Source organism: Ammospiza caudacuta, chromosome 28, assembly GCF_027887145.1.
Source record: "Ammospiza caudacuta isolate bAmmCau1 chromosome 28, bAmmCau1.pri, whole genome shotgun sequence".
Classification (NCBI taxonomy): Eukaryota; Metazoa; Chordata; class Aves; order Passeriformes; family Passerellidae; genus Ammospiza; species Ammospiza caudacuta.
In genome coordinates, this window is record NC_080620.1 from 1,111,472 (window position 1) to 1,183,560 (window position 72,089).

Here is a 72,089-nt window from a genome sequence, read left to right on the forward strand (position 1 = left end):
TTTGAACATTTTCATTTAGCTCTGCATCTTTAAATTCTGTTATTCAGAATTTGAAGCATATGGCTTTAGAGAAGTTTTTTTGACCATGCCTTGGTGGGATGGAGCCTCCTCAGTTCAGAGCCCCTTGGAAGAAGCTGCCACAGCCTTCATTCCCTAGCTCAGCACTTTGCAGGCTAGGTGTCCTGTCTGTGGAAACACATGGTGCAGCACAGGGATCAGTTTAACAGGGGTGTGCCAGCCCATGCCATACACTGCACATTTGTCTGTGATGGGAGATCTCCCACACATGAGACACTACCAGGAGGGACAATCTGATGTACTTCCTACCAGAACTCTTCTGTTCAAGATTACATCTCTCCTGGGTTTAGTGTTGCCATTACCTTGCACCTTGCAGCTCCACTGCCCAACCTTCTGTAACCAACACGCCACATTCTCCCTTCAGCTGAACATGGAGCTGCTTCCTTCCCCACTTCACAGCTTACAAACAGCTCATCTCCTTCCTGACCTTTGAAAAGTACCTTTGGTTTCTCACCAGTCCTCCACAACTGCATTTACTGTGATTTTAAACCTTGGATTGGATTTTTGCCTGTGCAGTTTTTTGGATTTTGGCAGGTACATGGACTGATGATCACACCAACAGTTCTGACTAAGAAGGGACTCCAAGGACTGTCCTTCACATCCACAGTCCACACTCTAGTCTAGCTGGCTTTTCAGTATTAATTCCTACTGTTTTCTTGAGCCCCCAGCTGACCCCATGCACAATCCAGTGCACCTTTTGATAAAAATGCCGTATTACACAGCCTGATCCCAACCCTTTAACTGCCCCTTTAGCATGGCTGGAATGGGGACTACAGGAGAACCAGATCCAAGAACTGATCCAGCTTTAAAGGAACCACTGGCAAGACTTATCTTTCTTTTAACTAAAGAAATGCCTACCAACAATTTTGTCAGCACAAGTAAGATGACAGTGGAGGGTTGGCGTAAGATTCTGGACACTGGAGCAACACCAACACCTAAGACATATCCAGAGCTCACCTTTGGAGCCTTATTTACATCTTCAAAGACATTTGAAGACTATGATTATTATCATTATGGGGGTTTTTTTAGGACTTCAATATCTAAAATCTTCTAATACAAAAACATTTATGAAGCTGTACCATGTAACATTATTCTAATAACCTTAAGCTTTCACACAGGATGAAAACTCACCCATTGCAAGGAACTCCTCCTCCATCTCCAATAAGGAACAGCAGATGGACAGTGCCCAGCTTACACCTCAGTCAGCAGCACTGCCCCACAGGCCCCACTGCCTCCCAGTTATAGCACCAAATGCCAAAGTATTTCTGAGTAAAATCACTTCATCCTTGCCCACGTTAAGACATCACGCCTCTTTCCCTCCTTTCACTTGTGCAGCAAATTAAGCAAACTTTCTGTTAGGACTAGATGCTGTACACCATCCTCACTGAGCAAAGGGCTGACACAGTTCCTATAAATCAATTCCCTCCCCGTGCTGTCCCCAACACTCCCAACAGGGATCCTTCCTGTCATGTTTCACAAATTACACCAGGCTGCCTTAATCTCACCAATTCAACAAGTCTGTCCTTTTCTTGTTTTATTCCTTCTTGGATACAAGCAGCTCTCATTATTCCCCACCCAAACCCAGAATGGATAATGACAAAGAAGCTGGACATCCAATGCCACGGAGTGGACGTTAGAGATGTTCTTCTGTAACATCAAGATTTGTCATATGAACGTGGAGAGACTAAAACAAGGGCAAATATTGCATTGCAAACATTCATTCTTCAAGGCCCCCAGCAGTCTAACAGGACATGAGGCTCTCACAGCTGAGCACAGATGGGAACAGAAGCACAAAGCTTCTCAACCAGTTTCCATCGTACAGCTCTTGTTCTGCCTTTGAGCATCACTGTGTTGAAGTAAGATCAGATGCACATCAGGGCAGCCAGAATGTTTCCAGAAACTATGACAGTGTTAGAGGCACCACTGCCCTGGAATAAAACACCTGGTGCAAGTCTTTATGAGCTACCTGAGTGACTAAACAAGGCACAGACATCACAGTGAGTCAAACCTCAAACCTGAACTTTGTGTTGTTCAGAAAAGCAGCCCTGAACACTGGACCAAAGCTTTGCCATGTTTTGTCTAAAGAAGCATGAGCAGCCCTGCTGTCCCTCAGGAATGCAGTGCAGGGGGCAGGGGGGCCTGGCCATGCAGCCCAGGCTGTCGTGCTGTGTGCCATGGCAGGAGCAGCTCAGCCACTGCCATCCCTCTAGAGTACAGTCCTTCTTGCAGCTGAACTGTCTTCCTTCCTCCAGTCCTGCAGTAAGAAAAGATTAAAACATTAAAACCCATGGAAAAAAGTAAAAACAGAAAGGGGGAAAATGCAGAGTAAAGGTGGCTTAAAACAAAATCACTGATTTCTGAAGTCACTGACTCCCCCAGTGCCAGCACTGTATCTCACAGGGAGAAGGGAGTGGGAGATTCTCCCTGAGCAGCAGTGATATGGTACAGTACAGGACCACTGCTGAAAAACAGAGACACAACATACAGATAGGGCAGTTTTCCAGAGTTGGAAAAATATGAAAGCTAAATTCTTTCTAAGATGGGCATTAATTTTCTTAAAACTCCACAGCTTGCTCCTCACATCACTGTAGAGTTGCGACCAATGCCTCAGAAAGCTTTACATAATCTTGTTTTTTCAAGGACATACATCTCTGCACTGTGCAGGATGTGGGACAGTGCAGATGTGCCATTCCACATGTGCTATATATAGCAGAGAGAGTGACACACAACTGACAGCAATGTGTACCTACTCTAAATGTGCAATTCCAGTCTACACGTTTTATTACACACAGTTATTAGATGTGTGTGTACACATACATACAAACATATATGCACTCTGTGTCTCTTGAAAGATGAAAAGCAGAAGGAACAAGCTGGGACAGAAAGGTAAAACAGGATACATGGTCACAAAAGTGTTTAATCACAAATTCTGCAAGTCTGGTTAGACCAAGCCCAAGCCCCTCTGTGCCAAGACTGAGAAGCACAAGCTACTTACCACAGCTGTTCACGGGCTGCAAGACAGCCTTGGAGTCCTGCCAGTGCCTCCTCCTCCTCCCATGGCAGCAGAGCTGGAGCCCAGGGCAGGAAGCAGCTCAGCACTGCTCACACTGCCCCAGCTCTGCTCCCAAGCCAAACCACTCCTGCTCAGCTCTCCTCTAGGAGCCTTCTCTTGGGGCAGAATCTGTTCCAACACATTCAAACAGTAGGTTTAACAGCTTTGTTAAAGTAGGTCTAACAGCTCCTCTGATCCCTACACTGAGAACACAGGAAGCCTCAAATTTATTTTTATTAAACTGAGTTCTTCGTAAGCTCTAGTTTGAGCATGCTCCTTTGTAAGCATGGAGCTCCAGCCCTGTAGGGAGAAATCAATTCATTCCGGAAAGGTGAACCTTCAGAACATTATAAAGCACACTTAAAATTCAAATAAAGAAAATCTGTATTTTAACTGTGCCAAATGTGGTTTAAATTAATTTTGATGCAATGAAACATTATTTGCTAATGAGATGTCACCACAAGTTATGTTCTGACAAACTAGGTTCAGAGTCCCATTTTGCTCATCACTGTTTCTATACATAAACACTTAAAAAAAAAAAAAAAAAAAGACAAAAAAAGGAACTGTGTCACAATGCAAAGAGCAAAACATTGAGATTTATTCACCTGGATTCAGCTGCTCAGAAAACACAGATGTGTTAAACCACTCCCAAATGCTCCACTTCCTGCTGTCAGTACAGGAAGAGGCAGAGGACAGTTTAAGGAAAAGAAAGGCAGTTTCAAAAATCAGGATTCTAAAGAAGAGGAGGTATTTAGGGCCCCCCTGACACTGAGCTGGGGAAGCACAAGGGGAATGAAGGGAGGGGGGAAGGCAGCCAAGCTTTCCTGAAATAGCTGCTCACTGCCATTGCTGGGACAGAATCCGGAGCAAGTGTACTGTCAGCGTGACCCAGGATGCTTCTTACAGCCATATTCTTCCTTTTTTTTTTAAGGATATGAAACAGAGAGAAAAGGGTTCAGACATTCTTCCTGGACATATCAGTTTAACACCTTTTTTTTCCCTCCCTCCCTCTTTTGCTGTTCTGGAAATGAAAGGGGTGAAATTTGGAAGCAGGATACACAAGAGCAGAGCAAGGAGGGGGAACAGTCAAAAGCCAGGGAGTCTGCCAGGAATTCTGCAAGAACCAGAGTCCCTGTCTGCGTGTTAATGGGTCTACACAAACTTTTTTTGTTTGCTTTTAAAAAAAGAGCCATTTCTGAGGGGCTAGAACTTCACATGGCCATGTCTGTTATTAAGCTTTTTGGAATTTAATATATTTTTTTCCTCAGGATTTTTCATAGAAGAAGAGCATGGAAAATACCACAGTGGTCAAAATGAACATGAGCGAAGTGAACCACATGGGATGAACTCTGGTGGGAGCAAAAATGGAGAAGGTGTTCCAGCTCCATGCAAAGGAAAACCCAGGAAAGGTCTAAGTCCTGATGAAGCATTCCTGAATACACCAGATGCTGCACATTCAACAATCCACTGATGTAATGGTAGGAACAGAAATTCTCAATTCTGCTTTTTACCAATTTAGTTCAACAAATAATTCCATATGGTGAACAGTGCTGAACGGAGAAATTCCCATCACAGAAAAAATAACTGCAAATCTAAAAACTCCTGAGTTGGAAGAGATCCTGAGCTGAGGCAGCACTGCCACACATTCCATGACATCATACATAAAACACCATCTATCTTTTACTTTACATCATTTTTCTCTGTAAGTCTTTAAGAGAAAAATCAGAGGTAATGTGTCAAAGGTACAACAATTAGCCCAGCTCTCAGAGGGATTATTTCTGTGACTAAAGGACAGGAGGCACCTGCTGAAATGCAGCAGGACAGATTTCAGCTTACCAAAACTAAAAGTTTGTTTTGGTGAAGAAAAGACTGAGGAACCCAGTCTGTGCAGAGCCAGCAGGGTTATATGTGATCCTTCAACCAAAAGGATTTCTGGAAAACATCCCTTACAGAACCTGGCCCAGGGTTTGTCCTGCCCCAGCCTCACCCAAGGAGCCTGACCTGCACTGATGGTCCCTTCCCATGGAATCACAGCTGTCAGGCTGGAAATCCCTCTAAGGCAATGAAGCCCAAGCACCAAGCTGGCAGCAGCACCGTGCTCACCACGGCCAGGACCCCTGTGCCACAGCCACGAGCTCTGGAACACTTCAGGGATGGTGACAACCCACAGAAAATCTTCATCCAATCTAAACCTCCAATGGGCCAACATGAGGTGTCTCCCCAGGAGCTCCCTGAAGAAGTTTCACACACATTTCTGAGTAACAGTATAGCTGAGCTTTGGGTTTTGTTTAATCAGGAAGGAAAATTTAAGACAAAGACAACATTTTTTCCCCTGAAAAATAAAAAGGAAACTAAAAGCCCCTTCTTTTAATTCCATCTTTCTAACAAGGCCACAAGTTACAAAATCTTTAGTGGAGGAACCTTGATTGGCCTATTCCTGAACACAATTCAGATTCTTCTGAAAACATGTCAAATTCCAAACTGCACAATAATAATCCAATTCCTGCAGGGAAAAAAAGACAAAATATGAACAATTAAGTAAAAGCCTAATTCTATTTTGATGTACATCACCCTTCAACAGGGCTCAAGTAAAAGCATCCCAAGTATGTTCCAAACAAGTGCTCAACAAAACCAGCCATGAACATGTGGCAAAAGTACAAAAACTCCTTTGCACTATTAACATAGATAATGTCATTTAAATCTTAACACCAGTGTAAAATATCTATGAGTTGTTCCATTTAATTTTGAAAATCCATATAGAAAACAATGTTCATAACTCCATCCACAGGATTCTACAAAACTGCTGCTTCATCAACAAATCTTTGAACTGTTTCAATATGAAAACTCATTTTTTTCAAACTGCTCAAAAATCATTGCAGAGAATTTCCAAGCACTTGAATTGAAGCACAACCAAAGTATGAACTTGGTACATTTTTGCAGTTATTTCTCAAATAAGTTAATTTACATAAATCATCTCAAAATAACACAATGGGATTCAACTTCATTTTAGACATTTGGAAAGCAGTGTCATACTTTATTTAAAGTAAACCCAAGTAAAAACAAAGTTTAAATGAAAATGGTACCTGAAAAATAAATTATTTGATATAAAACAAATCAATAACTTAAAAACACACTAAATATACAAAATGTGTAACCATATACTGTACAGTATGGAAAGCAATTGATAAAACCTTCTGTCCCACAAACAGATTAATTTATAAACAAAAGATTACATAAGTTAAAGGAAAGGAAATCAACAAAAAGACTAGAAGTACAGTATTATTCAAATTACTCATCAAATAAAGGTTTATCCCAACTTATGTTTCAAATGTCTCAAGTCATTTTCTTCTCAATGACCAAGTGAAAAAGTTCAGCCATACCACTAAAAACTTGCTCAAAAATGTTTAGAAATAAGGAACAACAGTAAGAGAATATTGAGATTCTAAAATGTGAACACAGAAGCGATTTTCCAAGGTTTCAGGTGGCAGTTCTACCATTACTGTTTTCCCATCATTAGCAACAAAAGAGAATTTCAGTGCTGAAAACTCCACTCAACAGAAAAATATTTCTAAACCTTTGTTGCTGTTGGATCGAGTGTGATCTAGAAGGAATCTCCAGAGTTGAATGTCAAACCCACCCATGGGGTGGCGAGTTCTGCTTTAGAGATCATAAAGACTTGGACTGGTTTTAACTCACGTAGGATGAGAAAGCAACACTTTGAGTTTGGTTTTGTTTCACTACATGAGACTACTGCAAACAGCAAGCACTGAAATGGCGCCGTACCTGCTCAACCTACGAGCGGCCGCTCAGGAACGACCGGCGATCTCCAATCCACCGCTTGCCATGGAGGCACCGCCTCTTCCGAGCGACAGGGAGGAACTGAGACCCTTTTTATGAACTCCACATTTTTCATTTTTTGTATTAGTAAGGAGAAACCCAGTAATAATAAATACAATAATCAGAGAAAATAGCCACTGGCCTCTTGAGCTCTGGATTTATGCATCCTACTGTGCTGAGCAGCCAACCTTGAGAAGTGCAGAGCTACGTTAGAGGAACTTGCCGAAGGCACAAAAAGACTCTCCTGCTTCCAAATAGAGATTAAAACACCTCAGGTGACAAATTCAGCTCTTGGAAAATAAAAACAAAATGAGAAAAAGCCAAAACACAAGTGCAGCTCCACTCAGAGAGCTCAAGGGGTTGGTGTTTCTTTATGCTAAAGGTGAATTTGGTCCCTTCCCTCTAAAGCTATTTGTAGATGCCTAAATGTAGAAATGTAACAATAAGGTGCTTCATTGACAGAGTTAAAAAGGACACATTTCTTCAATATGGAACTAAAAAATACGGTGACCTTCTGACAGAAGCAGCCTCCAGACAAACTGCTCCATGTTTATGTGATTGAACCAGGCTACCAGCAGCTCACAAGAGCTGTGTTAAAAATCTCCCACAAACTCTAACCTTCTGCAGGCAGAGCTATCAGAGAAGCTACTTTAAATAAACAGTTTATCACATGACCTGTATATTGTGTTAATAAAGTAAACATGGGGACATTCTCCAATTTTGTTTTTTTAAAGCACATATGTAATGATAAAACTATCCAAAAGGAACTTGAGTTATTGCCGTTTAAAATGCACTGAAAAAAAATCTCTCCTGAAATATTTGAAGAATTTCTACTTTATTGACCTTACCCAGAACATTAAATCAACATAGAATTGTAACAAATGTTTGAAGGACCTTAAGGACTATTCATTTTCCAAACTCAGCCTTAAAATAATGGATCACTTTTACCGTTAGTTCATCATTTTGGTTTTGACTGCTGGATATTCTTTCTATAAATGATACCAAGTTTTTAAAAAACTTTTTAAAAAAGATTTTTAACTGCTTTTTATAAATAACATTACTGCAATGTTCAATCCCCCTATAAAAATAGGTGTCCTTTCCATGCAAACACCCTTCGGTCATCTGGACAAGGGCAAGTGACCAAACACTGACCAACCAGTGTTCACTGTGGTGACAATTTATCCTGCTCCAGTGACTTGTCTCTGGATTTTCCATGGTTTTCATACTCACATGATACAGATGTACAAAAAACATATCCAAGCAAATGGAAGGAAGAGCTTTGTGGCCACACACACCACTGTGGTGATGTGACTTCTCCTCTCACCTAAGAGCTGGATCCTGAAGCCTTCCCCAGTCCCAGAGCTAGAACAGATGCAGGGACTGGCAGAGGAAGGCTCAGGAGGCAACAGTAACTGCACTGGCCAGTCTCTGACAGGAGAGTGGAGCAGCTCAAGTAAACCAAATTTTATGATAATGCAGCTTGAAGAATAGAATAAAATAAAATAAATCCAACACTTCAGTGCACACACACCATCTAACAGGGAATCACTGAGAACTGAACACACTGAGCTGCTCTGATTCTGCTCACATCGGGATTTCTGGTGTTGCCATCCCCTCACCTGAAGGATCTGCATGTGCCTTTGCCAGCTCACACCAAGCACATACAGAGATTCCTCTTCCACATTTCTGTGGGATTTCCCTATCTGCTGATGGTTAACAGGAGGTTTACAGGTGCTGAGGCTCATGGCCAGCGTTCTGCACTGGGGTGAATTCCATTCATGTGGACATCTTAAAAGCAAATGCAGTGACTCCCCTCAGCATCTACACATGAGACCCTGAGACAGCAGCATGCACAACTGTGTTTTCAGCACAAATTACACCTGCTCCTTCAGAACCTACACCAGGGGCTGTCCCAAGAGACTCTTAACCTACTCTAAAGGACCCCAAAACACCCCCATCTCAGCTGCTCCTGTAGCACATCTCACAGTACAGACCAAAAAATTCAGGTCTCTAGAATCTGATTATCACATCCTAGTCCAGCAATGAAGACTTTCCAGAACTCTCTACCTCAATGAGAATTGCTCACAACGATCAATGTGAGACCCCTGCTTTGAGACAGCCTTTGGTTCTACTAAGATCCTGTAAGTGCTTACTGACAGAGGCATCACCTGATAGAAACAACTGGCTTCCACCAAATGGATGGATGAAAAAGCTGAGCACTCTGAGAATTAAGAGGCCAAAAACTCTCTTGAAACAGGTCTGTTCAAGTGAGAGCTTCAAAGCAGGGTGAGGAGGAAACCAGTTGCTCCTACCTTTGGGGCAGAAAAACTCTTGGTAGATGTCTTATTAGACTTTAGTTTCCAACCTCAGAAGCTTCCTTTTGGTCTTTACTAGTAGGATGCACAAGCATTTTGGTTTAGGACCAAAAGCATCCAGTATACATACACAATTTTTTCTGGACTTCAGCTATTTATGCCAAGATTTTATTGACTGTTAAAAGAGCACAAATTATACACTACTTCTGGTATCAGCTCTAGATAATAGCAGGAGTTTTTCCTCTTTTCCTGACTCAAGCAGCAGTGTTTTGCTCATAGCAATTGCCTGAAAATTATCAGAGCAACTATCAAAGAAAGCTGGAATCAGACCTTTCCTAAAAGAGATTGTTGTAGTAGCAGTACAAAACCATATCCTGCACTTACCTAGCAAAGAATGAGAGATGGAAAAATAGGGAAGCGGTGGAAAAAGAAAGGAACAGTGATGCCAGAGAGCATTCAAGAGAAGGAGGTTTTTCAAAAGTGGCAGCACAGCAATGTGCTGCTGCCATGGCCAATGTGCTTGGAACCAGTACTGACAGAGTCACATTTAGGGGTCACTCATTGCAAGTCTGAACCCCCACTAAATATTGTGATAAACAGCAGCTCCCATTTTAGTTTAGCAGCAAATGGAATAAAGCAAGAGAGAATGACAGGAACTGGGAATGACTACAGCCCACTCCTGTGGAACAGGACAGTGCAGGTTCAACAATGATGGGACATGGAAGAGAACTTCTCTCTGCTACAGAGCTTTAACTTGGGAGGATGCCCAGAGCGCTTCCCAAGCTCTTGTTGTATGCAGAAAGGAAATAATCATAGATGTGATAAATGGATGGTGATGAACTGGTGGAAGGAAACCTCTGACAGCCAAGAGCAGCTCTGGGGGGTGGCAATGGCCTGGCTGCTGTGTCACAGTCACTGTTCCACCGAGCATCTCAAGAGATGGGGAGGGAACAGACTGGCAGGAGAGGCAAGGTCGGATGCTTTAACAGGAAAAATCCCACCTGCATTCACTGCACACAAGCTCAAACTCAGTGGAAGGCTGCTCGCTGGGCCAAGGCCTATCTGTAGGGTTTAGATATGTCCTGGGCAGGTCCAGGAACATCAGCAGCTGCCACAGGTCCTCCTTGGAGCTGGGCACCAGCTCAGCCACATGTGGAGGCTGAGGGAGCCCTCAGGCTGTGCAGATCCCATGGCAGGGAGAGGACAAGGAGAGGACAAACGGCGGCAAGCAGAAGGCAACGTCAGCTGGGGATGGAGCGAGACGAGCAGGCAGCATGGACTGGCCTCTCAAGTTTGGAAATGAACTCTGGGGCTGGTAGAGATTCAGGCAAAACAAGGAGACACTGCATTAAACTGCCACAGACCTCATTTCCACACCTGCCCTGCCTACATTAACACCAGAGCCAAGTCTCCAGCTGTGCACAGCAGCTCACACACCTCTACAGGCATGGTCAGCCTTCCCAGTTTCCTACCCAAGCACACCTGAGGGTTACATCAGTCTGTGACACTCATTTCTATGTGACAGATTTATTGTGGTGCTTGTTTCAAAACTCTTTTCTTCTACTCAGCTGTCAAAGCAGTAAATTAAAATTCTCTTAAAGCGGAGCTACAGTTCCTTAAACAGCACTCTGAAAGCTGGACACTTTGTGCAATACTTAGCAAAAAAAATAACAGAAAATAAAAAACAAAACAAAATTTGAGCAAAACAAAATCAAATTTAATGTTCTTAAATGCAAAAGTAAAAACAAACAAAAAACACAAAAAAGCAAAAGAAAATTAACAGAAACAGAACAACTCAAAGTTTCAAGGCAGTCTGCAGAAAACCTGGGGGATTAATCTTTAAATCTACAAATCAAAGGGGTTTTTTGGTTAATATCTAACTTGCAAGTTGTAAGTACTTTTCTGCTGAGTGTTCAGTAAGTAAAGCTAGTTGTCAAAACAAAATCCTATTAAAATAGAAAAACTAGCACTCATTAGAAGGGATGCGAGAAATACAATGCTCAAATGTTTATAACTGGTTTTTCTTTACAAAATAGAACTGCCAAAGGAATTCCAACTACAATGATCTTGGAAAATGAGTAAGTATCTTGCTGCATTATAATGTACCAGTAAGTAGTGCACCATGCATTAAATATTTGGACAGAAGAGATTCAGTCTGATAAAGTAGCAACATATATTCACACTCGCTTTTTTGGAGTTTCATTTTGACTCTGAAATCTTCCTGGAGTTTCTGTGAAACTCTTTGGTCCATTCCTCTCAAAGTGGGTTTTAAAAGTCACGTTTCTGAAACCTGTGAATTGGACAGCTTGGCCACTGCTCAGTGTGCAACTTACCTCCTCAATGGTGTTAAAGTTAGGCTGGCATGCTACTACTTACAAGACCTTGACTTTAAAAAGCCTGATCCTCAACTAGACACAGAGTAATGAATATTAATTTATCAAACAATTTACTGTCAACTAAAACATTAGTATTTCTCAACTTTTCTTCCATACTACTGAAACTGAGGGAGAACAAAAGGACAGGGGGATGGGTGGGAAGAACAACATAAAACCAAAGAAAATCAATGAATTCAGCCTGATATTTTTCAGAAAATTCCAGTTTTTGCAGACAACATTCAATGAAACAAATGTTAGTCTCATAAGTGAAAGCATGCTTCAATTTTACCACCATCCAGAGGGTCTAGTTAATGCAATCTACTTAAGATTTCAGGGGATTTTTAACATGTTTTAAATGAAATAACTTAAAGGAACTTGAAATTGGTCTAACATTGTGGGATTTCAAACATTTGAACATGTCAGTTGCATCCCAGAATATAAAACCTTTTCACTTCTCATTTAGACTAAGACAAACACTTGTGAAAATTGGCGCAAAATGAGTTTTACACTAACAAAAATGTTTCAACTTCTGTCACTCCATTATCTATTCCATACAAAAAGCACGAGCAAGTTATTTGTGGGACTTGTTGGTTTTGAAGGAAACCTGTAAGATTTTGTCCCCCAGGCGGTAGCCATTAAGACTTGCTATGGCCATTGCAGCTTCTTCATAGTTTGTCATGGTCACAAAACCAAAACCTTTGCACTTGTTGGTGTTGAAATCTCGAATAACTTTCACATTGGTAACCGCACCAAAGGGGCCAAACATCTGCCAGAGGATTCCCTCATCAGCATCTTGACCAAGGTTGTAGATGAAGATACACCAGCCAGAAGATGCGTTTCCTGGAACATTTACACCAGAAAGCCCACTCATGTGATCTACACCCATAGGAGAGAACCTAGCAAATAAAAAGCACAATATTTCATGTTCAATTAAGCAAATTAACTTGAATGGGAAGCAACTGAGAATGAATATTTTATACATGGCACATCAAAACCGCCACATAAATGTTTCCCCATTCAAATTGACAATCAAATTGACAGCTGCCAGAAAAAAAAAAAAGTTAAGTATTCCAACTGCTTTATCAACAGGGAACTATCCTTAGAAACAGGCAAGGAACAGGTAAGGCAAGATTACATAATCACCTTCCCAGGAGACCTGGATGGATGCCTGAGCTCAGCCAGGCCGCTCCGAGTGTCCAGGGCATTGCTGCAGAACTGCTTGAGTTCAGGGGCACAGGCAGCACCTCCCAGAGGCCCCAGACACCCCCAGGCATCTCCCACTTATTGCACAGAAGGAGATTTTCTTTCACCCCATGCTCCTTTTCTTGCCTCTAAAAGAACATGTTGGGAAACTCTTTAAGTCAAAGAGTTTCTTTGGATTTGCTGGGGCAAGGGATGAGTGTTCTGGGTTCTTAGGAGAAGAGATTGGATATATTAATTTCCTCTTTTGTGAAGCAGAACAAAACCTACTCCCTTTCCACCCAAAGGCAGCAGGTGCAGGCAAACACTCACAACATGAGCAGGCTCAGTGCAGTTTTATTATTCCAGTGTGTATGGATGGTTTTAATAATTTTTCCAGGAAAACTCAGATCTGACTTTATTGAACTGGATTTTTAAAATCACCTACCAATTCTTCCTGAATCCTGCCTCCTTCACAATACCTCAGCAGGATTCATGCATAACAAAAAGCAAAAATCTTCTCCTTTTTATGTCTCATTTTGTAATAATTTATTTTCCCTAAAACCCACATTTCTAATTCCCCTTTATTCTATTTCTGGCCTAAACTCCAGAAAATCAAAGCTTCTGAATATTTTAGTGCAATATTAGGGTTGCACAGCTAAGCACTCAAAGGCCAGGAAATGTGAACGTTAATGTCAAAAACGCACTTTGAACCCTTGTGCTTATTTATTATTTAAGAATATGAGGTCATGTGATCATAGAAATATAATGATACTATACCAGGGGTTCCCAAATTGAGGTGTACCACTGGTGATTTGCAAACCCCTTAAAAGCGGTACACGAGCTGCTCTCTGCCAAGAGCAGGGCGGTGGCAGATCCTGATTCTCTGCTGACCTGGAGGAAACAGGGAAGGGATGTCTGGGCAGTGAATGCTGCAGAAAGTGCCAAATGCTTCCCCTCTGACTCTTTCTTGCCCTGCATCAAGGAGCTGCTGCTGCCTTTCTTGAGGAGGGAGGGCTCGAGGAGTACGGGGCGGGAGGGGAGCAGAGGGATGGCAGTGCACATTCACACACACACACAGTGCACTCACACACCAGAACCACCCAGTGCCCATCTCCCCCAGGCTCTCTGGTGCCCAGAGCTCCCTGCCTTGGACACCTGAGCTGCTGGACTCTCCTGTCCCCAGAGCAAGTGTCACTCCATCCCTCCCTCGCTGCTGCTCTGCAGCCCTGGGGTCTCCCGGAGCACAGGGGGACACTGCTGAGCTGCAGCACCTCACTGACAGCCAGCCCCACGAAAAAACAAGTTTGGGAAGCCTTGTACTACAGCCAAACTGAAAAAGCAGTTAGAAGTACCACAAGGTGAATGAGACATACCAACCCGTATGATCTGATGAAGAGGGACACATCTGGTATTTCTTTTGGCTTTGTATAAAAACGTTCCTGTGCTTGCATGCTTGATACACTTACTTGTTCTGACAGACACCTTCAGTTGTGTAGCTTCTTTCCAAGTGAGCAATAATCTGGTAGGATGAATTTATCTTAATATCTGTCAAGTTTCCATCTCAACAGATCACCAGTCCTGAATCCCTTCTCAAACCACTGAGCTCAGAATTGCCTGACGTTGGTTCCAGCAGTCACTATAGCTCTGCCCCTGCCTGCTCCAAAGGCTCAGGCTCTGCCCAGGAGCCCAGGTAACACCAAATCATGATACTGCATATCCCATGCAATCAGTTGTAGAAGAGCAATGGTGTTAAATGCAAGAAAACAAATCTAAATGCTTGTTACAGACAAAATAATTTAAAATACCAAGTACCTCTGCTTTTGGATACACTTATCTTCAAACAGATTGTCCTCTCTTCCTGCTTTGTTTCACAAAAATGTTACAAGTTTATTAAAATACCCAAACCAAACAAAATAGGGTAAAACGAAAGAAGTCCCCTGAAAGATTAGAAAAGTAATTTAAAAAAACCCAGCCAACCTGTAGGAAATACTACTCAGCTAATCTGAAGAATGTCTGTTCTCACTCTGCACAAGAGGGACCCCAGATCTCTCACTCAGCCCAGGGTAACAGCATGCATGAGCAGGGCTGGAGCAGCTGACACACAGCTCTGTCCTACTGGGACAGATTTTTGTGGCCACGCCAATTGAAGATGACCTTTAGGAAGTTACAGTTATTAAGGATGTTTAAAAGAATGCCCTACTATGGCAAACACAAAGACCAACAGAGATCCAGGATGTTTCAGAGAAAGTGGTTTTAAAATTCCTTTAATACTGTAATTTGAACAATCTCAGTATTAGCACACTTATAGCTGGTGTTCTCATTTCTGTTGAAATTATTTTTATACTGTCTCCTCCACACTGCTTTTTCAACCCTCCCAAAGAGTCTGTAGCCAGTGTTATTTGTGGATGGTTCTTTCCAGCCATGCTAACCTAATAAACCAACATCTTGGGGCATTGGGTATCAACAAGAGTGTATTTTCCATCATAACTCTTTTTTACTTTGTAAGCTTCTTGTTTCTGTCAATGACCTTTTGCTCCCTCTGTCATTAGAGAGACAGCCTGCTTCGTTTAACAGATCCTGAGATTAGATGAACTCAGTGGAAGATGTAATCTCAGAAATGACACTCCTAAATGAAAGCAGTTTCTTTCTAGGTCTATGCAAGTCCTATAAATTCTTTTCATAGAACCACAGAAACTCCTGATCTGGGAGGGACCCTCAGGGATCATTATGCAGCCCCTGTCCCTGCCCAGCCACCCCAACACCCCCACCCTGAGCAGCCCTGGGAGCTCCTGCAGCTCTGGCAGCCCTGGCACCATTCCCTGGGCAGCCTGGGCAGTGCCCAGCAGCCTCGGGGGGCAGAACCTTGCCCTAATATCCAACCTAAACCTCCCCTATCATAGCTTTGTGCTGGTTTTGCTGAACTCTTTTGCCTGCACTCTGAGGACAGTTCCATACAGAACCACAGGTGGGATGCCAATAAGCAGGAACATTAGTTTTAATCCCAGCTTGTGTTGCCATTGCACTTGAGCTTAGCAGCTTTTTTTTTTTTTTTTAATTGTTCCACAAAGTTCAGGAGCTCAGCTACACTGACAATGTCCTTCTGACAAGCAACTTTTTCTGCTGTCTTTGTTACAGACAGAAAGGATCTGCTGCAGCCAACACAAATCTTGTTGAGAACTCAGGGACACAAGCTCTAAGTGTGAAAAAAATCAGGGTGTTGGGTCAAACAACCACGTAAGGAAGAACAGAAACAACTGGGATTTCACTCCCATATTCTTCCAGAACTTTGATGAAATACTACTCTGAATGAAATGGTTTCTACTCAATACACACAGCTTGCATCCAAATTATAAATTGGTTTAAAAACTGAAAATTTAAACAATTTCACTGGAATGATACCAAGCAGGTGTAGAGGAGCTGCCTGAGCAATCGTTTCACTGGCAGGGTTAAACAGTCCTCTTCAATTTCCCTGTGAATCTAAGAACTATCAGAAATGGCTCCCCTTCAGGCATTCAGGGCAGATTCAGGGCAGAACTCATGGGCTGATACTGGTAGAGTTTTGCCCATTACAGGAACTGGGAACTGGCTCCAACCCTGAACAAGTGTGAAAGCAGTATCAGCTGAACTGGCAATAACTGAGGTTCGTTGTTCTAGTACAAAGCTCTGGTGAGCTGCAAAAGCACAGCACTTCCAGGGGCCCTGAGCAGCCTCCTCATGCTACAGGAGCTAAACCCCTCCATTTCATCACAGTTCAGCACCTGGAGATCTGCTATTTTCTTTAAGCAAACAAATCTTACACTCTAAAGAAACCCCCACCCCATATGTGTTATCTGTCCTCCAGACACAAGCTCGTGCTGTGGCATCATTCCCTCTGGATGGAAGCAGAGAGCCTGGTCTGGATTAGTCCAGAATCCAGTGGGACACAGCACTAAGATCAACTCCTGATGTGAGCTACAAACACCACAGGAACTCAAAAGGATTAAAAGAACATTAAACAAAGGGTTGGAGAAATATCTGTAGGAAATTAATAATTACAAATTAGATACTAAAGGTTTAATCCTGGATTTACAGGGATTATGATGAAATGAGATGAAATGCAATCAAAATATCAGGTTACGTATTCAACCTCTGTGGAGCAGAGATCACAACTTTAATTTATACAGACAGTGGGCTCTCTGGAAGCTGCTTATCCATTCATCCTGTCTTGTTCACTACCAAAACAAACAAGACTCAGCCCAAACTCAGGTTCCTGAGCTTAACCACAGCATGAGTAATCACAACTCCTTCAGTTCAGCATCCTTCAAGGCAGACAGACTCACTAGGAGAAATTGCAGCTAACACTAAAGAAAAATACAAATGGTTGTGGGACAGACTTGGTGATGTTGGAGGTCTTTTCCAACATTAATAATTCCATGACCCCATGGTGTGAGCATTATGCACATGTGTACAGAGGTGCCTGGACAAGTGACTGAGGGAAGGAAGCTGTGCAGCAAGTGCTGCAGCTCTCACAATCTGTGACAAGGCAGAGATAAAGAGCTTGTGTCTGCAGGTCAGCTGGGGGTTCTTGTGTCCACAACATCTTCCTGAAAGCACAGCCTTACCCCAACTCTACTCCCACCTCTGCCAGGCTCTGGGACCCCAAATCTTTAGTTCTTTCCCCACCAGCAGGTCTGCACTGGGAGCAGCAGCCAGCCAAGGTGTGCTGACAAGCAAGCACTGGGCACAGGACACAGCTCCCAGGGCAGCAGGAATGGAACACAGACACAACATTTTCTTCCTCTTAACCCCCACTGTGACACCCCAAGCCTAGAGAAATACTCTGTGTGTCTGCCCCATCCCTGAAACTGTTCCAGGCCAGGTTGCACAGGGCTTGGAACACCCTGGGATAGTGGAAGATGTCCCTGCCCATGGCAGGGGTGGGATGAGATGAGCTTTAAGGTCCCTTCCAACCCAAACCAGTCTGTGATTCTTTGAAATGCACACAACTGACATTAATGCTGCTCTAAATGGTAAATTAAGAGAATAATGAACAAACTGGTTATTAAAATTTAGTTTCACCAGCAACTCTTAATATAAATACATTAATAGTTTTTTATTGTTTCTGAGTGATCATTACAGGATTGAATTAAAAGTACTAATTATGGATGTGAATATTATTTGCACTCCTTATTCTGATGTATTTCAATCCTGGCATTTTGATTTTAGGGGGAAGAGCGATGATGACAATGTCCAAGTAAATTAAGAACGTTAAGAATGAAAAAGATTTGAGTAGGATGTGGACACACTGAAGCCCTGGCTGAGACAAAGGGCAGATGTGTTGATTTTTTAATAATTCACCTAAATGCAAACAATGCAGAATTTCATTCCTTGGTGTGGCTCAGGAGGTTTGGTGTGGAGATCTGGGTGACTGCTTCAGGGAAACAAGGAGCTGCCTCAGCTGACTTCCCTGGGCTGCAGCTGAAGAGAACTGGGGAACAACTGAGGCTGGCAGGAACCTTTGGAAATCCTCTAAGAAACCCCCTGCTCGAAGCAAGGCACCTGGAGCAGGTTGCTCAGGCTCCTCCTGTCACCAAAACTTAGCAGAAATCAGTCAAATAAAACTCCTTAACGCCAATGTAGTGTTCAGAAGGACATTCATCACTCATTACAGGCCTGGCTGCACAGGGGACAACTCCACCCTGTGTGCACGTGATCTTCTACAAGTGTGTCGCTTATATACAGTCACAATGTGCATATTTTGCTCATTGCCATAAAGCTCTCCCTAATTTCCCAGGTTCAGTCCTTGTTTTGGCTGTGGCTGCATCCCTAAGTCAGATGTCTTCCCCTTATCTTCCAAACATCCTTGCTGAGAAAGCAGATCCTGCATACTCTGTTTCCTGCTAAAACTACACAGGCACAGTAGAAATCAGATGAACCCTTTTGGTATCAATTCTAGCCAGGTTTCAGCATCTCCAAGGACAGAAACTTCACTGTCTCCTTGGGCAAACTGTTCAACCACTCTCAGTATAAAACCACAACTGACTACAAAGTACAGATTTTCTCTGGAGACCCATGACACAGAGCTGTGCTCAAAATGGTGAGCTACAGCACTGTGGACAGGAGACAGCAACACTGGAACAGCAGCACAGCTAAAAGGTGGCTGAGAGTTTAGTCCAATTTTACTGAGCTGATTGGATCCCTTACAGTAGAACATAAAACAAAAAAAAAGCAGTAAATTCTCAACAGGGAAGCACTGCTCTCAGAAATATATATCATCTCAAAGCCTATTGCTTCTCTGCAAGACAGTCAATACATTGCATTTTCCAGACCACCCTCCAACCATCAGCTTTCTCCATGAACACCCAAAGCACTTCCAATTCAAGAAATTCATATTCAAAGCAACCAAAGCAATTTTCTATGGCAAAGCACAGTGTCTTAAACAGCCCTGGAAGCAGACAGGAAGCTTAAACTGCTCATTTATTCTCATCAGTAAACTCTTGAGACCTCAAGGGAAGGCAGAATCTTGCAAAGATTGCAATGCAGAAAGGAATCCCACAGAACCTCCTCATCAGAAATAAAGTTTCCCTCTCTTATTGTAACACCTCCCTGCTGGAACCAACCATTCAGAGCTTTAATTAAGTTGCCAAATTCTATTTGTGTTCAGATATATAAACCACAGAATGGGGATCTGTTGAGACAGGCACCTACCAACACCCACCTGGAACCTGCTGCTGCTGTCCCCTCACTGTAATCCAGTAGTGGAAACAGCCACCAGAGTGCAGGTACCTTTAAACACTAACTTCAATATAAATTTTACAAATAAGATTTTTCTTTAATCATATTTTAATGCAACAGTTTCTTTACATAACACTGAGGACACATAGTGCACTATGTATTCATTCACACATGCTGCAGTGAAGGTATCACTGCCCAGCTGTGGGGGCACAGCTCCCCACACCACCACGGGAACAGGAGCAAGCCTTAAATGCATTTATTCCTCCTAACCTACCTGAATCTCTGTGCCTGGTGATGCACTGGCCCTCCAAACCGTCTAGCTGGTGAATGACACAGCTGCGACAACAGTGCCACATTTTTGTTCTGGTTAGGGTTGGCTGCAAACTTCACTGTAATGGGCTCGGAGGAACCTGGGGGTTTGTGACCATTGAAATTTGTAATTGCCTCTTCTGCTTCTGACCTTTTGTCAAACCGGATAAATGCGACCCCTCTGGACAAACCTTGTAACCAAACCAATAAAAAAAAACAAACAAACAAACAAAAAAAATTTGAAATTCAGGATAAACTCAAAATAACTTTGAAAACAAAACCCAAAAAAGTTCAGTATTTCTATGGTCACAGCTTTCAAGTTCTCTACATTTATATTTCTTCAGCAGCTGGAGGATAAAGTACAAAATTAAGAAACCAAAGACTAATTAGCATACTCATTTCAGCTATAACAACCACAGTGACTAAACACTTTAAAAATATGTGGTAGAATTCCATTATATTCATCATCAACTAACATTTCCATTTACAAAAAACTCCTCAACATTTTAAATTAAGTAAAAAAAAAGAATTAACTCCAGATGGTTAAAAACAAACCCAAACCCCTTAGTTTCAATTACTTTATCACTAAAGAGCATCTGCAAACACAGAATTTAAACATTTTTGCAAATGTTTTCATTTTTCCATGCTAGAAACATATTCAGGTTCAGAGATGAGGGAACAAATGTCCAACTATAATAAAGGACTTCCACCTTTTTTAATGGAGAGATCAGAATTTCACCAGAATTTCACATACACTATTTCCAGCTGGCACATAGATTATTTTTATTCATTAAAATCAATGAAAAACCTCTTGGTAGCTGGACTGAACCAATATCACAGCTGTTAAAAATCTGTGTATTTTTTCCTAGTCCCAGTCCCTGGATGCTGTTTCCTTCTGACTGAGGTAAAAGTTCTGCCTTGTAAGCTCTCCTCTCCTCCCCTTGCTTCTTATCTGTGACTTGACCGTAGGCTGAAAACACGGTTTATCACAGTGAAGCTAAAAGGGCACATTTTGTTTAAATGCCATTCCAAAGGAGGTATTGTGGCCAGGACTGTAAATGTAGGCCTTCATTAACTCTGTTTCAGAATGGGACATATCAGATACTTTGTTTTCTTCACATCCACCCAGGAACATCTTCAAAGCCAGATACAGAAGTTAATCTTATCATAAACCACAAAATCATAAACTGTTGTTGGTAACAGTTGAGGATCATTTTCTCTGTTTCACAGAAGGAAATGCAACGTGTCAAGACCTGGGCCTGAAGCAAACGAGGTGTGATTGCCTTTTGATAAATAGCAGCACACAGGCTCACAGAGTACAGCTGCCAGCCCTGTGTGCTCGGGTACCACTGAGATCAGCCCCCGTGCCAGGGGAAGGCCCAGGGCAGCAGCATCACTCAGAACTCAGCAAGGCTATCTTAGAGCTCAGCTTACTGTGACTCTTCCACTTTCATGCTGCTCATCCTAGTGCTTCTCAAAGCATTCGTTTAAAACATGAATATTTTAGAAAGTGTATTTTTAAACAGAGTCATTTTCAAGAGCTGGAGTACCATCTCTGTGAGAAGGTACAGCTAAGTACAAATTAAAACGTGTCTTAAGTGGGAGCAGATCAAGATATGAGAGGCAGGCTTAAAGCCAAGGCATAGCCACATTCCTGGTGGGATGGCAAGCCAGGCTCTGCAGGCATTAACTGTGAGGTGCAACAGAACCCACTCCTCAGCCAATGCATTATTAAGGCTATGGGAAAGCAGGCGGTCTGTTCTGAGCTGAATTACACAGCATCAGGCCTCAGCACACCCATGAAAACTATATTATTCTTGGGGAGATTTTATTTGTATAACTTCTGTCATCTCATTTTACAGCTCTGTCAAATCCAGATGCTCTCCAGACCCCACAGACTGCCAGAGAGGGATGACTAGTTTTGAGACTTGCATTACTAAGTTTGCTGTGCTGCCCAAGTCTCTTGCTTCTCACTACAGCTGCATCCTAGATAACCAGCTCTAGGGACAGGGCCATGCAGGTATCAGAGTTGGTCAAAACAAATAATATTTCCCCAGGCAGGATGGGATTTTCCTCACTCAACCATGCCATGTCAGTCCCCTGATCCCACCAAGCCACCTCAGGTTTCTCTGATGCACAGTCACATTTGCAGCACCATCTGACCAAACACCTGCAAGTGGTGCCTGGACCAGGAGGTGGCTCTGATGGGGACACAGCCCTGCAGATCTCAGCCTGCACTCAGACTGAGCCCACCAGGAGCTGCTGGTGGCCCACTCCAAACTACAGCAGAGTCCTCACAGAGCAGGAAAGCTGCTTCTGAACTGAAGTGTATAAATGCACATCCCAGTTATAAATGTTAAATGTGGAATTGCTAGAATTGGATTGTCCTCTATTCCAATACACCAGATGCATAATCAATAAAAAAGTGTATTTGTAAAAGCTCTCTCCAGATTAATACATGACATATGGGCTACCAGTAAAACCACAGACCAGCTGGGTGACAGGATAAGCCAGACAGTTATACTGTCTGAAATAATAGGGTAAGAACTTAAAACTCTGAAAACTGAAAACACTGTAACAGAGTCAGAACTGTCATCACAAAGAAAACCTTAACTTTGGTCTCCCCTGAGCCAAGTCCCTAAGTAAGTGGCTTCTCTCCTTTTTTTTTTTTTTTTTTTCCTCTTTCTTTTGTTTTCTTTTTTTAATACACAAACTACATTTAGAACTTTCAGGGCAGTACTATGTGTAAGAAATTAATTCCCTGGCTTAGCAGTAACCACAGAAGCCTGTAAGACATCTCACATGGTTTAAAATATAAGAAAATTGAGCGAGTTCCAGGCTGGTACAAAAGACAAAACACATTTTTGTTTTGCTTTAAATCTCTAACTATGGCCTGGAATTGACCAGTGGATAAGAGCTGCACATGTGTAAAGTCAAAGTAAGATCAGCACTCCAGGTTACACACATGGCCCAGAAACACAGTGCATTGCAGTGCCAGCATCAGAGCAAGAAAGTAATCTGGCAAATCAGTAGCTAATAAAAATTACAATAATCCTATTTTAACAAGGTCTGAGGTTTGGGCTGTAAGCTGGAAAAGGCAGTGTTGAGTCATCCTGTGTTTAAAAAAAAAATCACTGAACATGGATATCCTGTCAAAATTCTATCACCAGTTGACAGCAGATGTCATGATTAACTTGTGGAAGTCTAATTTACTGAAGTTTAGGTACTGCCAGTCTCAGAAAACACCAAACACATGCTGTACACTCCAGTTTCCCACAGCCAAGGTCCCAGAGCTCACCTGTGGTTTGATCCACAAGCACGCGTGAGTTGATGATGCGCCCAAAACGGGAGAACATATCTTCTACATCCTTCTGTGTCATGGAGCGGGGCAGGCCACTGATGTACAGATTAGCATCCTTGATAACTTCAGAGCTTGGGCGGGCATAGGAAACCTTGGAAAGAAATAAAAACACATGTTCAGGCTATGAACAGGGAAGATCAATTTATTGTCATGAGCCAATTTAATTAACTTCCCCATTACCAACTGTGAAAAACGCCAATCACTTGTTTTTAAAATTTTTAAAAGTTTAATAGTAATAAAATGGTTAAAAATAATAGTAACACAATTAGAGTGATAACAATTTGGACAAATTGAATTAGGACAATATGAGACAATAAATACAAAGAGTTACGGATGTCCAGGTACCTTTTTCTGGGCATCACGAGCCCAAAAAAAGGACCCACATTAACAAAGGATTAACCCTTAAGAACAACAGCCTGTTGCATATTCATACACTTCATACATGATGCATAAATTCCATTCAAACACAGGATTCTGTCTGGTCAGTGTCAACTTCTTCCCTCTAATCCTAATAGCGCCTTTGAGGTGGGAAGAAGTTCGTTTCTTCTGATAAGAAGGCAATAAATTCCCTTTCTCTAAAAGACTGAGGTGTCCTGTGGCTGCTATCTCACTGCAAGTCTTTTCTTTTAAACAAAGCATCTTACATCGCACAGTTTCTATTTTAACAATTTTTATAACCTAAAACTATATTTAACACAGTAGTTAAGAGAATTAATACAGCATTACTTTCTAACACAATATATATAATATTTGTTTTAATATTTGCAAAAAGCCACTCATAAAATACACGCATTTTTCACACCAACACATGCATTTCTACTGGAGTTCAAAAGAATGGAACCGAGAGAGTAGGGGAAAATCAATCAAACAACAGGAAAAAGGGCATGTCCCTACATAATGCCACTCATTTTGGGCTAACCCAAGAGACAACAACTATATTAGCACTGCTGTAAGGAGACAGCAACAGACCAATACCAATGCTCCCAGCAAACACTTCTGCCACGCCAAGAATCCTGAGTTCTGACTCAGCCACTGCCCTGCCACAGCTCCCATCAGGAACTGTCAGTATATTCTCTAAACTTCATGAAAATATGGCATGAGTAGGGTGCAGTTTTCTGTCCTAATTTCTACTACTGGAGAAAGCTGCATTAATCACCTAAGCAGGAGAGAGTCCTCCACAGAGCACAGGTTGTGTTGTTTGCACATGTACTAACAAGATTTACAATAAATATTATGAAGCATCCAAGATGTGCATGAGTTAAACACCTAGCAACCATCTACAATGGCATCTCTACTACTGTAAAAATGGTGGGAAAATAAAGAAAGGAAACCTTCAAATACTAAGCTGTTTCAAAACACTTCACTATTCTCCTCCCAGATTCATGCTTGCTGCAGCTGGGAGCACACAAACTTTACCATCAGAATAAAGTTTATTACAATGCTGTTTTCACAGACAATTGAAGAGCTCCTACCTTGATGGTTTTTGACTGAAGTCTGAGGCCATTCAGTGTGTTTATTGCTCTTTCAGCATCTTTTGCAGTTACATAGTTCACGAAGCCGTAGCCTAAGCTGTGTCCTAAAGGGAAGAACATTTTTTAAAATTAATCCTAACAAAATTATGTTATCACTACTAAATTGAAAGGAAATGCAAACAAGAAGTGAATTTAACATACACAATCCACACAGCAAATATTTCAGTGAGCCAAGGAGGTTTCCCAAGGCCGGCACACATCATGAGTAATTCAGGTCTTTTATTTCCACTCTGGACATCCCTCTGCCATCACAGACAGCAGGCACTGGACACAGTACCCTTTAACAGGAAGAAATGTAGGGCTAAAACACCAACTCTGACCAGTCTTGCAAACTTCATGGGTGTGGAATAAAGGCAGTGACTCAATCGAGTCCATCAGTACAAAGTCTTGTGGATAGAGAGCAGAAAGGGAGAAAATGTCAATGGATGAACTGCCAGGTTTGAAATGAAGACCCTCGTGATTTCTTTGGCTATTCCAACCTCCACCCCTGGGGACAAGAAGGAAAAAGAAGTTTCCAATCCTTCATTAATACAGCTAACAAGCAACCAGTTTCCCAAACACAGCATCATAGTGAAGAGTGAAAAATTCTCTTTAAAGCAGACAATCCATGTACTGTTACCTTAATTAAGTTTACTCTTAAAGGAATAATTTGATATTAATACTAAAAATCCTTAAAATATTTAAGGGAAAGGATACTTATTTGGATACTTACATGTTTTGCTTTTACCTCCAATCTCCACAATTGCTACTATCAATTATAACATTACATACTAAGATAATTTTGGGTTGCAATTTCCCAAGAATTACAGGTTCTTATCAGTGTAGGCCTAAAAATAACTAAAATACTTTCAAGACTGTCTCAGAACAATAAAAAAGCTGCAATTCAACCCAAGACACACCTCTTTTAGCCAGCTTCTCCTTGTCTCTGTCAGATCTGTGGGATTTTCTAAAGAAAACTGCAAGCATGCATAGGAAAATGTGCTATTTTCCTCTAACAATATGCTACTTTTAAGTTATTAAGTTCTATTGTGAGGTTTAAGGACACTAGAAGACAAAGCTAATTGTTATGGTAAAGGATTCTGTGGTGAAATAGCCCTTTTTAATCACACTGCTTGGCTCTGCAATGGTCTTAGCTGACAAGGAAATTTCCTTATGCTTTTCTGACATTCCAGAACACCACATACAGACACAGGTGTCCAGTCATGATAATGTGGCACAAAATGTCAAGAGGAAATGAAGAAAAAGGCTGCAAGGGAACTGTAGATTAACTTCAGATACAGAAAAAAGGATGCCCAGTCTGCTGAGACATCGAGATTGCAAGTGTAAAATCAACAAGGGAATGGAAGGAAGGCCCAAATAACCCTCAGTGTTTTCATGCCAACAGACTGGCTGCAGAGCTGCACAGCTCCTGGCACGGCCTCTGCCTTTGGCTGCTTCCTGGTGAAACCCAATCCAGCAGTAACTCAGCTGAACCCACACAATGCCAGAGCCTGCTGTCTAATACACCCTTTGTATAAACACTCACAGGTAATTTCTGCTGTCTGCTAAAACTCTTAGAGAAGCCAGATCCCCTGCGTCCAAGCCTCACACAGAAACAACATCCTGTTCCCTTAGAGACCTGGTGTTAAAGCAGCTCCAAATCAGCCTCTGTGACACCAGACACAGAACACAACTAACAGCAAACTGCTCTGTGCCAGGCAAGCAGGATTTAACTGCATCCTCTGGAGACCTACAGACAACAGCTGTAAAATTCTGATCAATGTGTCCAACATGTACCCACAGCATGATTGTTGTGATTCCTTTATAGCATTTCTTTTATTATGGTCAGTCATTGACATCAAATACAATTGGTTCCCACCCACTTACCTACTGAGATTATTTACCTCTGATCCAGAAAATGAGTAATTGAACAAATAGAAAAATGTTGTGCACCTGCACCCTACCTTATTTCTCCAGAGTAAGAAAACAAAAGTAAGCTTAAGAGGGAAAAGATACCAGGTGGAGAGTTGGCAATGACTTTTGCAATGATGGGAAGGATCCAACATCTCTGACAGGTCCAGCCCTGCTCTGAAGGCTCAGAGCAACAGCTGCTTTATGAATATTTTCAGTCTATCCCAAAAGTCACATAAACATGAATATTCCAACAAACTACTGAACAGAACCAGGTCCTAATAAAAATTATGGAAATGGGTCCTTTAAGACCAGGGAAACATACCCCAAACAAGACTAATCCCTCTAAGTGTGACCCAGAGTGAACCCCGGAGGACTCTCACTGCCTGCATGGATGCTGCACTGGGGAGGACTGGGGGACTATTTTCCTGATAGGTGAAGAAGAGAATGATTCCAGTCATAAATTTATTATGTTGTCTTCAGTACACTGAGAGTCCTTCCCTTGCAACAAGTTCCCAGAGAACACAGCAGGCACAGAATTGCAGAACACACCATGGTCTGGGTTTGAAAGGACCTTAGAGACAATTTCATTCCACTCTCTGCCTCAGGCAAGGACACCTCCCACTGTCCCAGGCTGCCCCAGCCCTGCCCAGCCTGGCCTTGGGCACTGCCAGGGATCCAGGGGCACCCACAGCTGCTCTGGGCACCCTGTGCCAGGGCCTGCCCACCCTCACAGGGAACAATTCCTGATTCCCAATCTCCCACCCAGCCCTGCCCTCTGGCAGTGGGAGCCGTTCCCTGTGTCCTGTCCCTGCAGGCCTTGTCCCCAGTCCCTCTGCAGCTCTCCTGGAGCCCCTTCAGGCCCCAAAAGGGGCTCTGAGGTGTCCCTGGAGCCTTCTCCTGTCCAGGTGAGCAGGCCCAGCTGTGCCAGGCTGGCTCCAGAGCAGAGGGGCTCCAGCCCCTGCAGCATCTCTGTGGCCTCCTCTGGTCTCACTCCCAGCAGGTCCATGTCCTTCCTGTGCTGGTGTCTCCAAGGCTGGAGACAGCTCTGCAGATGGGGTCTCACCAGAGTGGAGCAGAGGGACAGAATCCCCCCTCTCCCCTGCTGCCCACACTCCTTTGTTTCCTTCCAAAGCATCACACAAGTTATGTGTTTATGCACGGTTTGAGATCAGTGACAAGGAATTTTAAGTTACTTATATACAGGATAAAACCAGACCTGAGTTGCAACATCCACAGACACCCAGGAGTAAAAAGGCACCTCGTGACCTGGGCCCAGTCCCTGGAATCAGAACCTGTGCCCTAACACACACACACAAGCCCACATTAAAAGTAGCCTGCCAGGCACTCTGGAAGCACATTCTACAGCATCCAGCCAAGGCTTTCCTTCTACAAACTCAGGTGTACATATTCTGTGTCCACTTGTTCCTGTACAAGTCCTTCCTGGACCTCACACACGTCCTTCCAAGTGTCTGTCCCCAAAGTGCCATCACACAGCAACTGTACCATTTTTTACTGTTTTTGTCTGGCCTTCTTTTCTGTTTCTGTCAGAGCAAAACTCTGCATCTTTTTCACTTCCAGTTTTATACAGGTTCCTCAGTGACTATTCCTTATCCAACAATGTGAATGTCCTGGGAAGTGAGGGGGCAGGGATGTAACACAGTTTACCCAAACAAACACTGACTAAAAAAGAAGGCTCTGAAAGTGGCAGCATCACAGAGGTTCATTCTCATATTCCCTCCAGGCATTTGACAGGAAGTTTGCACTGAACCCCAATATTACAGTCCTATTAGCTTTTACCTGACAATAGGTAAAACTATCACTTACCTGTATTTCTCTACAATAATCTAGAATGTAGACCATCCCTTTTCATCTGCACTTACCACCTTTAAACTACAGTAGTATAACATGCCCTTATAGTCCCTAAGTGCTAGAAAAACCCAATCCATTCAAAACTGAGAACATACATTAACTTACATTGCTCTAAAACACCCAATAGCATCAGCCTCAGCCATCTCCTCCCTCTCAGTGCCTGGTGTTCATCTCTGCACAGGCTGGGTCAACACACAGCAGCCCTGTCACTGCAGGAGACATGCCCACCTCACAGATGCCTGTGGAGGAATGCTCCTTGCTTCATCATTTTACTCCAAAACAGAACAATCCACCTATGTGCTGAGCATGACAGGAAATATATAAGGAATTGGCATTTACACAATATTATGACTGCTGTCAAGTGTTTACCCCAGGCAAAGAGAGATGTTGTTTTGCTTTCTCCTGATGTTCCCTGCCTGCTATAGAAACCTGCAGTACAAAAGAAATTGGTGCTGTAACAGTTTTCAAAATATTTTAGTGGACAGTTTAAAAGTTTGCATATACATAAATATAAATTTACTCAAGAGAGAAAGCTAAAAAAGAGCAACAAGTAGGTCCTTATCTGCACAAATAATTAACAAAGTAACTACAAAACCTAGTTTTAAGCAAAATACTACACTCCTTCAGCAGAAAGAATCAAGTTTTGTTTCCATGATAAAAGACCCTTTCAGGAGAGAGGGCACTGCTTTTCTTTCCGTGCATCACTTGGGTTTCTTTCCATGGCCCTGCTTCCTTTCCCAGCTCCTGAGACACAGCTTCAGTCACCAGCTCCTTCCTCATTCCCAGCCCAGTGCTGACACCTCCAGCTTCACTGAGGAGTCTGGCACACACCGGACACTTCACTGAGAGCAGCTAACTCAGAGCCTCCCCTCCTGTCCTCCACAGAAACCCCAAAATCAAACCTGGCTCCTGTTATGTCAGTGCACCTCAGCATGATGGCAACTTAGTTTAGAACTTGTTTTCTGAACTGGGAATCAGTTTTTGGAGGACATGAGCCGGGTCTGAATTTTTTGTTTGGCTTTAAAAACCGTGCCAGGAGTGATAACCGGAGAGCTTAAATAGGTGTGAATGCATCGAGAAGCACCTCAAAAATACCAGGCATCAGCAGAATTCAAAGCAGTGGCTGTCTGAGGACAAGAACAGTTTGAAGTGCTCAGATGTGCCTTGTGTGGGCTTCTTTAGCACAGTTACGCTGTTGTACAACCAGGGCTCCACAATCACATCAGCCCACAACCATCCTGCACAAACTTCCCCACGAGGGCTCTGACAGGGAAGTGCAGCAAGGCAGGACTGGCAGAGCAGTGACCAAGAGACTGCAGAGCGAGCCCCAGCACACATACAGCATCCTCGGCTTCCCACAGCCAGGAAAACACACAGATGTGGAAGCAGAGCAGCCTGGCTGAGCAGGGAGCCATGGCAGAGCTCCAAGGGAAACTGAGAGCACAGGAGATAAAAGGAGTAACAGCTACAACAGGAGGAATTTGGAAACACTGTCCACTGTGTCTGAGGAACGGCAGAGCTCAAATGCAGTTCAGACTTGGAAGGAATGGAAAGAAACAACAGAATAATATCAAGGGTAACAAGAAAATAATCTATTGCTGTCCCAGCAACACAAGGCTGCAAGTATGACAGCAGATTTAATATGTGATCTGAGCAGAGGGCACGGGATGCTTTCTGTGCCTCACCTCACCAGCAGAGTCTAACAGGTTCTTCACTCCAGGCACTGACTGCTTGAGTGAACTGGTCCCAGTCCAACCCATGGGGGATGAAATGGGCTCTATGTAAGGGTGATGAGGCACCAGGCTCATGTCCCTGCCAAAACTGCTTCATCTTTGAATGATCAGGAAATTGGAAGAAGGAAAGAAAGCACCACATCCATCTTCAAAAGAGACAAAAACACCTCCCCCCCGCCCCAATTGTGTGCCTGGAGCTGGTGGAGTTTGCAGGGTCTCTGCTGGTACCTGCAGCTTGCCTCGTGATCCTCAATGTGGAGGAGATGATGGGAACGTGCTCTCACCCAGACTGGAGATCCCACCAGGCTGGGAGGGACCTGTCCCAGACTGAAGGGTCAGGCTGCCAAGAGGACAGGCCAAGAACACCCAATGGAATGAGCAAGGACAGATGCAGAGCCCTGACCACGGGGAGAAACACCCTGGCCACCACAGACTGGACACTCACTGGCTGGAGACTGTTCTAGGGAAAAGGAGCTGGGGATCAGGGTATGGAGCACGAGCCAGCAGTGCCCACAGGGACAGGGCTAACATCATCCTGGACAGCCACAAGACAGAACACTTGGCTCTGGAGACAAGGACCTGCTACTGGTACATCCTTAGCAGCTTTTGTTTTCATACTGCAAGGTGTCCTTACACCAAAAAGAAAGCAGCCTCATGAAGGATTTATGTCAAAACATATTTCTGCGTTTGTATGCAAACATCTGAAGTATTTAATGACCAATTTTCAAAACTAACAATTAAGGGCATGATTTTCCATTCCATGTCTATGTTGATCAAATTCCATCATCACAACATAGACAGTAATATGTAGAATAACTTCTAGCATATAATTCATAGTATGTTTTTTTAAATACAGGAAATTATGGAATTATTGAATGGTTTGGGTTGGGAAGGACCTTAGAAAAAATTTCATTCCACTCTCTGCCCCAGGCAGGGACACCTCCCACTGTCCCAGGCTGCTCCCAGCCCTGTCCAGCCTGGCCTTGGGCACTGCCAGGGATCCAGGGGCAGCCACAGCCGCTCTGGGAAATCCATTCCAGGGATGGATTCCACAATTCCTGATTCCCAATCTCCCACCCAGCCCTGCCCTGTGGCAGTGGGAGCCATTCCCTGTGTCCTGTCCCTGCAGGCCTTGTCCCCAGTCCCTCTGCAGCTCTCCTGGAGCCCCTTCAGGCCCCAAAAGGGGCTCTGACGTGTCCCTGGAGCCTTCTCCTGTCCAGGTGAGCAGGCCCAGCTGTGCCAGGCTGGCTCAGAGCAGAGGGGCTCCAGCCTTGCACTCAATCCTTCATTAATGGTATAGATTATGCATCTCAGCTACTCTGGAAACACATGAAGCTGTAGCTAAGACCCATAGTTTGAACCAAAATTTTTCTCTTATCCAGTCCCCTAGCCCACAGTTCAGGGATATCCTCCCACCTGCCCCACCACTGAGCAGCTGCTGTCTCTGACACAACCATTTGTGCTGTGGTGGCCACAGTGGTTCCAAAAAACACACAAACACACTACTGGAGACAGAACTGAGTACAGAAGCTTCAGTGCAGGTACTGAAGCAGTTAAAAGTAAATTTCACTTTTACTTAGCCTACCAAAAATATTCCATCAAATGGAAGCAAATATTTTTTTGTTTACCCAAAGAATTTGTTGAAGCAACAATTAATCATTCTGAAATACTTTCATCTGCCTCATCTCCAGTTAAGTCATAAATGCTGCCCAAAACTATCATTTGGTATCATTTTTGCTACTTTTAATGAAGGGATGGGACCATTGTCAGGCTAAGAACAATTTATTGCTCAGATGAACATCAGTCTTAGAGGCTGAGATTTTAGAAGAGCAGGCAGTCGACCACAGCTCAAAGTAGTCACAAGTTCTTTGTTCCAAGACAATATATAACTTTTTAAACCAATAGACAGTTGCCACAGGTTTATTTTGCTTTTCTAACCTATCACCTTTACTTACCTCTGCTGCACTGTGGATACATTTATCCAATGGGCTATTATCACACATATACACATATGCCTCTGTTATAACTTCTAAACTCTTAGCTTACTCTATACAACCACACCCCTACATTATAAACCCTTCACTATCTTACCCAGTACAGTTTCTCACTTAAGGCATATTCTCACAACTATAGAAACATAGTTTATGACTTTTCTGCCTAATGTCTGTGTATTGTATTTTTACATCAATCCCAGCTTCTCCCAATGCCGCAGATCAAACCTTTCGATGTCTGTGGAAGTTTCTGTTTTTCCAATTCCCACAATTTAGTCCCTGAAACCCCACAGAGTCCTGGCTGTGTCAGGCTGGGGGCAAACAGCCCAGGGCTGTGCCTAACCTGGAGAGCCCTGGGCAGCCCTGGGCTCCTGCAGGGCTGGGTCAGTCACTCCAACACCTCAGGGCAATCACTGCACCTGCTCCACCTACACAGAGTACAGAGCTGAAAGTTTAGGTTTGTATTTCAGCATTTCCACAATGTTTCGCCCTTTCCTGTTAGTCTGTGCAGCAGCTCAGGATCTTCCTTCTACAGGACCTGAACCCAGCTTTGTGGCAGTTCCTGTGACTGAGACCCAGACTGCACACTAAGCTAATTCCCATTTCTGTTCAAGGCTTCAAAGCAGCACATCTTACTGAACAGACACTTGATGGCAACAGAAAGGAACTAGCAAGGAAAAAAAGAAATATCTAGTTATATTGATAATGACTTTCCAGTCCAGAATGTGTCCCCACTGCTTCCCCTGGCTTTAGGACACAACCCCTGTTTCGGTTCACAGCTCAACAATGAAGAGTCTCATTTATAAAAGTTTAAGGGCAAAAGCACATTTAGCTGGTTTGGAAAGCCTAACCTTCAAAACAACTCAGAAAAACATTACAAATTACAAATGAAGCTTCCTCTCCTTCTTATGTAAAATCAGTGATATTTGCCTTGAAACAAAGATGAATACAAACAACTCGGATACCTCTTTGGGAAAAAGCCAACAGCTCCAAAGCTAACTTGACAAAAGTTTGTTGTCAACCCTGGTTCAGAGAGCTCACAGGGATCTCACCATCTCCACTACACTGCAAAAATCCAACCATAAGAGTAACAGCTTTAAATCCTGAAAACAAAAGGGTGTGGGCTTTCTAGTAATTAATTTTATTTCACAAAGCCTGTCTGCATAAATATCATTTCTATATGTTCTTTTTTTATTTTTTTTCCTTTCTCTCAGTTCCACAACATTTCTCTATTGAGATTTAATTTCAGTTGCTCCAGGGCTCCTTTTCCAGATGAACTGCCAGCATCCAAGATTCTGTGAAGTGAAAAGAAAACAGAAAACACCAGGCCCAAAACTGTACAGAACTACCACAGGCTTGTTTTTTTGGAGGAAGATCTCATTTCTTTAAACAGAACCAAATTTGTTCACCTGTTGTTGGAACAAAAAAGTCTGACTGTTCAAAATGCTGTGGGCTCAAAAATTCACTTCTTCCTTCTCTTGAGGAAGAAACTTCAACTTTCAAATAACAACACTTCTTTAGCTGCAAACATTACAGTACAAAAGCTTCAGCAAGTGCTGTCATCCCAGACACAGGCTAAGCTGAACCCAACTTTTACACTAGAGAAATGCAGTTGCTCCACTGGAAAGAAAACAAAAGTATTTTAAGATGTAGAAAAATAATTCCCACTAAAAGCATGTTGAAAATTATTAGAACACAACCAAAGATGTTGCTACATAGCTCATTTGTATGGCTTCATAAGGGGAAAAAAAAGCAAAGGAAGCAGAGCCATGGAATGGTCAGTACAGTTCTCTTGGCCTTTTTGACTTGCATGGTAAGGAGGGTTGTATTTAACCCTCCCAGTGTGTCCAGACAGTGGAAGGACACCCATGACCCCAAACCTGCAGGGAGTCACTGCCTGTTGTGCCAGCCCTGCCTGAAAGCTTCCAGGGAACACTGAGGGTCCCTGTGAGTGGGAGCAGCACCAGCAGCGCCCAGGCACTGCCCCAGTGTGGCACCACTGCACACCCCAGTGCGGCACCGCTGCACACCCCAGTGTGGCATCACTGCTGATGAACCCCAAACTCAAGGACTGGTTTTCAAAGGCCCTTCACCTGGTGACACAGGTCCTGCTCACTGAGAACACATCTGCCCAGCCTGAGTGAGAGGCCCCAGGCCCCCCCTGCACAGCTCCACCAGCCTTTCCAGTAAAGGCAGCTTTTCTTTTGCCAAGGCCTCTGCTGTTCCAGGAACAGGTGCTGCCATGACTGCTGGAGACCACAGCACATCACCACCAGCCCCGAGTGCACATGGGCTAAACACAGCAGAGTGCCCAGTCCCTGCTTACAGTGCTCTGGAAGCTCTGCTCTAGGCCAGACTGGTACACAGACCTGGCTTCAGCAACAGCTAAACAAGTGCTTGACTGCTCCCAAGCAGGGGTCAACCAGAACAAAAACTTCAACCTCCTTTAGGTCAAGCACACCTGACAAAGCTCAGAGCAACCAGCTCCAAGTCCAGGTGTCCTGCAGCAATCCCATCCTGACAGCAGCCAGCACTCTGGGTCATAAGAAGGGCACCAGAAATCCACTGAAAACCCAAGATATGCCCCAAATATTGAGACACAGAGCCCAAGAACTGCTGCCAGAGCTGTTGCTTCTACTGCCTGTGCTCTGATCCTTCTGAAAGAACCCAGGCAAGCTTTAGGGCTAGAAAGATGAGGAAGGGTCTGGAGGAGAAGGGGCTGAGGAGCAGCTGAGGGCACTTGGCTCGTTCAGCTGCAGCCCAGGAGACTGAGGGGAGGCTCCTCGGGGGCTGCAGCTCCTCCCCAGGGCAGGCACAGGGGCAGGGGCTGAGCTCTGCTCTGGCACAGGGACAGGAGCCCAGCAAGGGCTGCAGCTGTGCCAGGCCTTGGCATGGAGCTCAGGGCAAGGTTCTGCCCCCCGAGGCTGCTGGGCACTGCCCAGGCTGCCCAGGGAATGGTGCCAAGGCTGCCAGAGCTGCAGGAGCTCCCAGGGCTGCTCAGGGTGGGGGTGTTGGGGTGCCTGTGCAGGGACAGGGGCTGGGCTGATAATCCCTGAGGGTTCCTTCCAGCTGAGGATATTCCAGAATTCTCTGATTTAGGTTAACTGTATTCCTATACCCTTGAGAGAACTCAGTTACTACCTCTGAGGCAGTTTATGTGGCCACCTTTATGACAAAAGGAATTAAGTGGAGCTGGCAAAGCTGGTGTTCACATTTCCAGTATTTGGGCAATTTGTCTGCAAACCATTTGCACTTCTCATTAAGTTAACCATTGCCACAAGGCATTCTTGAATGCACATTTAAAGAAATCACATACCACCAAATGTGATTAAAGAGCTAGAAAAAAAAAATCCAGAGGTAATGATGCATTCCAATTCCACAGTCAACAGCAAACCTGCATAAACAATTTCATGGGTGTTTTGCATGCAAAAGGAAACTGTTTCAGTCAAAGAGAATACTTAAGTATTTTCCACAAAAAAGAACACTTCAGAACTCCATTTCTAGACTGAGTTCACTGCACTGGTGTAATGAGTAGTTGCCCTGTCACATGAACTTGAGCCACTCACCACCCTGCAGCACCTGACACTGGGCAGTAAAATCCGCCTCCCCTTTCTGCTTGAAAAGCTCACAGGGACAAGGACACTCATCTCTTTTTCAGTTGTGTAACTTCTGAGAACGAGTCTTCATGTCTGAGAGAAGACATGAAAAGAAAAAGGTAGGGAAAGGGTAAAGGTTTATGTCCATGCCTGAGGAATTGCAACTATCTGAAAGTGATTGCTTTTGGTCCTGTGAGAAACATGTCCCAGGCACACCTGCAGAGAGTGAGTCATCATTACAGCAATGTTTGAGATGGACCCCAAATTCCTGCATAAAACCTTAACAAGTCACCCCAAAATGTCCCTTCTGCTCCACACCTGCCAGCAGCAGTGGAGAGATCCCTTCACTCGCCAGCTGCTGATCCCCTGAGATCTCCATCAGAACCCACAGTGACACTGCAAATGCAGAGAGGGCAGAGCAAAGCCAAGCCTCCCTGCCAGCCCCTGCACAGAGGGGCCATGTCTGGGGAGCTGACAGGGACAGACAGAGCCTCTGGAACAGTGTCCAGGATCAGATCCTACACTTCCTAGAGCAGGCAGTCGTGAGTACCAGAGGGAAAACACTCCCTGCTCAGGCAGTACAGAAGGGGTGAGGCAAGGAACAGGAACCCTCAGGAAGGTGGACGCCTCCTTCCCAAAACCAATCACTGTCAGAAGGAGCCCTCACAGAATGAGGTGTGCACAGCAGCCTGTCACCAGGGACTCTGAGTGGGGATATGGTGTCAGGAGCAATAAATAGACCCCAAAGAAGTCTGAGACCATAAACACATGGGGAAAAAGCTTCACAGAATCCTAGAATAGAACCCTAGAATATTTTCAGTTGGACTGATGGTCCTTGTGAGGCCCTTCCAACCCCTGTCCCTGCCCAGGCACCCCAACAACCCCACCCTGAGCAGCCCTGGGAGCTCCTGCAGCTCTGGCAGCCTTGGCACCATTCCCTGGGCAGCCTGGGCAGTGCCCAGCAGCCTCGGGGGAAGAAACTCTTTCCAATACCCAGTTTAAACTCCCCAACATAGCTTTGTGGTAGTTTTGATGTACTCTGAGGACAGTTACATACAATGTCACAGGTGGGAGCATCCCACAGCTCACACAATTATTCCAATAAGGAATATTATTTTTTAATATTACCATGCGTTGCCATAGCACATGAGTTTGGCAGCTTTTTGTTTTTAATAATTCCACAAAAAAGCAGTTTAACTCTACCTTTTCAGAGCTTTAGGACAGTCAGGTTTGAAAGTTACAAATACTTCAGCAGAGTAAGGGGGAAGACAGAGAAGCTAAAACACACATGACTTTCAGCTTCAGCATTTGATCCAGAAGGACTAACAGTCTGTGCACAGCTGCATGGACAGCAGGCTAGACATGACTAGGCTCTCTCAGAAAATTTAGAGCTATTGAGCAGAAGCATCTGTTCTGTACAAAGTCAGATATCCTGACACAACGAGCCATCAGCACCTGTGCTGCAAGAAACTGAGCAGCCCCAAAGATGCCCAGAGCTCTGCACTCCTACATTAACAGGTACTGAAGGAGAAATGTTTTTAAAAAACTCACCTGTTAGAGGAGTCCAGCCCAGCACAATGGCTGGAAACCCAGACCCCAGAACCTGGATGCTGCGGCAAAGTGAAACACTGACCATGCAAAATACAGCACAAGACAGATTTCTTCTGTTGGATCATCTCCAGCACGAGGCAGCTGCTCCAAGGAAGTGGAGATTTAACATCATACACACATCCCTGGACAGGGAACCAGTGCTGAGTACAAGTCTGGCCCTGTTGTGTCTGCAGTCAATGCTGCAGGGCTACTGGACCAACCCCAGACTTCTTGGTCTCAGCCTCATGAGCCCCAGGAAGAGAGGATTTAATTGATGGATCAGGTCAATGGCTATTCACAGACCTCAGCAATCATCATGACAGGCCAGAAGATGCACTGGTGAAAAGTTACACTGCAGCCTGGACACTGTGCCATTCTATATTGGGAAGTGAGAATCAGCCTTCTAACATTTCCCTAGGGTTCAAAGCCCCAGGGCATGGCTGGGGCTCAGTTAAGATCTGACAGAAAGAACAGTGTCCAATGAATGCTGTAATTCTCTTATGAAAATCCTGGATGTCCAAACATACTCTCCATAAACACAAGTACAGTGAGCAGCACAGCAATGATCCAGTATTTGCCTGCTGACCCCCAGTACTGATCCACTCATCACAGTCAAGCAAAGCCATAGCTGGAAGTGCTGAGGAGTGAGGAGTGCACTACACCAGCTGGGGAATGCACAGCCCAGCCCTCTACTCCTCCAGTATGACCAGGAGGAGCCCTACATCCTTCTAATGCTCATCTACTGTGCACAAGTTTCTCTGTACAGGGACTGAAAAAAAGGAAAAAAAAAAGCAGAAAAAGAACTGTCACATCTCAAACAAACCAGACACACAGTCACACCTTTATCAATGCCCAATAGTTCCTGGTAAGGAATGTGAACTGACACTATGGTTTGCTGCTACTTTCACCTCCTGTAATGTTCATCAGTAGTGACATAAAGGGTAGGCAGTCTGGAGGCTTCAAGGAGCTTCTCTACATTTTATAACCACAACCTAACACATGGAACACAGATTGTTCAATACTCTGCTGCATTTGAAGCAAAATGCAACAACATATGCAACAATCATAATAAAATATTTTGCTCAAACAAACCCAAACTTTGGCTTTCAAATCAGTTCTTGAATCCCAGTAATCAATCTCCAGACAGCTTATGCCAGTTCAAAGAGTCATGAAAACTGCATTCCAAGCAGAAGTATTTTTTGGCCCACAAAAAATTGTCTGTTTTAACAGACAATAACTTGGGAAGAAATGTATGTATCACTCAATGTTGTACAAAAAGCAATCATTATCAACTAAACGTTGATTTTAACTCTGCAAACACAAAGGGAACTTCAAAGACAAAATACTCTGATTATTAAAACTTTATGGGGGCACAAAAAGCTATGACTTCATTGAAAAGAACTAAACTGATCTGAAAAGTCTAAGGCAAACAAAAGCAAAAGGTTCCCTCCCTCCTGCCCAGGCCACTCAACCCACTCTCCCTCACATGCCAATATTATGACTATCTGACCAGAAACCAAGGTCAGGGAGCTGAACAGGTTTTTCTGCAGCTCCAGTTTCCTGCTGTCTGCCACAGGGTCAGAGAAATTCAAGTGGAGGCACAAGAAAAGCAGAACTGTGCCACAGGATTTTTCTGTTCAGGAACTGCTGCACATCCATGTGTTTAACAGAGAGTTTGAGAATAAAGAATATAATGTGAACATTAGGGGGCAGAAACAAAAGCAAGAGGAAGAAAAAATGTTCAGAAAGAGCCAGTTCTTTGGCACTGATATTCCAGAACTCTCAGTAAGCATGGAGATGACTGGTAACTACTCCTAATAGTGTTGCAAGCAAGAGAAAAATTAGGTAGCAACAAAATTCAGTGGCGTGACCACAGCAGCCACACAGAATCCAGCACCTGCAACCACTTTAGAGGAAAGCCAATGTTCTATCCACAGGCACTCAAGGGCTCTCTGCAACAATAACAGCAATTTTACTTTTCATTCTTGAGGTTAAGAACAACCTTGAGCACACAAGTGTATGTTCTGGACTTTAAACTACCCCGCACTGTCAGTTCCAAGTTAAAGTTAACCAGACTTCACCGGAGTGTTTGATGCTACAGGTACCTGTGAAGCAGGGTCTCAACTTCAGAGACTGATTAGGTCTCCTGATTCCCACTGAAAGTATCTTCCCCCACACACACACAGGTGATTCTGTGCTTATTTTACAGTCTAAGGTGTGGGTCAGCTATGACCTGCTATCATTAAGTAAGGCATCTTATTCCTTGCAAAACCAGCCTTCAGAGCAAGCCTCAACTTCTGAGTGCTGCAAAGCACATAACATCTGGGACAAACACTGACCTACCAAAACATTCAAAGAAATCAGTATTTATGTAACTATTTTACCATGACTGAACATATACATCTCTTAAGTAGAGACACAGACAGAGACATCACAAGATACCTCATCTGTAGGATATTGGGAAAGGCAGAGGCAGGGAAATCAGAGAGGCTACTCGGAAGGGAAATTCTGAAGTTTTTAATTATTCAGTTCTCATGGGTACTCTCAAGCAAATAAAGCACTGAAGATGACGCACAAAGAGCTCTCGTGCATTCCAGCAGCTCCCATGCAGCTTTCACAGACTGGGGAGTCTCCGTTAGGGATTAGATAACGATCAGTATCGCTGGATTCTGAAACACAACACTGAGCGTGTGCAGCACAGAACTGCTCTGAGCTGCAGGCTGGGAACAAACACCAGAGCACAGCCAGTCACCATCAAACACCAGAGCACAGCCAGTTACCATCAAACACTGAGCACAGCCAGTCACCATCAAACACCAGTGCACAGCCAGTTACCATCAAACACCAGAGCACAGCCAGTCACCATCAAACACCAGAGCACAGCCAGTTACCATCAAACACCAGAGCACAGCCAGTCACCATCAAACACCAGAGCACAGCCAGTTACCATCAAACACCAGAGCACAGCCAGTTACCATCAAACACCAGAGCACAGCCAGTTACCATCAAACACCAGTGCACAGCCAGTTCACTGCAAACACCAGAGCACAGCCAGTCACCATCAAACACCAGTGCACAGCCAGTTACCATCAAACACCAGTGCACAGCCAGTTACCATCAAACACCAGTGCACAGCCAGTTACCATCAAACACCAGTGCACAGCCAGTTACCATCAAACACCAGAGCACAGCCAGTCACCATCAAACACCAGTGCACAGCCAGTCACCATCAAACACCAGAGCACAGCCAGTTACCATCAAACACCAGAGCACAGCCAGTCACCATCAAACACCAGAGCACAGCCAGTTCACTGCAAACACCAGAGCACAGCCAGTTCACTGCAAACACCAGTGCACAGCCAGTCACCATCAAACACCAGTGCACAGCCAGTTACCATCAAACACCAGTGCACAGCCAGTTACCATCAAACACCAGTGCACAGCCAGTTACCATCAAACACCAGAGCACAGCCAGTCACCATCAAACACCAGTGCACAGCCAGTTCACTGCAAACACCAGAGCACAGCCAGTTCACTGCAAACACCAGTGCACAGCCAGTTCACTGCAAACACCAGTGCACAGCCAGTTCACTGCACTTTTTTTTCCCCTCCAGAAACAACCAAGTGCTCTCACTGAATCCAAGATTCTGCAAATTCTGAACAAGAATAACCAAAACTTGTAAATGAAATATTTTAACAGTACAAGGATTAAAACCTCTTCAGAGAGCAGCTAAAACCTCCTGCAACTACACAGATATGGAAGCAGTTGCTCTGTCAGCATTTGTTTTGCTTCAAGAAAATGTTCTCAGAACAATTCATTCCTCTCATATTTTAAAGCTACTACTACTAATCCTATTTAAGGAACTTAGAAGTTAAATTCTGCAACAGTGATAAGACCTACAGCCACTTCAGAACTCCAGCACACCTCTATTTTACTGATCAAAATCAGAACAAAAGGTTTGTTTTTATATTCAGAGCTCTGGTGGAGTCAAAAACACTCAGACTGCAGGAAGAATAAATCAGCCAGGGACTAAATCTAAACCAGTTTTAGACCTGTCTATTAATGTTCAAATATGGGAACTGTATTTCTTAGAATTCTCAGCCATACACACAGTAGTCATTAACTTAGCCTCGAGCATTCCATCCTCCCAGTACCCAATCCTGGCATTACTGGAGCTCCAGGCAAATGTGTCAATAGTTTGATTACACACACAAATATTTAGTAATTCCAGATTAAGTTGTATTCAATCAAGTATTTGCTCACGCAGTCTAGCACAAGGTGACAATTTCTGAAACACTAAATCATACCTGCAACTTTGTCCCGAATAAGTTTTGCAGATTCCACTTCGCCGATGCTGCTGAACAGACTCCGTAATTCATCCTGTGTCATGTTTTGAGGAAGGTAGTTCACAATTAAATTTGTCCTACCAATATCATCCCTGCAATCTTCAGCCATGTGATCTTCATAACCATTGGACATTTTACAATAAATCTGCAAAGTGAAAAAAAATCCTCAGTGAGCTTTAGATCTTCACATTTCCATAAACCAAACTTCCTCCACCTGAAATAAGTTTGAATGTTTATTTTAAAAACTAAGAACAAACCACTGCTTCAGCAATGCATTTTTTCAACTCAGAAAACAAAACACTATTTGTTGAAAATTCCAGAACAATTCATTCTTTCAAAAGCACAAATATGACATTTTACAGAACTATGTACCATTAAAGAGCTCTTCAGGATTTCTATTTTTTTACATTAATAAAAAGCATCAAGATAGATTTTGAAGACTTTCCTGTAAACAACAAAATATTCCCAACAGCCAAGGTAAAAATCAGGTCCCTTATGTCCATGTCCAGGTACTTGACCAGCCACAACGAAACTGCCACCTCAATCTGAATTCCAACCTTATGCCCAGAACATTTTCAGACAGGAAGACAAGAAGCAGCAAGATCTGATGCAGTTCAGTGTTTCAACTGGAGACTATTAATTTTCTGAATGTTTTCCCCGGTAAACGTTGGCCATCCTGCACCTGAAGGCCTTTTACTGTTTAATGCTGCCTTTGGTGCTGCTTTACTGTGTGAATGAAACTGGTGAGTCTGTGCTGCACAGTGACTTGGGGGCATATTGAGTATTTGACAGTTTCTATTTTTGCAGCTTTTTAAAGGAAGCCAGAATTCCCATCACAGGAAGATACTCTCTGCCTCAGTACACCATCAGGAACTGAATCCTGATGTTTTAGTTGACCTACAACTAGAACTCACACCAGACTCAAGCTGCTCATGGTTTGCCAAAATCCTAGTTTTTAAAGCACTTCAACTGCTTTGAGATAGTCAAAATCAAGATATCTAAATCCTGTTTCTGCAACAGGATCTAGAGATCTGGATCTGCTAAAGGATAAGCCTTTCCAGAGACTGCATCATGACTGACAGCCAGAAGTTTAATAATGGAAGAAGTCAGAAACAGCAACCAGAAATGCTCCCTGCATGAAGGGACTTCCAGGCCCCTCACCAGCAGCTGCTGTTAACTCATGTCTGACAGTGAAGGTCAAATTTTTAAACAACTACCTGAGCACATGATTATAGAATAAACCATTAATGCTAATGTGAGATTTAACACAGTATGGATTTGAACTGAATCATTATCTTTTCAGTATGTGTTGAAGCATGAAGAGCTGGCAGCTCTTGCTCCCCTTCACCCACAGATCAGCTCCTACCCTCATTTTTGTGTTTCAAGTGTCAACACGAGTCAATTCCAGCATCCTCTGCCCATGGGATAACCGATCTGCACTGTGAAAGCAATGGAAAACCACACAGGAGGGAAGCCCTTTCTGTTGTGTCAGCAGTTTTAATCTGCTTTCCTTGCAGCAAGATAAGCACCAGCTAATGCCACAGGATAGGAGAGCAGGAGGAGGCACTGCAAAGCTGGAAGCAGGGGAAGAGACTCCCCTCAGCAGATGATTTTTAAGCTGCCAAGTCATCTCAGTTTTACTGCAAATTCAGTCATTAAACACACGTTCCCTCCTGGCTATGTCAGCACTTGCTGAGCACAATCTCCGAGAAGTTTCCTGCTCTGGTAAACAACACTCAAACAGCTGAACCGTCTGTGGTCACCATGTCTAAGTTATAAAACCATGCAACACATATTCTCAGAATTATTTGAAAAGAAGGCAGCTTTGCTTGCCTTTGCACTCCACAAAATTCAAGCTCTACAAGCAGAACACACCAATATGTTGATGAGTGAAAGTTGTATGGCACAACTAGAATATTTGGTAAGCAAAGGAAGAAATGTTGAGATTTTTCCAGCTATAAGAGGAAAAAGTTAACATTTCCTTCATTTTAACCAACTTTGCACTTTATTGCCATTTATTTATGATATAAATCCTTCCTGCTGCTGAGATTAAGAAATTGCTATATTCTACTGATTTCAAGAACAGAAAAGATTGGGGTTTTGGGTTTTTTTTTAATTTCTCTGCACTGTGCTGCCTGAAAAGGAGGCACCACAGTGCAGAGAAAACCACCAAGCGGAGAAAACTTCCCAGCACACCAGGATGGCAAGTTACCACACTTATATCTGGCATAAAGCAGAATTGCCAAGAGTTTGGCAAGTGGCTGCTGACTTTCCATCATTGTCCCACATCCTCTAACCCTCTGCAGTGCTCACAGTCTGCACCTCCCAGGACACTCAAGCAGTGCCTGGGGCAGTGCTGATTCAGAGCCATCAGAAGGTGGGAAGGAAGCTTCCACCTGCTTTTCTTCAGGCTTTTAGAAAGCAAACACAGGAAGCCCCTGCATACAGGCCTGGCAAAGGTTTCCATGGGACACCAGGAACCAAGCATATAAGGGCACAGTGAAGAGCCAGAGGAGCAGAGTGCTGAGAGAGAAGATGCTTCTTTCTTCCAAAGCTCTTGCTGAGCACTTCCACAATTGGCTGCAGGACTAACACTGTCCAGCCAGCCTGGAAGTCAGTGGGCACCATGTCCTCTGCTGGTGAGGTGTTAAGGAAACTGCATCATTCCACCGGTCTGATGCCACTCTGAGGGTGCCACTGTCAGCACACTGGCACTGCTGGGATCACAGCCCCTTGGCAGCAGAGGCTCCAGTGACCCCACAGGCCCCGTGTGGGTCCCTGCACACCCCACAGCCCCCCAGTCAGACCAGCTCACCAGGTTCCCACAGCACAGTCCCAGTTCCTTTGTGGTGCAGGGACACAGAACAGCTGAGCTGATGCCCTGGGGGGGGCCCAGACAAAGCCCCTCCAGGCTGTGCCCATCCTGATGCTGATGTTTAGTCCAGGGTCTTCTCAATGTGTCAGGGGAGGTTTAGGTTGCACATTAGGAAAAGGTTCTGGAAGGGGCTCCCCAGGAAAATGGTCATGGCCCCAAGTCTGTCAGAGTTGAAGAACCTGCAGCTCACACTGCTGCTGCCAACCTGCACCAGGTGTATTCCTCAACAGGTGAACAGTTTCTCATGCCAGCAAAGTTAAAAAGAGCCCCTGAAGAATTGTAACCTCTGCATACTGAAAAGATTTCCAAAAAGAAAAGGAGCTGTAAGATAGGATGGATAAAACAAGCAATGCTACACTGGAAAACAAATTTTTATTCTGCTCTCACTGAAATACGCTGAGGGAATGTCCTGATCTTTCTCTACCAAAGAGATAACAATCCATTTCTATCAGTGAATATCCCAGATTTGAGAACCAGGCCTATACACTTATTTGCAAGTGAGAACTTGGTTAACCGATGTTTGTCAATCCACAATGCCATAAATCAAAAGACTGAATGCGTTTATATTCCCAGTGCACAGGTCAATGATGGCAAGAAGGCCCAACAGCTCCATTTGGGAAGGCTGACTGAAAAGAGACTGCTAGTTTGTAACCTTTCCAAAACAAGCCCTCATTTCTACCTCCCAAAAACCTAAAACTTTAAGACTAGGTTCCACTGCACTGCACTTCCCAAAATGACAATTTTTTAAAATAACCAAATACTACAGAAGCTTGTTTGGAAAGGCAGCAGCCACCTTCTTCCTTGGGAAAGATGCCCCAAAATTAAAATGCACAAAGCAATATACGGAACCACATGTGCTGCACCTGAATCTTCCACTAATTCTGGAGGTGCTTGAATCCACACAGATAACACTTCACCACCTGTGCCAACAACTGCTCAGGCATCCTCAGCCAGGCCAGCATTCCCAGGACTGGATTGAAAAGCTCTCATGAGCATAATTTGCAGAAATGTTGCACTGACCACAACAATCACCTTCTCACAAAAGCACACCAGATCACACAGGTTTAATGGTTCTGGCAACAGACAATTTTTTTTCCCCAATGATACTCTGTACCTCCATCCAGGATTCTAGCAATCACTGCTATTAATTGTTTCACTGCAAGATGTTTGCTAAGAAGGGAGACACGTTTGGAACTGTGGAGATCATGTGAAATGAGAACACTGTCAAGAACTGTCTGCCTTCAACATCAGGCAAGAGGCTTTGTCCACCTTCATCTGGTTCACAGGACTAAAAAGGCACCAGACCACTACTGAGGTCACAAATTCATATGCAGACACCTAAATAGATGCTTACAGAATCCCAGGATAGCTGGGTTGGAAGGAACCTTAGAGACCAGTTCATTCCACCCCCTGCCATGGCAGGGACACCTCCCACTGTCCCAGGCTGCTCCCAGCCCTGCCCAGCCGGGCCTTGGGCACTGCCAGGGATCCAGGGGCAGCCACAGCTGCTCTGGGAAATCCATTCCAGGGATGGATTCCACAATTCCTGATTCCCAATCTTCCACCCAGCCCTGCCCTGTGGCAGTGGGAGCCATTCCCTGTGTCCTGTCCCTGCAGGCCTTGTCCCCAGTCCCTCTGCAGCTCTCCTGGAGCCCCTTCAGGCCCCAAAAGGGGCTCTGAGCTGTCCCTGGAGCCTTCTCTTGTCCAGGTGAGCAGGCCCAGCTGTGCCAGGCTGGCTCAGAGCAGAGGGCTCCAGCTCTCAGAACACTTCCATGGCTCCATGGTCTCACTCCAAATGGTCCATGTCTTTCTTCTGCTGGGGTCCCCAGAGATGGAGGCAGCTCTTCAGGTGGGATGGATGATGGATCAGCTAGTGCAGAACTTAAGATGGGAAATTCTTCCTGGATCAACGATTTCTGTGGCACAGAGCTCATGGCACCTTGACTGGAGGAGCACTGGGAATGGGCCACAGTGAGCACAGCATGGTCCTTACACCATGCAGACCTGGAGCTGCTGACCCAGCTACTCACCCAAAACCTCAATCTTTCTTTGCCATGAAGGGCAAGTCAGGATCACCCAGGACACTCTGTAGAGGAGGGGCTCCAGTGGACAGTGCCTGACAGAGTCCCTGAATTGGTGAAATCTCCTTGTTGGTGGTGTCAGTGGTAAACAAACAGGAGCCCTGAGACCAGTGATGCTGCAGAGCTCTGCCCATGAGCTCTTTCATCAACTTGCATTTCAGTCTCATAGGCTCATTCTTGAGCTCTGCCTGTGGACTTAAGAATCTAAATGGGGTGCTTGAAGCAGAACTTCAAGGCTACTGGAGCTCTTCTGCTTCTCCAGCAGAACCCCAAGGCTACTGGAGCCCTTCTGCTTCTCCACCACACAGATTTTTGTTGACACGCCTCCCCCCCCAGAGTCATGGCTGACTACAAGGCAACAATCTTGTCTTAAGCTGCTCAACTGTTCCTTGGAGACCACACCTGAAACAGAACAAAAAGAACACTACTACATCCAGGCAAGTGCCAAACCAATGCAGAAGGCAGGTGCAGAGGTGCTGAGATGTCCAGGCTGGAACACATGTCAAAACCAATGCCACACATATAAGGGCCTGAAGAGCCTCAATTAATTTAAACTGCTTCAGGAAAACAGTTTTCAAGAACTACCCAACACAGTATTGTCATGCAAAAACTTGCTCTGCAGGCAGATTCATACCAGGATTGAGAAGTGAAGCAGTCCAGAGAAGGAAGAGTTTAATCTCAACATAACTGGGGGAAGAAAAAGCAACATACTGTCTTCTCTGAAATTGGTGTAAGGAACAGAATAGTTTTTGCCTGGAGAGCCACACCAGCAGAAAACCTTCCCCTAGGCCCACCTGCCTCCCAAGGAAGAAAAAGTTTCCTAGCGCTCCACAGCCAGAACACATCTCTCTCCATTACCTAATCCAGACCTCTCTACATCACAGAGCCTTTCCCCACAATCTACCAGAAAACACCTTTTATTCTTTATACAAATTCTTTTCATGGCCCCAATAGCTCTGCATATTGCACGCCACAAGCAAAGAGCTCTCCATGAACACACAGACCACAGGACAAGGACAGTGCCCTGTTGGTATTTGATTCACCACACATTCGTGCACTATTCCTTCAAATTCCCCTCAAATCTTGACCAAACATCAAAAGCCATTTGGGGGGGGGGGAGAAATCACAAAATCCAGATTGTCTCTTAAATTCAAGAACAGCATTTATACAGTGTATGAGGGAAAAAAGCAAACCCTTTCTACTTGCCTATCCTTTGGGTTTTCCAGAGGTAACAGATCTCATCTCTTTGATTCTTTTCCCCTTTGCACACCTGAAACAAGGACACTACCCTTGTTCTCCTCAGCTTGACTGCACCTAAGATTCCAACACTTTTTCCAGTAAAAATAGCTCAGCACCACAAGCAGCCATTACTAAAATCTGCTGCTGCATTTCCACAAATTCTATTTCCATATGCTGAATCACTCATTTCAGTACAACATATTTTAAGCTTTTTTTTTAATGTTGTTTTAAAAACACTAGGCATAAACTTAGTTTTGAGCATATTTTTGGTCTAACAAATCTCAACTGTCATAATTTTAATATTTCAGCAAAGCAGTTTTAGCAATCAGATTTGTCTGGAAGGGTTTTAAATGCCTCCCTTAGTTGTTTTTATTCATGTTCATATAATAACATCATCAAGGTGTTTTTGTCAATGCTTATATTGTCATTCAGAGACAAAAGCATTTGAAAGATAAGCTGCATTCTTCAGAGCAATGACCTTACTTTACCAGTCTGATGAACTGCACTCAATTGCTAGGAACAAAATTAATCATCATTGGGATGCTGTCAGAAATCAGATACAGGCTGGCTGTAATCACCATGCACTGCTGGTCCAACAGCCAGCAGGGACTGGGGCCCCTCAGCCTGAGCAGGAGCAACAAGGGCAATCAGGAACGTGTGGCTGAGACACTGAACATCTGCAGCCAGATCCACATTTCCCATCTCCCCAGGTTAACAGCCAGCCCTGACAGAGACAGGATGCCAGGCTCTGCTCAGAGTCTCACATCACAGTGCACTTCCCAGCACAGGAAAGACATGGAGCTGCTGGAGTGGGACCAGAGGAGCCACGGAGATGCTGCCAGGGCTGGAGCCCCTCTGCTCTGAGCCAGCCTGGCACAGCTGGGCCTGCTCACCTGGACAGGAGAAGGCTCCAGGGACACCTCAGAGCCCCTTTTGGGGCCTGAAGGGGCTCCAGGAGAGCTGCAGAGGGACTGGGGACAAGGCCTGCAGGGACAGGACACAGGGAATGGCTCCCACTGCCACAGGGCAGGGCTGGGTGGGAGATTGGGAAATCAGGAATTGTGGAATCCATCCCTGGAATGGATTTCCCAGAGCGGCTGTGGCTGCCCCTGGATCCCTGGATCCCTGGACAGGGCTGGGAGCAGCCTGGGACAATGGGAGGTGTCCCTGCCTGTGGCACAGGGTGGAATGAACTGGTCTCTAAGGTCCCTCCCAGCTCCAGCCATTCTGGGATTCCACAGCTGCTGCCCCTGGCTCAAAGATGCTGCCAGTTAACACCAGCAAACCCCTACGCAGGGAAGAGACAGAGAAGAACTGTGCACAGCCTGGACTATCTCACCTTCTGCACTGGTATTAAAAAAACCACAGATTTATGATAAACAGATCTTTAAAGTAAGGAAATAATTTATTATCTTGCTTTTTCTAGACAGTGTCAGATTGTCCATAAACTGCCTATGGCAATTTTTCACCTACACAAAAGACACCTGGAGACAACTGTGCTGTGAGGGAATGATTCCTTTCTGAGGGAGAGGGCAGGAGATGAGAACTGTAGATTCCAGACACTTTCTGACAACAGCTGCTCCACACACTGATCCAACCTTGGATAACACTGACCCATCTTCAGAGACTTTCACCTTGATGGGGCAGGAACACAAGTAATAGCAGGAGGGAAAGACAGCGTCTAACTTGTTCAGCAGCACAAAACAACTAGCTGGAAATCCATCTCTGAGGGCCTGGTGAGACACTGTAGTTAGCTGTTGTGTTCCTACATGGAGGCCGTGGAAGCAGTAGGAGATAGGAAAATTATACCTTTGTAGTATTATACTACTGCTACTAATTTTAAAAACAAACAAAAAAAAACCCTGAAGGCAGCAAACCCACACACATGAAAAACATCTCTGCTTCTCAGTACAGCTTATTTCCACCCTATCTCCTCAGAAAAAAAAAAAATAAATTAGAATCTATTTTTGCATACATCACCTACATATAACGAGGTTGTATACTCAAATGGATCATTTAGGCCAGCAGTTTGAAGCTTGCAGGTGCCTGAATACAGAACTGCTCATCAGACAGAAGTGCCCTGATCATTTTCAGCACAAGTCAAAATTTATCACCTCTCCTGTAATTCTCCCTAAATGCCTTCCAAGCCGCTTCTAAAATACCTGGAATGCAGAAAGAACAGCTTCTCTGAACTTCTTCTTGAAGTCTAAATACATAGTGAGTTTGAGCTTTCTAAACTTAGTGAATAAAAGTCTACCAACTTCACAGGCAGCTTATCCACATGTGGTCAGTGACAGCCAGTAACCCTGGGAATCAATTCAGAGAGCTCACAACAAATAAGCAAGAAACAAGACAGAGACCAAAGCTTCAAGAGAGAAAGTAGGCTGGTACAACAGCTGAAAGAGATGGACTCTGAAAGTAAAATGGCATGTCTCAGGTCAAGACAAGGAGGGCTTTTTCCAGAAGAAAAAAAAGTGATAGAACATTCAAGAAACAGCAAGAAAATAGTGCTTGAATCCAGAGCACAGAGCACATTTCCCATTAGGTTCATGTCAGCACCAAACACTGTTCAACAAACACAGATAAGTAAGCTGCTACACACAACATTCACATTTCCATTCAGCCTGTGCTTACTGCTGCTGCTGTTTTCACAAACTTGGTACCACACAAGACAATCCCTGAGGAGTTCATCTGGTCCCGCAGAACCACCCACAGCAGGGCTACAAACTCACTGCACAACACACTGAACAATCACACCAGCTTAAGGTGTTCCTGTCCATATTCCAGTCAGGCCTGGAAAGAGCCTCCTGCAACCACAGCTGCGACTCCTGACCGCTGAACACCCTGAATAATGGAAACCACAGGAGCACCGGGATCATTATATACACAGTTACTCTGCTTCAGAACAAAACAGGACACTCACAGGAACATCTCATGCAGCACAGACTTTCAGGCTCAGGACTCTTGATTTTATTATTCGTCACACACACAGACATAACCCAGGAGTCAAGAGGAATCTAAGAAATCCCATCAACTCTACAGGTTTGATAAAGACTATGGAACATGTGCATCACCCTAGTTGTAATGTAACAAGTCACAGACCGGCTTTCACACGGCTCCAGAAAAAAAAAAAAAGTGGTAAAAACAGGAGTACAGGGAAACAACAACTCGTAAAGAGGTGAGAGCCGAGCAACACGAGCAGTCAACACCCACCATCAGAGAGTAAAACGAACAAAACTACAAACACCTCAAAAAGTGATCAAATATAACAACAACAGGCGTTAACAAAAGGAATTAATCCCTACCCGTCCCAACTCTTTCCTCTTTTGTTTCCCACAGATGCCTCATTAAGTGACCACAGGATCCCGGTGCAAGTCCTTATGAAACAAACCGTGCTTCCTTTCCCAGCAAGTCTCGGATACAACTCTGTGCCCAACAAACGCTCCCGCACTCGCAGCGGTGCAGAGCCCGGCAGGAGCACGGCTCCCCACGGCTGTCCCACTGAGAGAAAGCGCCCCAGGACAGCCCTGCCTCCTCCAGCCGCTAAACCCGAGCAAACGCTCTGCACGGAACTGCTCCAGGAGCACAAACAGCAGCGGCTGCAGCTTTAGCCCCGATTCCTGCGGCCCCGAGCACTCGCCACACCAGCACCGGCCCCGCTGCCAGCACCGATGCCAACCGGCGCCGACCGCGCTGGCACGGACCCTCGGGTACCGCCAGTCAACAACGACGTGCCAGCCCTAACCAACGTGGGAGATTTAAAAGCTGCGTCCGCACAGACACGGGAAAAATAAACATGAAAGATGAGGCCATTAACCGGACGGAGAAAGGCCCTGAGACGCATCGCGGCACCGCGACCCGCGGCCTTCCCGCCGCAAGCGCGGCGGCCTCGGGACCCGCTCCCTGCCCGTGCCCCATCCGGCCCCCGCGGGCTCCGCAGGCCGCGACCCCGCCGCCCGCCCGCCGCCCCGGGCCCGCGCTGCCCTGCGGCCCCTCCCCCCACAGGCCGGGCTACCCTGCCAGGCCCAGGCCTCGGCCCGCCCGCCCGGTCCTCGTCGCCCGTTCCTTTCCGCGCCGGCCCCGCGGGTGCCGCCGGCGCTGTTCAGGCGCAACGGCGCGGCCCGCGCGCGGCCTCACCTGCGGCGGCGGCGGCCGGGCCCGGGCAGCGGGAGGCGATCGGTCCGCAGCGCACAACGAGCCGCTCCAGCGCCACAGCCCCGCCCCCGCGCCGCCCGCCGACACCCATTGGCTGCCACGCGCACGTGCCCCGCGCGCCATTGGCTCCTCCGCCCGTCCGTCAAGTGCGGCCGGGGGAGGAGCCTGTCGCGCGCCGGGGGGAGGGGAGCGGGGCCGGGTGCGGGGAGCGAGAGCAGGGCCGGGGAGCGGGGCCGGCGAGCGTGGCTGCTGTCGCACCGCGGAGCGGGCAGCGCCAGGGGTGGAGGGGCCCCGCAGCGCAATCTGAGCGATCTCCCCGGGGCGGCCCGGGGCTTCGGGAAGGCCCGGTGCGCCCCGGCCGCGGGTCCGGCTGCTCTGTGGAGAGGAGCCCGGAGGGGAACGTGCCTCCTGTGGCCGGCCGGGCTCTTGGAGCAGGAGAAACGCGAGTGGTGCCCTGTGCCGGGGAGCCAGGCTAGTGTGGAAGATGGAGCACGGCAGCCCTGGGCCCGGCGGCCGCGGGCAGCGCTCCCGGTAACCGAGGCTCTCCTCGGCCGAGGGCCAGCGGCAGCCGGAGCCCGGGCACGGGGAATCTCCACGGGCACAACCCGCGGGAATGCCGGCTAGGAGATGAAATGCTTCCTGTGTAAATGAGATGCAAATGATGATCTGTCAGAGAAACTGGTGGCCAGCGTTTCGCTGTGCTCTGACAAATTCTGCAGCGCCCTGAAGGGACCAGCTGCCCAAGAGTTTTCCCTCTTCCGTTTTCACTTTTCGTAGCCAAGGGCATCCCTTTGTATCTGCACCTATTTTCCCTGAACAGGAGACATCTGTGAGAGCAAAATTCTACTATTCTACAGAAAAAGAAGTACTTTTGTCATTGCCAACAGTACTCTGCAATAATAATAATACTCCAGTACAAAGTAGCAAGCTTACTGTGTGACATGTAAGCTTCAGGTCTGTAAATCCTGTATTAAGGTGCTCAACTTTGGGGACGAAAAATCAGAATACTTCTGCATTACAATACATGATGTTCCTTTTCATTCACAGACAACTCATCATTTGAGTTTTACTTAGTTGAGTGACATACCATAAAATCAAATTTCTCCTCCTCTAGCTCGTTTCTTGAGTCTAGAAGAGTGAGATTTCACCTGAAGGATGGGAATTGCAGCAAGACAGGAGTTAGTGTTCTTTGGTATTTCTGTGCACACACATGGAAATACTCTGTCTACTGGAATACGTGGCACATGTATTATACGTGGCAATGAAAATACAATTATCTTTCTCTGCCTATCCTGATGTGGCTTCTATCAAGACCTTGTCTGGTAAATTCCCAACATGGTTGCACTGATGTTTTCTGGTTTAACTGCCCAGAAACCCCTTTAAATGGCTCTGTTACATTGGGCCATGTCCCAGTCTTCCACATGTGAGAGCCAGGGACAGCCCAGCCTCTGCCATAGGCAATGGGCACAGCGTGACAGAGATCCTAATGTTCAGCTCCATCAAGAGCCCACTGAGGATGTTAGATTAAGAGCAATGTTAAAAACATTGCCATTTGCTTTTCCTCTCTACAATAGCTCTTAGTGCCAGATGGGGAATCCTCACATGAAAATTCCAAGCCTGACAGGTTTGGAAATATCCTTCAAGGCCTCATAAAACATTAAAGATGTTTGTGCATCTGTTATTTGCTCATCCTGCCAGCCCCAAAATCACAATATTGTCATTCACATCAGTGGCAGCTTTCTTTTACTGTAAATTTGATGTTTTCCTTGTATCATCCAGGTTTTAATTAACAATCTCATTCTTGGACATGAGGTGGATCTCAAATCTTCAAAAATTGAGGCCATGAGCACAACACTGCACAAAGTGTTGATGCCTTTATCTTTTGACAGGGTATTTGCAAACTCATAATTTCATCTATCACCATAAATACTTATTTAAGATGTGCTGGCAATTAAAAGGTGTCCTTTGAAACAGTGTGTCAGTTTTAAAAGGAATTATCTCTTTTTGTTATTATGCTTTTTGCTATATATTAATGGTCTGTTATAGTGTTTAAATTCAATATGAAAACATCAGCCTGAAGGTTTCATGATAATGTGGAACTTCAGCAAGGTAAAGCCAAGTGTCATGTCTGAAATCATCTCAAGATAGTGCAACATGAATGCCACAGGTATTTTCGGTCATGCCATTTCATGGGATATCTTGAAACATGAAAAAAGCTCAATGAAAACAGGGTAACCCAGAAAGCTCTTGGTGAACGTGGTTCTGACACAGGAGGGAAATGTGCAGTGGGAATTGATGGGTGGAAGCAGCACCATAAGGACAAATGGTCGTACCAGGCTGTGAATAAACACAGAATCATAAAATCACAATGTCCTGGATTGGAAGGGACCCTCAGGGGTCATTGATCCCAGCCCTGTCCCTGCACAGCCACCTCAACACCCCCACCGTGAGCAGCCCTGGGAGCTCCTGCAGCTCTGGCAGCCCTGGCACCATTCCCTGGGCAGCCTGGGCAGTGCCCAGCAGCCTCGGGGGGCAGAACCTTGCCCTGAGCTCCATGCCAAGGCCTGGCACAGCTGCAGCCCTTGCTGGGCTCCCGTCCCTGTGCCAGAGCACAGCTCAGCCCCTGCCCCTGTGCCTGCCCTGGGGAGGAGCTGCAGCCCCCGAGGAGCCTCCCCTCAGTCTCCTGGGCTGCAGCTGAACGAGCCAAGTGCCCTCAGCTGCACAGTCTGGGTTACAGACAGTGAGCGAGGATGGATGGATGGATGGATGGATGGATGGATGGATGGATGGATGGATGGATGGATGGATGGATGGATGGATGGATGGATGGATGGATGGATGGATGGATGGATGGATGGATGGATGGGTGGATGGATGGATGGATGGATGGATGGATGGATGGATGGACGGACGGATGGACGGATGCCTAAAGGCGCAGATGCCACACACAGAACAGCAGGGAGGCTCCAGAACCCGCCTCATCTCGGGCGCACTCTCCCGGCTACAGCCGTGAGCGGCAGCGCCCCGCACATGCTCGCAGAGGGCAATGCCGGCTCCGTAGCCGCTGAGACCCCAGGCTCCGGCGGCTCTGAGCGCTGCTTAGCCCCGGAGAACAGCGCCGTCACCCCCGGCGGTGCCGCTCGGCCGCTACCGGACACCCCGGCCCGCTGCCCCGGCACGGCTCCGAAATGGCGGTCGGCGGAGGGGGCGGGGTCTGTTACGGCCCCGCCCACGCCCGCCTCTTTCCCCCGAGCCCTCAGGAGTGAAATGGCGGCACCGGCTGGTCCCGCCGTGGAATTTTTTGGGCTCTTTTCGTCTCGCCCCTCATCGGCTGCTGACCCCAGGACACAGGGATACTGCGGGCGCTGGAGCGGCCTGGGCAGCTGCCATTGCCCTCATCTCCCGCCCTTATTCAGTGTGAGACAGCTGGGGATATTCAGCCTGGAGAAGAGAGGAGGATGGACCTCAGAGTCCCTTCCAGTGCCTAAGGGGACTCCAGGACAGCTGGAGAAGTCTTTTGGACAAGTGTCTGGTGTTCCAGGACAAGAGAGAATGGCTTCCCACTGTCAGAGGGCAGGGCTGGATGGGATCTTGGGCAGGAATTTTCCCTGGCAGGGTAGGAGGCCCTGGCACAGGGTGCCCAGAGCAGCTGGGGCTGCCCCTGGATCCCTGGCAGTGCCCAGGTCAGGCTGGGCAGGGCTGGGAGCAGCCTGGGACAGTGGGAGGTGTCCCTGCCATGGCAGGGGTGGAATGGGCTCTAAGGTCCCTTCCAGCCCAAACCATTCCCTCATTCTATGATTCCCCCTGGAAAGGTGCCCTGGCACCTTCCAGCCATCCCTCCTTGGTTCCTCTGTGTCTAGATTTCTTTCCCTTCTTCAGGGTTTCACATGTTGTTCTCTGATTCCTCACCTTTATGAGATCACCTTCACTGTCCTGTGTCTTCCTCTCCACAGGCTTTCAGCCCCTGTTCTCCATTATTCTCTGGTTCACCCCACCTCTCTCAACACATGCCCCAGCTCTGTTCCCAGGCTTTGCTTATCGACCCTTTCTGATTCTTCATCTTTGGGTTTGTGATTCTGTCACCCAGACTTGAGGGCTCCTGTATTGCTACACTGACAGCATCCTTCTAGATAACTCTTCTTTCTGTGGTGTTTCCTTGTGCTCTCCTGGTCTTCCTAGTGCCCTGTTCCTTGATGCTTTTGTCTTTGTTCCAGATGTCATTTCCTCCCCTGAGGAGGAGTAATACCCTCTGTCTGGAGCAGTTTGCCCTCTTTGGAATTCCCTTCTGGCCATTTGCAGAAGGATGGACTCACCCTTGCTGCTTCACTCCCATGGGAGTCACCTTCCCTGAGGTTACCTGTGACTGCTGTTCTTGTTCTGCCTCTGCTGTCATTTCACTTGTGAGGTGAATTATGTCACCTGGAGCATCATTTGTCTCTGGTTTGTCTCTAGTTGTGCTGCAGAAAGATCACCCCCATTTACATTCCCAGTGACTTGTAGAACATTTTCTGGATTTCCTGAGGTTACTGAAGAGAACGCCAGGCATGGCTGTGTGAGCCCTGAAGCAGCACTGCCACCAGCAGCACAATGGCTGAGGAATGTGTTGGTTCAGGCTTCTCTGCACTGAGCTGCTCTAATTAAATGAGCCACACAATAATTTACAGATAGATGTGGAAAAGTTTTAATTCAATTTAAATGTGCGGTTATTATAAGTTGTTATTGAAGCTGATTTTTCCCTCACTCTTTCTTTGGTTTCTCTTTTCCTTTATGTACTAATGACCTCTGTAAATATCCCCCCCTCCCCAGATGTTTGTTGTGCAGCAGCCACCATCTCTTAGCTTAGATTCTGAAATAATCTCCTTTAAAATTTATCAGTAGGTAAAAGATTTAACAGGAAAACAACAAAATGTGAGGAAGCAAGCCAGAAGCTTTCCTGGTTGCCAGGAGTCATCTTTATTTCAAGCTCATAATTTATGAAGCTTGTGGTTGTGTGTGGTTTTATTCTGGTTGTGAATGAATTTGTAGCAGAATTGTATCTGTCCAGTGAGCTGTTGGTGTGAAAACGCTTTGTCAGACTGTCAGTTAGACAATATTAATTACATTTATAATCATTTTCCAGGAAGATATTAAGCAGTAGTAAAATGCACAGTAAACACACTGATTAATTTACTTTTTTTGTTTCTCCAACAGCTTAGGGAAAGCACGTGGGTTTTTTTTGTACTTTTGAATGTTTGACAAAACCTACCACTCACTATGGCACTATGTGTGGTGTTATGAACTAGCAGTGGGGAGTTTTGAAGAGCCTGATGTGTATTTTAATAATGTTATTGGAGAGTGGTTTATTAGTCTTGAGATCAAGCATTCCAAGCACAAACCCAGAGAATGGATCAGGAGCAGCCCTGGGGGAAGGACTTGGGCTGTTGGTGGGTGAGGGGCTCAGGCTGCCCCAGAAACCCCCCCTGTGCTGGGCTGAGCCCCAGCGTGGGCAGCAGGGCAGGGGGGGATTCTGCCCCTCTGCCCCTGGGCTCAGGTCAGACCCCACCTGCAGAGCTGCCCCAGCCCCAGCCCCAGCAGGAGGACGTGGGGCTGCTCAGTGTGGCTGTGCTGTGTCCCGTGTGTGTGGCTGTCCGGTGCTACTGCTGATTGCTGGGATGTTTTGCTCCTGTTTCCAGCAATATGCTTTGTGTTTACATGCTGAACACTTTTCTGAATAGCTGGAGTGTCTTAAGGACATCTGCTCACACGACCCACATTAGCTGTGGCCCTCAAAGGGGTTAAATTCAGAAATTCCAGTCATCCAGTCAGGAGCTTGCTAGGTGTTAGAGCAGTCAGGAGACCATGTCCTCAGCACCTGTGCAGGTGCTCCCCCAGCAGGGAGCTGGACTGGCCAGAGCTGTGCCCTGGCTTCAGGGATGAAGTACTGAGCTCTCTGCAGGCTGGACCCCACCACCGTGGCTGTCAGAGCCCAGCAGGGAGGGTGAGCATGACCATGCCTGAGCATCAGTCAGATCTGACCAGGCTCTGGTGGAGCCCTGCCAGGCTGTCAGTGGGGTCAGCCCTCCTTGGAGCAGCAGGTCTGCAGCTGAGACTTTTCCTGTGGGTTGGGATGCCCAAGGGAACTCCTGGAGGCTGAGAGCCTTTGCCTCAGTGTGTGAGGGATTCTGTCTCTGAAATAAGTGTTCTAAAATATTCAGAGTTCTCAAGTCAGTTGGGCAGCACCAGCTCTGTTTAACATCATGAATTTGTATTCAAAGGCTGGCTAAGCCTTAATTGATTTATCTGCTTTAAATGGCTTACAAAATAAATATCATTTGAATATATTATTTCATAGCATTGTAGAGTCATAGAAACTCCTGAGTTCTTCCTGAGGAAGGGAGCAAATGGATCATCAACTCCTGGCCCTGCACAGGACACCTCAATACTCAATAATCCCCCCCTGGGGATTGATGCCCAAATACTCCTGGAGCTCTGGCAGCCTGTTACCATTCCCTGGGGAGCCTGTTCAGTGCCTGACTACCCACTGGGGGAAGAGCCTTTCCCTAATATCCAGTCTGAACCTCCTCTGGCAAAGTTTTCTAAGATTCCATGACAGAAACCAAGCACAATCTCTCAAAAATCCCTCACAAGAACAGCCTGGAGATGCTGCGAAGCACTGGAGCTTCTGGGGAAAATTCATCCCCAGTTGCAGCTGAGGCATATCAGCCACCATGGTCATGTGTGCCACTCAGCTGTGGCTCAGACTGATTCCAAATAGCCCCAGGCTCCTCCAGCATGGCCTTCAGATGGTGTCACATCCCAGTGCTGGTGCTGACAGGCCCTTCCCATCCTTCCTCTGCAGCTTGCTGAGCTGGCTGTGATGTGGGTAACTGTCACCTGTCCTATATGACAATTACATGATAATTAATTGTCCTGTACTGTTGGTCTGCTGTGTCCCAACGTGAGCTCTGGTTTCAGTCAGGGTTCAGCAGTGGATGTGTGTGTTGCTGCTGCTGCCTGGAGGATTGCTGTGGGAAAAGGTGCAATGGAGTTTGAACCAGGTGAGCACAGGGCTGCTGAACAAAGTCAGAGTTTCCTGTGACATCACAATGCCTCAGGATCTGCCTGAGAGCAATAAAGAATAACATTTCCCTACTTTATAGGTTAAGCTCATGAATTTGATGTTTGTATCTTTGCTACATACCTAACTATTAGATAAAACTCTAAAACAGCTTTTAATAGCAGTGCTGTGTAAAAGGTGGGGAAAAAAGCCAATGTGACTAAATAATTTCTCTTTATAAATGTGACAAGATCTTCACCTCTGTATTGCTTTATTGCTTTTTTTTTTTTTTTTAAGGTGTTACCCTGCTCATTAGAGGTTACCTGGACTTCACAGTTTGGTTTATTTGAAGAGCTAAATTTGATAATAAACTGAAGCCAAGGTTACGATGTAGACCCAGATTTCTTTTCAAATGACAGAATCCTGTATCTGGGGAGGATGAAAAGCTGTCAGTGTTTAAAGCCTTACAGCACAGTGCTTTTTGAGTTTATGGATTTTTGGGTGTACAAATTCTTCTGTTTTGAAGTCTCTTTACAAGGCATGATGATTCTTGTTTCTGTCTTCAAGGTTCTTCTCTTTAATGGAAACTAATGCTTGCAATTATCACAGTAATACTAGTATCAAATTTTAAAGTGTTTTGTTTTAAATGTAACTTTTTGCTAGTGACCAAATGTCAATAATTTCTGAATCTGGAAGAAGTAACTTTTGCCATAAGTTCACCTTTGCAGTTAAATAACTAAGCATGAAACAAATGGCTCTAAAAATATTTGTAAAATCTTTGCAAACGTTAACTTTTTAAAAATAAAAGCTCTATTGTTTGAATGTTTATGTGAACCATGGCTTCAGAATAGAATATGCATGAGAGATGGAGGCACAGCAAGAGGAAGAATGCTCTGATAGTTTTCTGTCTTCCTCGGTAAGGAGAGGGCATATGATGTGATAAAGGCTTTTAGAGCAGGTTCTTAAATCAGTTTTCCTCATGCAATTTAACAGCATCATTTTAGGGACCTTGTTTTGTTGTCTATTACAACGAATGGACCTTAATGCTTTTCCTTCCTTCAGTTTTGGGTTTCTACATGAGCTTCCCCACTGTCATGCCCCAGCTGATCTGCATGGTATGGCTTTAATTTAAATCTAGCAGCAAACTAGAGTGCTGAATGCAGAAGTAGGGTTCTGAGTTAATGACTTAGGGACACATGAAAATATCATTTATTCACTTTCTAAATCACCTCTGCCATAAAATTTCCAAGGTAGCAACAGCAGGGTTATATTTTCTCTCAGCATAGCTGTGGGAACTCCTGGGGTCTGAGCTGATGCCAGTTTGTCCACATAGACAAAGGAGTAGCTTTTTTTTGCAATTGCAGTGGGATGATTTTATGATGGTACTTTATTCCCTAATCATCTGCTTTGTGCCCCAAAAGGGCTGCTGTAGCTCTGAGACAGAGCCAGGAGGGGCACAGGTCCATTCAAACCTCTCTGCCCGGGTGCTTGGGCTGCAGCATGACCAGGACACCTCATTGTTCCTTTTGATGGATTCCTTTTTTGCCCGCTCAAAACAAGAGGGGTTTTTCCCCATTCCCCTAGTCTGGAGGCTGTACCAGGAATTCTCTTGGCAGCTGTGAGACACAACTGCTCACTTTGAAAAGTTAAAGAGGTTTGTTAAACCTTGACAAAAATACAGCAAAGGACTACATAAGGAAAAAGCTGCAGTGCTGGGAACTGCCCCTCGTGCACACCACATTGCCAGTTCATCTTCAAGATGGGTGCTCAGTCTTTTATACCCCTGGGGTTGCATCAGCCAGCCCTGGCCCTTCCCAAAGTCTGTCAGCCTGCTCTTCTTTGCCATTTATCAGTGCAGACTGCTTTGTAACTGGATTGAAGCTCAGGTGTTGCCATGCTGCACCCCCTAAACACCCCCAAGCTTTTCCATTCCCAGCTGCCCCATGTAAGGGACACATGTGCACACCTTCTTTTTTACCTGTCCTAGAGATCCCAGCCTGTCTGATGGTCACAACACAGGGGGAAAGGGAACTATGGGAGAACAGAGGACATCTAAACTACAATAACATAACTATACACCACTAAAGCTTTTCTTATATTCACACAGTAGTTATCTTTTAATTGTGAGAACCAATCATCTTATTATCCATCTATAACAGCAGCTTTTGTTTGTTTGTTTGTTTGTTTGTTTGTTTTCCTTGAACTGTTTTGATTTTGGGTTTTTTTCGGCCCGTCCAGGGAGCTGGGCTGCCCCAAACCGATCTCAGAGAAGCTGAACCAACACAAGAGAGGACCCTAAAAACCACGAGTGAATTTTGCTGTGAGGAAGAGTCCAGTGCCAGAAAGGTTCCGTCTATTCCTCCCGAGTGGCTGCGTTGGCTCCTGTTCCTCCCATTCCCTCAGACAAAGGGGACAGCCCTGCTGGGGGATGGGGTTAAGGGTTGAAACTCCCACATCTGGTGTTTGTACAATCCTTTTCTGTGCCTTGCAGACACCTCTTGGGGTTTTTTATTCGTTAATAAACAGTTTGGGGTTTTTTCACTTTCACCCACTGGTTTCCATTTCTCATTAGCAAAAAGGATCACTGGAGCCCTTCTCTTTGGAGGAAATACTCATTTCAGAGCTTTTTCTCCTCAATTTGTCTCCATACTGAGACAATGACTGAAATAATACCTACAAAAATCCAGCGTTTACTTGTTATTTTGTAGCATACTAAGATTACAGAGGTGGGCTGGTCATGCTGGCAAGAAGTATTTTTGCAATTTAAAATCCTTAATTGCTAGGAATTCAAGAGCTATTTATTTATTTGCTTGGAATTTTCTGTCTGATTTGTGTGACTTTATCTCAGCTCCATGTCTAATCAGTTGTGGCCTCAGTGTTATATCATGGATTCACCTGCATTATTCAGTCTGTCTTTACAGACTGCCTGGCTGCAGGGTGATGCTAAACTGGTATATTGCTACATTCCCTGCCTGGAAGCTGGGTCTGTTAAATACAACTTTTTTGATTTGTTGGCTTTTTAAGGTTTTTTTAAGCACTCAGCCATGTACAGTTTAATTCATTTGTGGAGTGAGCTCTACCAGAGAGCAAACTCCCCTGTAAGCATCTGTGGCTGCTGGCCCAGGTGAGCTGTCCCTTCTGGCCCTGTCCAGTCCAGGTCACTGGGCTGGCTGTGGTCCTGCCTGGCAGCAGAGGAAATTCTTCCCCAGCCTGTCCTAACAGCAAACATTCAGGAAGGGATCATGGATTAAAACCTGGGGCAGTTTTAGCAGTACTGATGGTATTTGCTTATCACAGAATCATTAGCCCTGTGAAATACCTTCAGAACCATGAAGTCTAACCTTCAAGCTAATCCCCCCATGCCCACTAAACCATATCCCCAAGGGCCATGGCAACTCATTTTTTGAACACTTCCAGAGTTGGTGTCTCCACCACTGCCCTGGGCAGCCTGTTCTAACCCTTCACCACTCTTCCAGGGAAGAAATTCTTCCTGATGTCCAGCCTAACCCTTCCCTGGCACAGCTTGAGGCTGTTTGCTCTTGTGCTATCATTTGTCCCTGGGAGCAGATCCTGACCCCCACCCAGCTGTCCCTGCCTGTCAGGGAGTGTGCAGAGCCACAAGGGCCCCCCTGAGCCTCCTTTGCTCCAGGCTGAGCCTCCCCAGCTCCCTCAGCTGCTCCAGACCCTTCTCCAGCTCCATTCTCATGTCTGGACATGCTCCAGCCCCTCAGTGTTTCTTGTATGCCAATTACACAGTCAAGGCACTAAAGATTAAGATCTTCTATTATTTGTGTGGCAAATGTTTAGTTGAAAAGACTTAGTTGTCACTAACTTCAATGTTCTCCATGCCTTTACAGTTCATCCCGGCATTCCAGTGATGGGATAGTAAAAATAAAACCCCATTTTGGAACTTCCTTTGCTACACCACGGTTCAATGCAGTTTGAATTTTACTGCTGTATATTTCTCCTTGTGTAACTCTGGAAATAATAGTGCATCAGGATTAATAAATTTCAGGTTTTAGTTTAGGTTATTCCAAGTAATTCCCTGGGACTCCTGCCAGGAATGCCTCACCAGCAGCACAATGCCCCTGCCCATGGTTGTGTTTCTGAGCTTTCATCAACTACATTTATTTCCTGGATTAGTGTCAGGATTTTTGATGATTTTAGGAGAAATTGGTTCTTGTCACCTGCCTGATAGAGCATATAAAACAGACCTGTCCAATGTAACTACTCAGGCAGCTTCAAGAAGGAAGGGATGTGGCTTGTGGGCAGTAAGGCCTCTGGGTGAATTAAATTAGAAATTTCCTGGTATGGCACAGTATCAAGTTATGAAGATTTTGCAGGGTTTTATTGCTTGTAGTAGAGGTGTCAGTTTTGGAATGTCTTGAACTAAACTTGTGATTATCCACAGAAATGATTGCCATGTCCCACAGGGTTCCTTCCCTCTGGCCACCAGAACTTTTACTGCTGCCTTGTTTGCTCCTCAGCTCTGCACATATTTAGTTTAGAGATGTTAGGTTTAATTTGCAGGACTGTTCCTCAAAGGGAGCCTTTTTGGAGCTGTAAGATGAGTGTGTACAACACAGAAATCCAGACGAAACTCCTGTAATCTTCGCAGTTCTGTTTTTGTCGAGGTTTATTGGAATTGTTTTATTGTTCCTTGCTGCCACCAGAGAGCAAAGTGCAGTGGGTATCAGCATTTCTGAGGGACTTTTGTCTCAGCAGAATATTTTGTTCTCATACTTTGAAGATAATGAAGTGAGTCATTGTCTTTACATCTCATGTGATTTATTACAGACATACATTGCTAATGCTTTCCAAGGGAAAAAACAGACCTTTTGTTCAGACTTGTGGCTTTGAACTAGTGGGCTGGTTGGGAGTTTGCTTAACTAGGGAGTTGCTTTGATTTGCTCTTTTAATCAATGTACTGAGAGCACTTCAGCAGACAATGGAGCTCATAGAAAGTTTTTGATCAGTTCATAGGAATATCTCTGCTTTGGCATTAAGGATGAATAAATTCATCAGCAGCTTTTAGTCTATAAGGACACATCAATGTTTTGTTCTCTTTCTGAAAGCATGAGGCTTGTCTGCTCTGGGTACAGGTCGGGAGCTCTGATAAAAGAGTAGATTTTTTCTTCAAGATTTGACATCTTGAAGAAAAAAATGTCAGTTTGTGAAGCTTTGGGAGAGTAGAATACTGCCCAGACTGACCATCAGTACACATGGCGCTGTAAACATCTCCAACCCACTCTGCCATTAGCATTTCCTAGAATCACTGAATTGTTTAGGTTAAAAACCACTTTTAAGATCATCAAATCTGTGTCCCTAAGTACCACATTCACGTGTTTTTCAGACATTTCCAGGGATGGTGACTCCACCAATGCATTGGGCAGCCTGTGTCAGGGCTTGACAACCCTTTCCAGGCAGAATTTCCCCCTAATATCCAACATGAACCTCCCCTGGAACAAGCTGAAGCTGTTTCTCTCCTCCTGTCCCTTGTTCCCTGGGAGCACAGCCTGACCCCCACCTGGCTACACCCTCCTGTCAGGGATTGTGGAGAGCCACAAGGTCCTCCCTGAGCCTCCTTTTCCCCAGGCTAATTTCTCCAGGCTAATTTGACATATCTACTAATGACCTACTTCATCTTTTGCCATGAAGATTACAAAGTGGAGTTATAGCAAGAAATAAAATAAAAGGAAAATACAGGTTAGATATTTGTCTTAAGCCAAAGGATTTACTTCTAAGGGCAAGTACTAAATTACTGCCAAGCGTAGGATGGGATGTTTGGAGGAGGAAGGAGTCCTGTGAGCTGTCAAGGAGCTCCAGCCAAAGGCAGAGATACTTGTGCTATAACAGAAGATGCTCATAACCTTTGTTGGATGCTCCATGGTCACAGGAGTAGTTCTGCAGAGGACAGGGGAATAATGGGACCATTATCCAGCCCCCATAATAAACACTTCCCTCCTTGCCCACTGCAGCAATTCTTTCCCTGGCCCATGTTTAATGCCACTAATAGCAAGTCTGTAGACCTGATGTGCCACCTTTTGTTATTCTTGCTCCAATTCAAGTTTGTCAGTAAGGGTTTTAAGCTAGGAAAAGGTGTTTGAAATGCTGTGTCTGTGCCTGTAGTGTAGAGAAGGGTAAGAACCATGGGGCCACCAGATTACCTCTTGGAATAAACTGTGTGGTTCATTCAGGGGGAAATCCCTTCTAGGACTGAAGACTTCAATTCCCATAGTTTTCATGGACCACTAGGAAAACAAAATTGCACATATTTTGTTCTCAGAATACATGTATCACTTACAGCTCTGTAATAGTATGATATTGATTGAGTCTTAATTTCTTGGCTGTAAGAGGTGCTGGGATCCAGCACAGAGTTGCCTCTATGCATTAATGTCTGTTAGAACAACAGTGAAATTTGGAATTAATTGGTTGGACATTAAGATATTTGGGTTGTATCTGGTGGGTTTTATGTTGAATTCTCCCTGTTGTGTGAGGAGCTATTTCGGCCAGATTATAGGAAGTAATGCTGGTGACATGGTGTGACATGTGTCACACAGAGTGTTTTAAACTTCACAGTGAGGTCTGGGTCAGTACATTCATTATCTGAGAAATGGATGAGCAGGGAGGTGACATAATCCACAGTTCTGTAGGGCAGATGTGAGGAGTTACAGGAAGCCATGATACACGACTGAATAGTTAATATACAGAAGTAAAGCCTGGGAGAAACTCTCCTGGCTTTTCCACAAGATGAGAAACTATGCTGGTCATCAAAATATTGGAGTTTATGATGTTGCAGAGCATTAGCTTATAAAATGTCAGACATTAAGAACAAAAATAGAGGACAGAGAATATTATGCTACTATTTCACTTAATTATAGTGATTCACCTGCGCTCAGGATACAGATGGCACGCAGTTCTGTTCCTCTTGTCTTTAAGACATTGCTTCACAGAAGGTGTTGTCAGGCCCTGGCACAGGCTGTCCAGGGCAGAGGTGGAGTCTCCATCCCTGGAAATGGTCAAAAACTTTTTGGATGTGGCACCTGAGGACATGGGTTAGTGGTTAGCATGGTGCTGGTGCTGGGTACATGGTTGGACTGAATGGTTTTAGGTCTTTTCCAACCTTAACAATTCTGTGATTCTTGGAGAAGAGATGTAGGAAGTGGGGAGGGCCTGGGCCTGGTGACAATAACAAAAACATTTTTGGTAATCAAAAGCAGAGCAGCGCTGCCATTGCAAGAATGGCTGAGCAGGCTGGAACTCTTCAACCTGGAGAGACGATTTAAACCAAATACTGGATCTGAAGCGGCACAAAGCCACTGAATAGGAACTGATTGTTTGCTGTCTTTTGCTGTGCTGCACGAGCTTGGGCTGCCAGTGAGGCTGTGAGGAGATGGCTTCCACGCAGATGGAGGGGGCGAGGATCTGGGAATAGGCACTGTATCTGTAGGATGCTCGAGGATGTTGCGCCTACAGAAAGCTAAACGGGAAAAAAGCAGGCTGAGCAAGGGCTCAGAGATGTTCTGAGCTTTACCAAAGGACAAATTATGACAGGCTTGGGTTATTCTGGGGGCTGACAGTTGAAGCAGAGGGACTTGCGAGGGAGGATTCTGTGCTGCCTCTTTCCTCAGCATTTGCTCGCAGGCAGCATTGGAGACAGGATATCCTGCTGGCCAGACCTGAACGTGCCTTGGTTTGAAGGACAGGTGTCTGCCGAGGACACACACGAGCAGCTGCCGCGAGCGGCCAGAGACGCTCCCTCCTGAGGGGGAGGGCTCGGGATCCCCTTCCCAGCGAGGTCGGGTGTTGGAAAGGTCCCCGTTCAACAGCTGCTCTTGCGAGCAGCCGCTCGCCCACAAGGAGAAAGCCGGGCAGGACAGAACTCCGCGGTGGCAGGGAATTCTCCCCACAGCCACCGCCCGAGAGCGGGCAGGAACTGAGCCCAGCCCTTCAGGCCCAGCCACAATCCCGCCGTGTCTCTGCCCTTCCAAGAGAAACCCCCCAGCTGAGGGGTGGCAGCAAAATGCATCTCTGCCCCTCCTCCTCCTCCCAGCACATTTTTTGTCTCTGAAGTATCGCCACTAACCATCAGGCAACAAATGGGAGAAAATTCCCTGACAGAAAGAAAAAGGAAAATTCCTAACCTCCAACAATGTGCTTATTGCCAAGCAGTATTTCTGTGTCAGACTTCACACAGTCGCTTTATCAGCACCGCATGATTTTCTCCTCCGTGTGGGCGCTGCTGCGGTTCCCGGGCTCCCGGGCCGGCCTTGACTCCCTCTGGAGGCCGCGGAACGCAGCGGCCCCGGCCCGGCCGCTCAGGGCCCTGCGGCTCCCGGGGCTGTGCGGACACACCGATGGCACTGGTGACACTGATGTTTTCAGGCTGGTGGCCAGCACACACTCAGGGTGCCAGGGTTTGCTTTGCCTTGGCACTGCCGCCTGTGTGAAACCTCTCGCTCCATGAGAGCGATCAGGGTACCTGAGCCATAGAACCACAGCATTGCCTGAGCTGGAAGGGACCCTCAGGGATGATCAGCGCAGCCCTGTCCCTGCAGAGCCACCCCAACAACCCCACCCTGAGCAGCCCTGGGAGCTCCTGCAGCTCTGGCAGCCTTGGCACCATTCCCTGGGCAGCCTGGGCAGTGCCCAGCAGCCTCGGGGGGCAGAACCTTGCCCTGAGCTCCATGCCAAGGCCTGGCACAGCTGCAGCCCTTGCTGGGCTCCTGTCCCTGTGCCAGAGCAGAGCTCAGCCCCTGCCCCTGTGCCTGCCCTGGGGAGGAGCTGCAGCCCCCGAGGAGCCTCCCCTCAGTCTCCTGGGCTGCAGCTGAACGAGCCAAGTGCCCTCAGCTGCTCCTCAGCCCTTCCCCAGCTCCGTGTCCCTCCTCTGGGCACTCTCCAACAGCTTTGGGTCCTTCTGATCCCGTGGTGCCCAAAGTGCCCCCAGTACTGGAGCTGAGGCTGCCCCAGGGCAGAGCAGAGTGGGACAATCCCCATCCCTGACTGAAGTGACTGAAGGAATTGCTGTGTGTGGGATTGATCCCAGACCTCTGTTTTTCAGGGATGAGCTTTTTTCAGTAATACAGTATCTCTAGGCTTTGCCAGAGTTAATGACTTATAATGAGTTCATGAATCAGCTTTGACTCTCTAATAAATGTCAGAAGTTCTTCTAGACTTCAGCACCTCACCTGCATCCTTTGAATGGTGAGATGATGTGTTTCTTTTTTATCAGTGTTCCTGACCTTGTTATTTCTAGAGAGTCAAAATGAACAAATCTTACTTCCACACCCCTCCCCCCCAACTGCAAAATTACCTTTTTTGAATTGGTACCTGTCATGCTGGCAAGAACATTGGATTGTGTAAGTTTTAATGAGGTGGTATATCTTGCTTTAGAAGTTTGCAACATAATCTAATTTTGGGTTGATTCAAGCTGGAAATCATTTGGAAATGGAATGGACCTTTTATAGGAATGAATTAAAACTACCTTCTTGCTCAGAGTTGCTGTCAGTAATTCTTCCTGTTTCCCTGCTTCCCTGGAGTGAGCACAATTATCCTGTTCCTGCTCCCCACCCATTCCCTTCTAACACCACAAAGACGCCCTTTGGTGTTTTTCTAGAAACAATTATGCTCTATTTGAGGCAGAATAAGAAATTGAATTTATGAATTGTCTACTCTCTGCCATGGCAATCAAATAAAAACAACTATTTCTACTACAGTTGGCTTAATTCCTCTTTTTTCTGTTTTTCTGTTGGAATTCTATATACAGGATAATTAGTTATGAACAACAAATATTTGTGAGCAATAGTGAATAGCAAGCAGGACCACTGCTGCTGGAATCCAGCATCCATGGCTTCTGTATGTCTGTGTTTTATCTGAAAGTTCTTGCATACAGGTAGCTGGTTCTCAATTTAGACACTTCAAACAACTTCCTTCAGTCGCGGAAGGGGCTGCGCTTCCTGCCCAGAGGCTCTTTCTGGAGAAGCCTCTCTCTATGTAAAGAGAAAAATCATTTATTCAGTGTGAAATTACCACCTTATTCAGTTCTCATTAATATGTTGTGTTTAATGCATGTTCTGCAGTAAATCTGCTGGATGGATTTGGAGCCACCTGGTCTAGTGGAAGGTGACCCAGCCCATGGGGAACTGGATGGAGTTTATGGTCCCTTCCAACCCAAACCACCCCAATGGATCTATGATTCTGTGATAATCATGTCTCCAAACAGGATTTGAAGTACCTTGAGTGCATAAGCAATATCTTTCCATTTCTATTTATTGAGAGAATATGATGAGATGAACTGTGAACTGTAAGTATTCTTCCTTAATTTCTTGAAATTATGCTAGAACAGGTGATATTTCTGTAGCACTGAATTTGAGAAATGAAACTGTTACAGAATTAGCATTTCTCCTTTTTAAGGTGTGATGAATTTTATCTGACTCCATCACTGATTTCTTTTTTATGTGGAGTGAGCAGGGAAGGGAAGGTTTCAACAGGTACAGTCTTTGAGGCACTCTAAAAATACCTTCCTCAACGTGTATATATTGAAAAAACAGGAGATAGTGAGCAGTAACTTTGTAACTAAAATTGCTGTATTTGTCCTGTTGAGAAAACAAGAAGTGCTAAAAACTGGCTCATATTTCTCTTTTCCTCTGAAATTTATTTTTAGTAATGAGAAAAACTTTCTTCTCCAGATAAAATGCAAATATTTCTATGATAAGTGTAGTTTTGTGGAATAATTATGTGCTGGTTTGGAACTTAAAATTAGATGGTTTTTCTCTTTTTTCACCTGAGTCCTTATGATTTTCTAAATAACCTCATTATGTTTTAAGAAGCAAAGTATATTGGTGTGCTAAACATCTCTTTGCTAACTTTATTTGTATAACAGTATGGGAATACATCTTTTGAGACGCCTTCAGTCTGGCAGTTGGTTACTGATGTGTCCCCTGGTGCCCGGAGCCAGGGCCAGCATCCCCTTGGAGGGGTGTGTGGAGCTCAGCCAGCTGAGACACCAACCTCGAGGGGGGAGTTCCCCCTGAGCTGGCTGTCCCTGTTTGCCACCTCAGTGACAGCTGGTGGGACAAAAGGGCAGTGTGCAAAGAGCTACAGCACCTCACAAGTGTTTAACCCACAGTTACCACATCTAAAACTGCACATTCTTCAGAGCAAGTGGGTGATGTACCAGTAACTGCTTGGCCTCTTTGAACTTTGCTCTCAGCTTGTTGCAGTGCTCACTCTGTCCCTTACTGATGACTTAAATGACAAACAGGCTGGGGCAGAAGGGTCTTTAGGTCTTCATACTTAGTAAGGTCAGTGCATCCAACCAAGCACATGTGCCAGCAATGTTGTCACCTGGATCTGAACCAGCTGCCCCAGGTGTGCTCTGCAGGGCAGCAAAGAGCTGATGATACAGCAGGTTTCCACATGAGGAATCACAGATTCCTGGGATATCCTGAGTGGGAAAGGACCCCCTCAGTGCATGCCACATCCAAGTCTTGCAGCCAAGACTGCACTGGTTGTATAAAATGAATGGGTTCTGTGTGAATTCTTGCAGTAGTGATGTCAGGTGAAGTTTACAAAATTCACAGAAAGTTCACAGCAACTTGACACCCTGAGAACAGAGTGCAGAGCAATGGAGCCCCTAGGAACAGAACACCAGAAATCCCTATTTTGTTGACAATTGTTCAAACAGATTCGTGCAGAAACTGTAATCAACTCTAAGGTTAAATATTAACTTGGTGGTAGCTGATAGGATAAAAATACAGTTACCTTAGATTGTTATAATGCTAAAAAACAGCCCCTCAGGGAAATTTGTCTGTGTGAATGAGGGTGTAATGAGCTGGATTAAGACATCAGATGCACATTAAGAATTACATGATGGAAGTGTGAGTGTACAATCACCCGTTTCTGGGTCATTTTTCTGTGTTACCTTTTTGTATACAAGCCTGTGCTTGTTTCCCAGGTGTGCCAGCATTGAGGGCCCTGGCACCTTGTTCTGCAGGATGGAGATAAAACCCAGTACCCTGACACAGCGTGTGGGCTGGCTCTTGCACATGGGGAGACAGAACCCAGCTTTAGGGACACCAGCAGTGTGAGGCAGTGAAGGAGAAACTCATCAAACCGCCTGTGCTTGTGAGCTTTTTATACATTGCAGGTTTTAATGTGACTCCAAAGGGTGGTGTTTAAGAAAATTTTCAATTTATATTCAGAGGACACAATGTTTAATAGAAAAACAGTACTTTCATTGAAAGGGAAATGAATCTGTTGCCCTGCCATACCAGGGGCATTTAGAATCACAAAAGTGCAACAAGCAAGGCGTTGTTGAGCAGGCAGGAAGCCGGGGAAACACGAGCCCTGCAGGATGCAAAGCACGTCAATGTGGGCTCTGTGGTGGGGCTCGGTGCTGCAGGAGCAGGTGCAAGTGGATCCGGGAGCCTCGGGAGGTGGGACACGAACCCCACAGAGCCTCTTCATGCTTCAGAAGGGTGTACATCAAGGAAAAGCTCTTTCAGAAACATTTCTGATAAAAGCTGTGATAGAAGTATATGCTTTAAGTCAGTTCACAGCAGTAAAGAAGCTCTTGGGACAACCTGGTGTGATCTGTGTTGTTTAGCTTTGCCAAAAGTTCCTAGCTTAAAGTTGTCATCTATGCTATGAAACAAAACCATTTCACAGAGATTTTCTATCACATTTTCCTCAAAAGTTAGACTGGTGTCACAGTTAAAGGGAAATAAAGTTAACACTTCAGAAAAACCTGACAACTAAAGCAGACCACAATCAAACCTCAAGTGTTATTTCTTAAAATATTCTTGAAAATTATTTCACAATTGGTTTTGACTGTTCAAACTGATGTCTCTAAAAACCTTTTGCTCCAAGTGTTCATTCATCTTGGACATTGTACTTCATGTCTTCTCTGAGTTACGGCTTTGAAAGTG

At 45.3% G+C, this 72,089-nt stretch overlaps 1 protein-coding gene across 1 annotated transcript; it reads right to left on the minus strand.

The window, feature by feature from the left end:
• Positions 1-5,460: 5,460 nt before the first annotated feature.
• Positions 5,461-52,191, minus strand: ELAVL1 (ELAV like RNA binding protein 1). Its single transcript, XM_058820866.1, has 6 exons — positions 52,107-52,191; positions 41,736-41,919; positions 24,696-24,799; positions 23,161-23,314; positions 19,828-20,053; positions 5,461-12,553 (listed from the first exon to the last, which is right to left on the minus strand). The coding sequence occupies exons 2-6, from the start codon at positions 41,905-41,907 to the stop codon at positions 12,229-12,231; spliced, it is 981 nt and encodes a 326-aa protein (XP_058676849.1). The 5' UTR covers positions 41,908-41,919; positions 52,107-52,191; the 3' UTR covers positions 5,461-12,228.
• Positions 52,192-72,089: the final 19,898 nt, after the last annotated feature.

Bases quoted from the DNA above. Each gene is read 5' to 3' on its own strand.
- ELAVL1 (XM_058820866.1), bottom strand. From the start codon at position 41,907: ATGTCCAATGGTTATGAAGATCACATGGCTGAAGATTGCAGGGATGAT. The intron at 24,800-41,735 runs GTATGATTTAGT...TCTTCCCTTTAG, and splicing joins TATTCGGGACAAAGTTGCAG to GACACAGCTTAGGCTACGGC. The intron at 23,315-24,695 runs GTAGGAGCTCTT...TTTCTTTCCAAG, and splicing joins TTCAGTCAAAAACCATCAAG to GTTTCCTATGCCCGCCCAAG.